At 57.9% G+C, this 69,618-nt stretch overlaps 2 protein-coding genes and 1 long non-coding RNA gene across 3 annotated transcripts in view; 2 read left to right on the forward strand and 1 right to left on the reverse strand.

Moving 5' to 3' along the window:
* Positions 1–13,021: 13,021 nt before the first annotated feature.
* On the reverse strand, positions 13,022–18,037 carry LOC150050687 (uncharacterized). The gene is made up of 3 exons (XR_016538741.1): positions 17,833–18,037; positions 13,721–13,857; positions 13,022–13,180 (listed from the first exon to the last, which is right to left on the reverse strand). It is a non-coding gene; the product is annotated as an uncharacterized LOC150050687 (long non-coding RNA).
* An 8,670-nt stretch (positions 18,038–26,707) lies between these two features.
* Slco4a1 (solute carrier organic anion transporter family member 4A1) lies at positions 26,708–36,292 on the forward strand. Its single transcript, XM_090352905.1, has 11 exons — positions 26,708–27,500; positions 27,991–28,081; positions 29,551–29,672; positions 30,092–30,203; positions 31,725–31,879; positions 32,240–32,435; positions 33,034–33,199; positions 33,286–33,458; positions 33,680–33,744; positions 34,035–34,183; positions 35,707–36,292. Exons 1-11 carry the CDS (start codon positions 26,708–26,710, stop codon positions 35,848–35,850), a joined length of 2,166 nt encoding a protein of 721 aa, XP_090209031.1. The 3' UTR covers positions 35,851–36,292.
* Positions 36,293–53,245: 16,953 nt separating this feature from the next.
* Ntsr1 (neurotensin receptor 1) overlaps positions 53,246–69,618 on the forward strand; it is a 40,743-nt gene continuing 24,370 nt past the window's right edge. Inside the window, exon 1 of the mRNA XM_090352906.1 lies at positions 53,246–53,981. Coding sequence (XP_090209032.1) covers positions 53,268–53,981 — 714 coding nt within the window. The 5' untranslated portion in view covers positions 53,246–53,267. The remainder of the gene's footprint in view (positions 53,982–69,618) is intronic.

The raw sequence follows: 69,618 nt of genomic DNA on the forward strand, positions 1-69,618 counted from the left end.
CTGAGCACTGTCCTTGGACTTTGTCAAGGCTAAAGCTCTTCCGCTTGAGCCTCGGCACCACTTCTGGCTTTTTTTCCCCCATGCATGTGATACTAAGGAATCGAACCCGGGTCTTCGTGCATGCTAGGCAAGCACTCTACCACGAGGACACACTCCCGGCCCTCATCTCTCCATTCTTACATCACCCTTTGAAACACCAGCTCCTGAGAGGATGGCTCCTGCTTGCCCAGTCTCCACGTCCCCTGCCTCACTTATGCCACTATGCTCCAGGACCCAGCAGTACTTGGTTGAAGGTGACTGGCTAACAACAATCTGAGGAGGGTGGAAGTCGCCGGGCTAGCGAGCCGGCTGGCCAGGGCTTTCTGCTGCAGGTGTCCTGGATGATGCATTTGATTAACTGTTCGCCCTTTCCAGCCGAAGAGCTGAATGCACGTCGGTGCATATCCCCTAGCACGTTTTCAGAGGCTGTATTCCTTCTCACCAGCGTTCACTGAACTGCAAAGACTGCTTTACGTATTGTATATAATGCCTGGTTTTACTTCTTCCAGCAAATCTCAGCACAGTTACTTCCTCCAGAACTAAGGGAATACATTTTGATTGGTTCAACTATGCTAAGAGGGAATAGTTATTTCCTTAGGAAATATTTCCATGAATTTGGCTTGGCTTTGGGTGCGTGGTACCCCACATGTGAGAGGGACCGGCTTCAGTGGGAGCCTGAGGAAGCTTCTGCCAGGGGCCCAGGACATCCATGGCTTCCCCTCCCCCCAGCATTGGGGCTGGGGAGCTGGGCTCAATCAGGGTACTATTGCCCTCTCCTGGACCGAGCAGAACTGCAGGGAAACCAGAGAATGCCACCACCTGGAAGGCCCTTTCAGCTTCTGAGACAGCAGTGGGAAGGGCTGGGTGAGTCCCAGCAGCAGCAGGAGGGGGGCTGACAGGACAGGAACGAGGCGGGAGGGTTCTCCACTGCCCAGAACACACAGAAGGAAAATTTAGAGTGGGTGGGTGCAGCTTTGGGGTCCCACACGGATCCCCCAGTTGGGAAACAGCCTTGGAGACTCGGTGTGAAAGCAGGAACAGCCCTAAGTCAAGGAGGGGACCTGCTGTTGATTTCCCCGCACACTGAAGTGTGACAGGAGATGTGAACCTATGACCGTGCTCCCTGGTCTGGGTCCCTGGCATACTGCAGCTGCAGACCCAGACCCCTGCAACCCAGGGGCCCGGAGGGCTAGGACAGGGTCCTCGCCACCTCGAGGCCCCAGTGGACATGAAACATGCAGGCTCCAGGTCCCCTGTAGCCCACGGTGCCACCAAACCAGGCAAAGCCCTGAGCATGGGGTGGAGCAGGCATGCAGCTTCCACCCACGTCTGCCGTTGCGTATCCAGATGGAGAGGCATGCTGTCCTCCTCAGAGGCTCCCAGCCTCCATTGCGGCCCACAGGCCTGGCTGTAACTCAATCCCGAGCCGCGTGGCTCACCACGAGAGCCAGCAGGGAGCAGCACAGGCTCCGAGGACAGACATACCCATGAAGGCTCCCCATCAGCTCCCCCAGACGTCCCTCTGCCCCAGGCCTCCTGGGCCAGTGAAATCTCCCATACCGATTCCCCCCCTTGGGCCAGACCCAACTCACAGGGTGCCATGGAACTGTGGCCCTCGCTGCGGAGGCCAGTGGCCCCTGAAAACATTTTAAGGGTGGACGCCCAGCGCAGAACCTTGACAGCTAGGAGACCCTGCGGAAGTGGGGGGATCCAGCCTCAGGCACGCCGGGCCCCTGCTCTGAGACACATCCTGAGCTGGAAAGAGCTTTCACACAGGCCCCAAATGCTCAGTGTGTGCAGCTCCCCGCCGCTGGCAGAGTGGCTCTCATTCCCGAGAATGAATGAAAAGTGCTTGAAAATCATATCCGGTCCCAGTGGGGCCTAACTGACCTATTACCAAGACACCAGGCAGAGTCCCTCTCTCCCATGTGGCCACAAGAAGAACGAAAGGCCCGCGGTGTGTCACCAACAGCCCTGCGAGGCCCCAGGCGCCAGCCACCCCGCTGGGGCGGCTCCCAGCCAGATGGAAATCCTGAGTAGGGCCGACAGAGGGCATTCTTGCTTTTCCTGGTCTTGCCATCCCAATCAACAGGGGCATGTGCCCTAAGAACCCAGTGGGCAGGAAAATGTCACGCGATGTTTACAGATGGTTATAAAAGAGCCAGGCCGGAAGCAGTGCAGGCGGGCTCAGGGGCAGTGCCTTCTATCCCTCCCACACGGGTGAAATACTATCTATCCGTGTTCAGAGCATTTGTAGGCCACGTGGAAGTTGCCGGCTAATGATGGGATAAACCTGCATGGAGGCACCAGGATGGGGAGAGAAACGGGGCGGGGGGGAGGGAGGAGGCCCCCGTCTGTCCATCTGGTGAAGGTGGGACAGCCAAAGATCTGTGGGGCCGTGGGGCTGGCCAGGCAGCCACAAATGGCCAGGACGGGTGGAGGCAGAAGCCCTAGGGCGAACTCAAGAGGGAAGAGCTAGCCAGAGGAGCTCTTTAATTGGGGAGGGGGGAGGTGATGGGGCTCGTGGGGCTTGAACTCTGGGCCTGGGCACCGTCCCTAAGCTCTGCCACTTAAGGCTACTGACCTATCTTTGAGCCAAGCCCCACTTCCCATTTTCTAGAGATTAGAGATAAGAGTCTCATGGCTTTTCCGGGTTGGCTTTGAACCTTGATCCTCAGATCTCAGCCTCCTGAGTAGCCACCGTGCCTGGCCAGAGGAGCTTTGGTAAGGGTGACTTGTCCAGTGTCATCCCAGAGAATGCCAGGAGCCAACTCCTGGGTTCTCTCTGAAGCAAGAAAGGCAAGAACAGAGTGGCTGCTGGCCTTGCCCTGAGGGGCAGCGGAGGCGCCAGCAGTGGCCCACACAGCGGCGGGCATCTGCGGGCCTGTGGACTCCATGTCCTCCACCAAGACCGCACACAGGGAAGGGAGCAGCCAGCCATGCTTTATGGCTCACAACTCGAACTCACACCTTGTACACGGGCATCCCCGCCCAGGAGAACTGTGCCTGTGTTTAAAGCTGGTAGAAAGCAACGCCACAGCACTGACGTAGGAGTGGGTGATCACTAGAATCTAGGACCAATTGGACATCATCTTGGTGGACTGTGGCTGGGGTCAGTGTATGGCTGGGGTCAGTGTGTGGTCAGGGGTCAGGGTGTGGTCAGGGGTCAGTGTGTGGCTGGGGTCAGTGTGTGGTCAGGGTCAGTGTGTGGCTGGGGTCAGTGTGTGGCTGGGGTCAGTGTGTGGTGAGGGGTCAGTGTGTGGTCAGGGTCAGTGTGTGGCTGGGGTCAGTGTGTGGCCGGGGTCAGTGTGTGGCCGGGGTCAGTGTGTGGTGAGGGGTGAGTGTGTGGCTGGGGTCAGTGTGTGGTGAGGGGTCAGTGTGTGGCTGGGGTCAGTGTGTGGCTGGGGTCAGTGTGTGGCCGGGGTCAGTGTGTGGCCGGGGTCAGTGTGTGGTGAGGGGTCAGTGTGTGGCTGGGGTCAGTGTGTGGTGAGGGGTCAGTGTGTGGCTGGGGTCAGTGTGTGGCTGGGGTCAGTGTGTGGTCAGGGGTCAGTGTGTGGCTGGGGTCAGTATGTGGCTGGGGTCAGTGTGTGGTCAGGGGTGAGTGTGTGGCTGGGGTCAGTGTGTGGTTAGGAGTCAGTGTGTGGCCGGGATCAGTGTGTGGTCAGGGGTCAGTGTGTGGCCGGGGTCAGTGTGTGGTCAGGGGTCAGTGTGTGGCTGGGGTCAGTGTGTGGTCAGGGGTCAGTGTGTGGCCGGGGTCAGTTGTGGTCAGGGGTCAGTGTGTGGCCGGGGTCAGTTGTGGTCAGGGGTCAGTGTGTGGCTGGGGTCAGTGTGTGGCCGGGGTCAGTGTGTGGCTGGGGTCAGTGTGTGGCTGGGGTCAGTGTGTGGTCAGGGGTCAGTGTGTGGCTGGGGTCAGGGTGTGGTCAGGGGTCAGTGTGTGGCTGGGGTCAGCATCTGGTCAGGGTCAGTGTCTAGTCAGGGGTCAGTGCTGGCACCTCCCAGGGCTGTAATGGCCTGTGTGCCCTCTGCTCTTCTCATCTGACATGTGTCTAGGTTCTTCCATGGACCGAGCTAGAGGAGGACGTGCTGGACACGGCATGAGTGGCCTCGAGGGCCCTCCTGGTCTCCGGTGGCCGGTCACGGGGCTTGGTGACCAGCCCACAGCACTGCCCTGGCTGCAGGGCTTCCAGAACCACACCACCACCGTCTCCCGCTGTGGATGCCCCTGGCCTGACTTCTGCACCTGCAGAGGCATTAGCCTCCTCCTGGGGTCCCCTTGGCAAGTGGATTTGGGGAGAAGCACGAGACAAGGGTCCTCAGAAGTTCAAGCCTTGGCCCCAGGCCTGGAATTTTCCACCAGCCTGCCTGCTTCTGCCATGACTCAGGCCCATCAGCGTCAAAGCTCGGCAGGGCCGCAGTGCCCACTGTGGGGGCAGAGGGAAGGGCGGTGCCTTGCCTTATCACTGCATAAACTTTTCCGACGTGGTCCAGGGGCCCCGGGACAGACTTCCTGTGAGAGCCCAGCCCAGCGGAGGGCTGACAGCGCTCAGGCCAGGTGATGGCGGCTCATGTGGCCGTCTGTGCACCCACACCCCAGTCCAGGAAGTGGGCAGCTGGGGCCCACGATGCAAATGGAGGCCAGGCAGAGGTCCACAGCCAGAGCCCAGATCCACCCTCTTGGCTCACCCCTGGCTGCTGGTGGCCCCCAGCCCCAACCCCTATAGACACCACGCGGTGCCGGGAGAAGGGCCCTGCTGGCATGGAAGATGGCAAGGGAAGAATGGTAGCTTCTCAAATCTCTCCACTGTGGCTCCTGTGGCAGGCCAAGGGGATCCTCCTGACCTGCCATTTCCTGAGCTCAGCGGTGGGGCTCTGGTAAGATTCATGACTGCCCCGGGACAAAGCCTTCCACAGGAGCAGGCCCACCCAGAGCAGCCAGGGCCAGAGACGCCGGGAGAGCACAGCCGTGCCTAGCCAGGAGGCTCCTAGCTGAGGGCCGAGCAGGCAGCTGGCCTGGTGGAGTGGCCTTCCCCAAATGGCCCCAGGACCCCACGCCTGGCCCTAGGGAACACTCTGCAAGCTGACACTGGTGTCCACTCTCTGACTCCAACAACCCCAAAGACGTCTTCCCCCTCCTCTCTGGAACCCCTAGGCCCACTCCGGCCAATACGGCAGTTGGGGTGATCAAGGAAGCCCCATGGAAGCTGGGCAGGGGGCCTGCAGGTTTGTCTGAGCCTTCCTTTGAGGTGGGAGGAGAGGCCCCCCACGGCCCCTTGGGTCAGACCTGGGACCTCACAGCGGTGTGGCTGGCACCATGCACCTGTCACACACACGCTTGGGCACCCATCAAGAAGACACGCCCACACCCTTCCTCCATAGGCACGCCCACCGGCTCAGCTGCTGTGGCTGTGGGCAGCGCCACCTGTGATGATTCTCACCAGGTGCCACATCAACCTTGCAGGGGTTGGAGGCTGAGAGAGACTCTAGTGACAGTGGAATGGAACTGTGGCCATGTTCTGTCAATCAGGATTAAAACAAGAAAAAGAAAGACAAGACAAGACAGCAGGGTGCCTGCATGCTGGTAATCTAAGCTACCAGGAAGCTGAGATCTGAAGATCATAGTTGAAGCCAGCCAGGCAGGGAAAGTCTGGGAGACTCCGTTTCTCCAATGAGGCACCAAAAAGGCCGGAGTGGAACTATGGCTCAAAAAAGCTAAAGGACAGGACCCAGGTCTGCGTTTAAGCTCCAGTAGAAACACACACACACACACACACACACACACACACACACACACACACACACACACACACACACACACACACACACACACACACACACACACACACACACACACACACACACACACACACACACACACACCCTATAGGCAGCACGTGTGTTGCACTCAGGTGTGACAGCTCTGGCAGTGAAGAGAATGAGAGGCCAATCCAGTTTCCCCTACAGTCAGAAAGGGGGAGCACAAAGAAGGGGCTGGGGCTGGGCTCAAGCAAGGAGGACTACGGGCAAGAACACATGGCCACAGGCTGTGCGGGCGGGGCATGGGCGTTCTGGATCCACCCCTTCCAGGACAACAAGCCTGCTCAGGCAGGTTGGCCATTTGTGTTTTCAGTGTGAATGGTTTAACTGGAGCCCCCCCTCCCCCTGTTTACTTGCTTTGAAGGGGGTTTACCTAAGGTGGAGGGAGGAGAGGGGCTGTGGCCTGAGTGGGGTTGGGTCTTTGAAGGGGCAGGGCAACCTCACCTGTGGCTTTGCTGGCTGCCCATGGCTGGGAAGTGGTTTCTAAGGAGATCAGGGAGCAGCAGGCCCAGACCAATCCCGGAAACTGATCTTAAACCACTCTGGGGCAGAAACTTCCTTTGCTTACTGGACCAGTAATTTTCCAGAGTTGAAACTTTCAAGGGGCAGGAAGACCATTCAGCTATAGAAAGTACACCAAAAACATTTCCGACTAATCAAAAGCCACTTAGCCCGGGGCCAGAGTTGGCAGCTGGGCCACTGCAGGCCAAGCTCTGGGAGCCGGGGTGGGGGTGGGGGTGGGGGGGGACCAGGCTGGGAGGCTACACCTATGCTCTTCTACCTTCCTATCGGGTGACAGCCCAGTCTGGCCACACCTAAGCAGCGCCCACAAGGTAGGGAATTCACATGCGGGGGGGGGGGGGCAGATATGCAGGACCCTGGGCCCCAGGAAGCGAGGGGTCCTTGCTTGGCTATCGGCCAAGGGAAGAAGATGCTGCATGGGAAGACCTGGGACTCGGCCATGGCGCAGGGCCCTCCTCCCAGCCCCAGGCCCCAGCATTCCAGTCTCTGGGAGAACAAACTGTGTGGGTTGAGGCCTGAAATAAGCATGCAGGAAACCAAAGCAAAAACGGTAAGTCTTCTGCCAGACTGTGTCTCTTGTCCTGGGGGCGGGGGCAGTACTTTGCACTTGTCCTAGGATGTAGGAGGTCCAGGTCCGTGTGGTTACCTGGCCAATGGGCCAGTGGCAGGAAGTGCCAGGTCTGGGGGGTCCTGGGGACTGCCATGCACTGGGCCTCGCTTGGCCCTGGCTGGCCCTGATTCTCACACAGCGGCCTGCAGGTAACTCTGACCACACACCTGCAAGTCAGGAAGAGCCTGGAAGTGCCCCACCTCAGTCCCCACCCCCAGAAGCTTCCAGGAACCTCTGTGCTGGAATATTCTTAAGGAAAACTCTTTATTACTATTCAAATACGTCAACTCTCATAAAAGGGAAATGTCCCATTACAGTCCTGCCAGTTTTACAAAACTGGTGCATAAAGGGCAGAGTTCTTCCTCTGGTCTGGACAGGCAGGAAGAGACACCTGTCAGCTTGTCCAGTCACCGGTGGCCTCAGCCTGAGTCCATGGGAGTTTCAGCTGAAAGCACACCTCCCCAGCTACCAGGAGGCACTGAATTTGGGGAGAAGGGCCGAGGCAAAGGACAGGAGGCTGGTAGGCAGGCCAGGGCACCTGGAGCTGCCACTTCCTACCTGAATGAGCAACACGGAAAGCCTTTGCACCACCAGAAATGAGAGGAGAGCCAGTGCCAGGGGCTCACCTGTGTAATTTTAGTTATTCAGGAGGCTGAGATCTGAGCATCACAGCTCAAAGTCAGCCTAGGTAGTAAAGTCTAGGAGACTCTTATCTCCTATTAATCACCCAAAAAGCTGTAAGGGAGTTGTAGCTCAAGTAGAGTGCTCTCTTTGAGTACAAAAGCTCAGGAACAGCACTCAAGCCTTGAGTTCAAGCCCTGGCATCAAAAGAAAGAAAGAGAGATGGGGGGGGAGGGAAGACACAAGACAAGGCAATGCAGCTCCCCATCCAGCTCCCATGAGCCTCCTCACATCTGCAGGGAGCCACGCAGGACCTTGAGGAGTGAAGGAATGTCTCAAGAGACTCTGACTCGGCCAGTGAGCTGGGGGAATTCATCAACCCAAGGTCTGAGTGCCAGGTGGTCATGTCACTGTCCTAGGGCTGGACTATGCTCCTGTGTCATCACTATGGGGGGGGGGAATGCCACATCATTAGGCAGGACAAAGTTCCAAATACTTTCCATTCTTTATTTATAAACTCATGTTGCCTCACACCCAAACACCACCAGACGAGGAAAAGCATTCAGGGCTGGCTGCTTTCCCCAGTGGAGTAGCAAGCCTGGACAGCCATGGCTAGACTGGGGTTTGCAGGGGCATGCTAGCTGAGGAAGCCATGCCTGGGTGGCACGGAAGATGTTCAAAGCTGGCACAAAGGGGCACACATACATACACACACTGTGGGATGCCTGATTTGGAGACATTGGGCTGTGAAGCAGGAGGTTGGGAGGGGAAAGGTCTTTGTGACCTGAGTGTAGCCACAAGCTGTAAACACAATGTCACCTGCCAACTCAGCACTGTTCCCTCGGGCTCCAGGCCCGGGCCCCTCCGGGGCTGCTGCAGCAGGAACAGGGCTCCGTGCAGCACACCAGCCCCTCTATTCTGGGACAACCTGGGGGGCGGTGACAGGTGTGAGCCTGTCCTGTGGACCCAGGCAGGTGCCCCGGCTCCTCCCCTCTCTCCATGTCCTTCCTTCACCGGCTCCCATCTGGGCAACCTAGGGAACCCTCTCCCTCGAGGGGGCGTTTAGCCCTGTTTTAGCCCTGCAGCTTTATGAGAGGTAAACTGAGCTTGGAGGGGGTGCAACTTGTCAGGGTCAAACAGGGAGACTGGGCCAATCTCAGTCAGCCCGCCAGGGGCTGCCCCCAGCTCCCAGCAGGCTCTGCGCTCCCCACTCTGGCTGGGCAGGAGAAGTCCTGGTCCTGCTCTCCAGAGCACCTCCAGAGCTGCCCCCCTCCCCCTCACTCTCCCCACTCTCCTCGCAGCCATCCTGGTCTCCTGCCCCAACCAGGCCTCACCGACAGCCAGCGAGGCATTCAAACACCAGTCTCCTGCTACTCTCCTGCACCAGTTCTGCTGCGTGCTAGGAAGAGGGGCAGCAGCATCAAGACCACATTCCGTGGCCGTGCTCATCACCGTGGGCAGCACCACATCACCGCCTCGATCAAGATCATCATGTCATCATCGACATTCTCACCACCACAGTCTCATCCTCATCTCCACGGTGTCGTCATCGACATTCTCACCACCACAGTCGCCTCATCCTTCCCCCTGCCCCCAGCAGCAGCAGCAGCAGACCCCCAGGAAGTGGCTGACAGCCACAGGAGCAGGAACACTCCTGAACCTTTACTTTCGTCACCAGAAAAGTGGTGAGGAGGAAAGGGAATTATGGAGTTTGGGGTGTTCAGAGGCAGCGTTAATGAGGGCTCAGAACACTCCCAGGGTTTTTCCATTTCCCTGATGGATGCAACCAGCTGTGAGCCACCAGTCAGCAGGCACTGGTTACACAGGCCTGAGCCCCAGGCCCTGGTGACTCAGCCAGGCGTGAAACCTGTGGTCTGGAGCCCCCCTGGGCCCAGCTGGCTGATGGCAGCTTTTCAGCCATTTAGGGCCAAGCACAGGTGACCACTGCAGAAGACAGGAGGTCAGCCTGGCTGTGTGCCACATGCATCCACTTTTCTGTGGGACCCATGTTCCCCAAGTTCTGGAGGAAGGCCACATCTCCAGGGCCCAGGCCACAGTGCACAGCCAGTCTGCTGTCCCTCAGCATGGACAGCCACCAGGGGAGGCCACCGAGTCTCATTTGGTTGGCCCTAGGAGGTTGGTGTTCTTACTACCGTAACTCTAGGATGAAAATCCTGAGGCTCAGGGAAGCTGAGCCATTTGTCCTAGGTCACACAGCAGGCACTCATCTCTCCATGCCAATAATCGGGCCAGGTCTGCTCACTCACAGTGCTCACGGCGCTGCTGACACGGTCCCACCCACAGCAGACACATTTTTTCAAAGTCCTTCTACAAACAAGGTGTGCAGCTGGGTTTTCCCAGGAGCACGACTGTGCAGTACTCACTCTCATGGCTGGTTATTGGTGGGATGCAAATCTGTACCTCCACCATGCAAAGCACTGTGGAGGGCCTGGGGTGAAGCACAGGACAGTTTCTTTTTCTTTTTGAACTCAGGGCTTGGGCACTGTCCTTGGAATTCGTCTAGTGGGCTACCACTCTACTTCCAGCCTCTTCTGTGTATGTGGTACTGAGGAACTGAACCCAGGATTTCATACATGCTAGGCAAGCACTCAACTACTAAGCCACGCTCGTGGCCCCCTGTATAGAACAATCTTTGCACGCGCAACCCTGCACTCCACTTCTGGGGATGTCTGCACAGGAAGCAAAGTCTGCATGTTCGAGAGAACTTGCTTGCCTACACTATCTGCAGTTGCTAAGAAATGGAATCTTTTAGGTCCACCAAGAAAGGAGCTGGTCAAGAAAAAGTAGCATATTATTCAGCTCCAAAAAGGGAATCCTGCCCTTTGTAGTGACATCAGAGGATCTGGAGGGCGCTGCACTGAGTGGTTGAGGCAGATGCAGAAAGAGAAAAACTATAGGAATGATGAAAGTGAAAAGTCTAAAAAGCCAAAGTCATGAAAACCATAGTGTGGCGGTTTCCACAGAGAACTTGGAGGGGAGGCATTGGTCACAGGCTACAAGATTTCAGTTATAACATGAGGAACTTGTGGCTCAGTGGCAAGAGCCCCTGCCCGACAAGCTCAAAGCCCTGTGTTCAAGCACCTGATGTGCAAGTTCTGTTGCACACATCAGTACCTATCAGCCGGCAGTAACAAGGTGGCTGATTCTTGGAAACAAAGTTGATTTTAGATTTCTTACCTGCTACAAAGAACCTGAATTTACAGACACAGGAATTGCCTTGTTTTAATCACTTTACGACGTGTGCAGAGGCGTATATCAAAACATCATATTGACCCATACTATTCTCTATACGCTACTTTTAGAATTAAAGAAGTTGGCTAAGGGCTGGAGGGAGGCAATACTCTCCCCAGAGTATCGGGCTGGGGAGAGCCTCATGCCTGGGTGGGAACATGAGGTAGGTCTAGCCTGAACCTCTGGGTTCACCCTAGCAGGGAGCCTCAAAGGAGAGAATGCCCAGGAAATACCCACAGCAAGGAATAAAGGAGAGCAGCCACAGCTCTCTCCCCTCAGTATTTCTGGGGATCCCGCCAGGGAAGAGGGTCTGGGCTTGGAGGGAGATGCTGTGGGCCCAGGTTTCAGTGGGGGAAATGGGGAACTGCCAAGAGCCAAGTGGGCAGGCTTGGCATAAGAAACCAGCTGTGAACTCCCAGGCCCCATCTGCCCCGCCAGCTCTCTCCTGCCTCCCACCATCACCTGCTGTGCCCTGTGGGTGGCCCGTCTCCTGGGAGGTATGTGCCCTCCACCGGAAGATGCCAGGTTGTCTTGCCCCCCAGTTTCGAGGCTAGGCTTCTAGGCCTGGGGTTCAGGGAGAATAGGCAGTGGCCCCCGTGGATGCAAATCTGGACAGGTCCAGGGGAAGGGGACTGGAAAGGAGCCAGAGGAAGCGCATAAAGGGCTGTGGAGTGAGAAGGCCTGCACGGGAGCTGGGGGGGGGGGGCGGGGGAGGTAGGGAGCAGGTCACATCTGGAAAGAGCAGGAGCAGATGGGTACCAGGGAGCTGGGGCCCTCCTTCCAAGGCTCTGGGAGGAGCCCAGGAGATCCCCTCCGTGGCTGGAGTCTGACCTGGGAGGTGTCTGCACTGACCACGGCACTTACGGACAGCAGCCCCTGCCTTGGAAGGAAGCCACCCTAAGAGATGCTCTTTCTCTCCAAGTGAAGTGTGTGTGCGTTGGTCCTGGGGCTTGAACTTAGGCTCTGGGCACTATCTCAACTTTTTCACTCAAGGCTTGTGCTCTACCACTTGAGCCACAGCTCCACCTCTGCCTTTTTGGTGGTCAATTGGAGCTAAGAGTCTCATGAATTTTCCTGCCTAGGCTAGCTTTGAACTGTGATCCTCAGATCTCAGCCTCCTGAATAGCTAGGATGACAGGTGTGAGCCAAGTGCATTTTGGGGGCAGGGATTGCGGTGTGATTGTCCATGGCAGGTGTTCAGTCCGTAGCATGTGCCTGCTGGGGGTGCCCCTTGCCCTTCTTAAAACAGGCACTAGGATGCTGGCTCCACTGGTTCTTCGTCAGGCTGTTATTGTGCTCCCTCAATAACCACACCTCTGGGCTGTGAATTATTCAGCTGCTCCCCGCTCTAACTCCATGTACCCCCAGTGTGAGTGGAGAGTGCAGTAGAGCCAGGTTATCCTCTCTGGGGGTGCTCCCACCCACCTTTTGCTGATACCACCCCTGCTAGCTCCTTCCTGAGCCTATGGGGCACTTCTTAAGATATGGACAGAATGCTGGAGCAGATAGATTCTGCACAGACCAAACAGACCACACAGAAACGACAGTGGAGTGTGTGTGCACACAGGACCATTAGAGGGTCACTGCCATCAGTGAGAGGACTGTGATGAGGACACAACAATGAGGAAAATGTAGAAAAGTCTACCGGAGGGAGGTCCCTTCTCACTAAGACCCTGCGTTCCTTTTGCTGGAAGCAAAGTTCTTTCCTCTAAAAATTCCCTAGATTGTTCTAATGTGGCTTTTGCACTAAACAAAAATTTTTGAGACCAGGAGTATAAAAGAGATGTTGGGACCTGCACAATTGAGTACACAAGGACGTAAGCTGTTATGATTTTGGGCTGTGTCAATCGCTTCTCATTTAACCCATTTGGGACCTGATCGCTTCTCATTAACTCATTTGGGACTTGATCGCTGTTTTATACAAATGTAACCCCAGGCTATGTCCTGGTTTTAAGAAAGGTATTTAAGGTTGGAACTTGAAATAAACTAGGCTACAGTCTTAAGCTCACGGCCGTAGACTATAGCCTTTTTTTTTTTTTTTTGATTTTTTTTTTTATTGTAATTAGTAAAAGGGTTACATGATATTTGCCAGATAGAAGGTGCATTAATTCACATACATTGATACCCTTTCACATGTCTTGGTACCCGTTTCCCTCCCCCTAGACTATAGCCTTAAACTCGCCTTAAGCTAGAGTTTTGGGCTGCTGACTTGGGCTGTAGTTCTCCCGACCCCATCTTTTTTTGTCTTCTTCTTTTCCCAGTCTTCACCCCCAAGGTCAGGAATCCCGGTTCGCTGCTGGCTGGCTCCGGCAAAGAGACAGTCTGGGACAGAAACAGACAGAGGTGAGCAGAGCGAGCAGGCTGGTGGCGGCCTTACAGGTGGAGGAAAAGCTGCTAAAGGCAGGTCGCTCAGAGCTCAACCCTCAGAGGAGGGAGACAGGAAGTGAGGTCTCAGAACAATCTGGGGTCTCTTCCAGGAGCCCTGGTGAAGACATAGTGAAGAGGACAGACTGTGAAGCAGAGACTCACAGGTGAGCCAAGCCTGCGCAGACAGGACAAGCCTGTAGGACGCTGTGCTCAGGCCAAGAGGGAACACACTGGGACCTGGACAGCAGGGGAGGCCAGTGACCCTTGGAGAGTGCAGGCCTTAGGCCTCACCCAGAGATAGTAATGATCAGCACAGTCTCCAGAGCACCTTGGCTTTGCTGCTTCATGGAGAGTGGGCTTCAGGCTAGTAGACAGGGCCAGGAGACAGACACTGGATGCAGTGGGTGGAGAAGAGACAGGCAGAGGGGATAGAAATGCTGGGAAGGGGCTGGAGACATGGCTTGGGAGGCAGAGCACAAGGCCCTGAGTTCAAACCTGGCAGGAGCTGGGGATGAGGCTGGGGTGCACGTCATCTGAAGAGGTAGGGGTGGGTAGGGAAGGCTGTGCAGAGGGAAGGAGAGCATGCAGACATGGAAGGTGCCTCCGCGTGCAGTGTCCTCAGATGCCTCAGCCTAGGAGAAAGAACAGCCTGGGGAGATGACAAAGAGATGGACACAGATGCTGGTCATGTTTATGCTGAGTTCCCAGAGGAGGCCCGGCCTCCATTCCCACTCCCCACCCCACCCCACCCCAGGCCCCGGCAAAGCCCCTGAGCCACCCCAGACGCTCTGGAAACCGGAAGTTGAGCCAGCCTCCAAATCCCTTCTGAATCTCCAAATCCCTGCTGGACCATCCGGGCCACTCAGCGAGCTAGAAAATCATATTTCTACCCTGGGCAGGAAATCAAAAATTCTTAGTCTCCTAAAGGGGAAGCCCAAGCTGGTTTGCAGCTAACAGGAGTTCTAATAATTCCCTTGTCTTCAAGAAGGTTCAGATAGTTTCATTCTTTACCTGGTCCCCTGGGTATGACCTAGCACAGGTTTAGCCACGATCCTCCAGAACCCCAGGGCTCTGAAGACAAGACACACTTGTCAGAAAGGAATCTCAGAGAACAGCAGGTTCTCCCGTGTGCATGCTCCCAAGTTTTCCCAGAAGCCCCCAACCCCCTCCATCTGGCTGAGCCAGCCAGCTCTGCACAGAACCACGAAGCTCCTAATGGGCAGAGCTGACTGTACCCCACACTGTCTGGGAGGTATGTGTGTGGGGGGGTGGTGGAAACAAGGGGTCTGGGGCAACTCCTCCAGTCTACTTGGGCAGGCAGCAGTGGGTGAGGAGACGGCTCAGGGAGGCCTCAGAGGCAGGGAGCAGCCTGCGAGGTGTGAAGAAATGTTCTAATGGCTTTAAATAGTTGGAGGTAATTTAGGTGCTTGCCGCTGAATACACACACACACACACACACACACACACACACACACACACACACACACACACACACACACACCTCAGCATCTGGGACTCAGTATAAACTTGTAGGTCCCAAGGCAACTACAGGTAGGCAGACAAGGACGAGGCTCGACAGGGCCTGACAAGAACCCGGGGCCACATGGCCGGCTGGAGCTGCATGCTTAGTGGAAGCAGAGGCAACAGCTCACCTAACATGGAAGCCTCCTGGTGTGAGCTCCCTGCCACAGCCTCCCCACCCGCCCATCCCCAGCCCGCTGTCCAGGCTGGGCAGGCCTCGGCAGCTCCTGATCACCTCTAGCTGGCAAGGACATTTGCCTCTGTAAAAGCAGGCAAAGACCACACAAGTGGGTCAGGAATGAAACAAACGGGCCTCGGGGAGAACAGCCAAGGCCCTGGGGAGGGGCAGGGCTAGTACTCTGCCAGCACAGCCCGGAGCAGGAGCAGCTGGCGAGGGCTCTGTAGGGCCAGGTGCCTGTGTGACTCCTGTAGTTCCATAAAGCCACAGCCACAGATCTGTTAGCCCAGGGAGCTCGTAGGCACAAGCAGGAAGCAATGATGAAATGCCTCTGCAGCCCAGTCCTTGGCTTGGAAGCTTCAGGCTCCCCAAGTAGCCCAGAGCCCTGTGTTGGAGCTGTCAAACCAGCTAGGGAAGCTCGGCTCCTAACTCTCTTCCCCAAGCCTAATCTTCAGCATCAGACCCCCAGGGCTCGAGCACAGCAGGCGATCATGATAGCACATAAGCTAGCTGTGAGTCCTGCAGACATCACAGACTGCAGGTAGCCACCTGCCCAGTGCTAAAGCCCCAGCTATGCTGATGACATAGCTGGACTCCATACTTAACCCTGGCAGTCTGTTTTCCCAGGTACAAGTTCCCTATCACCCACACAGGGTAGTATGGGTGGCACGTTAAGTTTGGTGATTTACTTGGGCCCAGCCCACCAGCCAGCCCAGTATGCTGGAGCCTGAGTCGCTGGACGCTGCTTTGTAGGGCAGCAGAGCTTCTAATGGAGCTGACACTGTGTCAATGTGTCAGCTTGCCCTAGGAGTCGCAGAGCTGGGAGTGGGCCGATCATACCGGTCAGGGTCACCAGGACCCACTGACAGCATTGCACAGAACTGCCCAGGGCCAGTCTCTGCTCACGTCCATCAGTGGTTCAGCAGAGCACCGCATGCCCAGGGCTGCAACAGAGGGCTTGGGTGTGCCCAGGGCCATAGGGGCCTATGAGGAGAACAGGAGAAAGGCCTCGGGAAGCTGAGAAAATATGAGCAGAGCCTCTGGGATGCACCCGCTGCAAAGGGGTATAGGATAGAATTAGGATTTTGAGGACAGAAAATAGAATGTTGCTGCCAAAGACTCTCACAGCCACCTATGGTCTATCCTTACTCAGCAGTCCTAACTCTGAAGAAGCAGGGCCATCTCAAGGGCTGCAGGCATCCCTCATGAACACCTCTAATCCCAGTTACTCCAAAGGCAACTACTGAGGACAGCGATTCAGTGCCAGTTCACACAAACCCAAACCCAAGAGACTCTTATCTCCAGCTAACCAAAAAAAAAAAAAAAAAAAACAAAAACAAAACCAGACGCAAAGGTGTGGCTCCAGGGACCAAGACGGCAGAGAACAGATGACTCTGACCTAGCAAGTCTAACAAATCACATGTGCCTACTCTGACCTTGGCCCTGATCCTGCAACCCTCCTCCTCCTCACACGCCAAACAGTGACATCCTAATGTCAAGTTCTTTAAAGTAACTTTCTCTGGAGCCTCGGGGTCTGGTTGAGCCTAGGACTTTGCCATCCACATACATACATTTTAAAAATAATTTTGCAACCCAATTGCCATTAGGACCGCATAGTGTTTTATGCTAGCCAGCCCAGGAACAGCAAAGCAGTTTTCAACAACTGAAGTCCAACCATTCTCCAATAAAGCCTCAATGGTAGAGTCCGTGTGGATTTCTGCGGGCTAGACTGGGCTGAGGCACGCCCTCCCATTTCTCTTTTTGGTCTGGAGAGGAGTTTTCCTGGCAGTGGCATTATCCTAAGGCAGTGAAGTCTGTGGGGGGTTGGGGAACACCTGTAACCTTAAAGTGACCATTTTTTATTCTTTGGGGATGTCTATGAGCACAAGGTCAGGGGACAGGAACTGGACATAAGGCCATCAACATCTGCTCAGCCTTCCAAAGCCCCCAGTTCCCAGAGAAACATCTCCCAAAGCCCACAGGGGAACCAGTGGCCTGGGTTAGTTTTCCTTTAATTATTTTCTCTTCAAAAACCCCTGCCGCCACTGGCGGCGCCGACAGCAGGATAGAACTTATTAGTTCAGAATGTTCTAGGGCCCACGATCCAATCTGGCTGCCTTGTTCCAAGGCACCGCGGTGCCCTGTGGCTGACCTTTTGTGAGCCTCTTCCTTCTTCCCTGGCAAGACAAAGGGTAGCCGCTCTTCAAGGAGGCACCGTGGTCCTCACACTGCCAGGTCTGTCTGTGCCCCGGAACCCGCAGGCACAGTCCTGTGGGCAGGTTGCCCAGGTTGTGGCCTAAGTTTAGGTCTCTGGACACTCAGGTACCTGGGGGACCTGAGGTCCCTAAACACAATGCAAGGCCTTTGAGAGCAGGACAGAGTCTGCATTTTGTGTGTTCATAGGGGTGGTGCCTATGAACCTAAGCATGGTCCCTTAGCTTTTTCTTTTTCGGCTCAAGGATGGAGGTCTACCACTTGAGCCATACCTCTACTTCTGGCTTTGGGTGGTTAACTCGAGATAAAAGTCTCTTGAACTTTCCTACCTGGGCCGGCTTTAGATCTGGATCCTCAAATCTCAGCCTCTTGAACAGCTAGAATTACACAGGACCTGTGCTTTGTCTTCACAGCCCTGAATGTTTACCCAGACTTACCTTTAGAAGGTGACTTCTAAAGATTATGTTGCATTACTGGCGGGGCCTGACGAAGGCTGAGGTTTGGAGTCTTCACAGATAGGGCCATTTGGCTAGTATTAATGCCACTTCATTTTGCCTATTTTTATTACTTCCCTATGAAAACTGACACAATTCCTTTTTTTTAAATAAACTAATCCTTTCTGTAAAATACAGGAGTCGTCGTCTAAAGGAAAACGTTGCGTGGTAGCTCTTTCAGGGAGCACATTCAAACTTACACTTTGGGAATGGCAGTCCAGCCCTGTGTCTGCCCGGTGCAGGGTTTTCGTGGTCTGCTGTGGTCACAGCAGTGCCAAGCTCCGGCCTTCTTCCCTCTGCTTCCACGCCCGGGCAGAGGTGGCAAGGGCTACTTCCTCAGCCGCGGCGCCTCGGGACCCGGCTCACACCGGGTGGCTTTGGGAGGCTTCCTTTTAGAGGCATTCATGGAGCCCCGGGGGAGGAACGTGGAGGCGCGGTGGCGGCGGGGACGCGCTTTCGATGAGGAAGCCGAGGGGTCAGCCCACGCGCGCGTCGGCAGCGGGCCGTACCGGCAGCGGGCGCGGTGGCTGCCCCAAGCCGGGCGCCCGCCCGCCCAGCTCCCGGGCGCGCCCCGGACGGGCTCCGGACGCGCCCGGCGGGCTGGAACCCGCGCCGCGGCCGCCCTCGGAACGGGAACCCCTACTTTCTCCCGCTCCCCTCCATCGCCCCGACCCCTGCACCGGCCCGAGCTCGTTTCTGCGGGGCCCGGAGCAGGCCTCCACGCCGCAACCCGGCGCGCGCCCAGGGCCCCGCGTGGCTGCGGGCGCCGGGCCCGGCGGGACCAGGTTCCGGTCCCGGCTCCCGCCCCATCCCCACGCCAGGCCCCGCCCTCGACACCTGGACCGCGCCGCCATTGGTCCCCTGCAGAGGCCAGGCCCCGCCCCCGCGCCTGGCCCCGCCCCGCGCGTTCCCGCCGCTGACAGCCCGGGGGCCCGGCCCCGCCCGGACCGCGCGGCCATTGGCCGGCGGGCGGGGGCGCGGCCTCGGGGCGGGGGCGGGGCCTGGCGATGAATGAAGCCGGAGCGGGCGGCGCGCGGGCCGAGAGTGCGGCGCGCGGAGCGCAGTGCGGCGGGCGGCGCCTGAGGAAGGTGAGTGCGCGGCGGGCGGGCGCCGCGCTCGGCCGGCTCGGGCGGGAGCCCGCAGGTGTCCGGGGCCGGGCGGGGGCCGCCGGCGCGGCGCGGCGCGGGATGGGATGCCCGGCGGGCGGCGGGCTGGCCCCGGCCCGGAGCCCGAGCGCTCCGCCGGGGTGGCGGCGGCCGGGGTAGGGGAGCGGGACGCGCCACGCTCGAGTCCCGCGTCTCGGAAGCGGGAGGTGGGGCCGGCCCCGAGGCGCCAGCCGGCTCGACGGAGTGGCCGCGGGCCCCACCTGCGCGGATGCGGCCGCTGCGCTGCTGAGTCAAGGAGGAAATGCTCCGGCCCCGGGGCGGGGAGGCCCGCCGGGTGCCCCGGACTCCCGGCGGCGCGGAGCGGCCCGGGGACACCGCCGGGCTGCGGTGCTTTACCTCGACCTGGAGCGCCCCATCCGCGCGCGGCGAGTGGGGAGCTCGGCGCCCGTCCTGTCGGGAGCGCAGGGGGCCTGCTTCCCGGGAGGCCCGGGGACCCGGGGACCCGGGGACCGGGCAGGCCCTCTGGGCGTCTGCCGGGTCAGCTGTGACCCTCCCCCTCCGCCTCCTCCACCCCCCAGTATTGAAGCTGGAATTCTAGGCAAGCACTCGATCTGTCTACCACGTGAGCCCCTTTCAGCGTTAGTTATTTTCCAGTGAGAACCTCCATGTTGTTGGGATGTCAAGTGAGAGCCCTCACACCAGATCCAGTGTGAACCTTAACAGTCCTTATAACCAGGGTAGCGGGAGTGGTTTTCTGGCGGGTGCCCGTAGCCTTGCCCACGTTCTCACCAACACACCGAGGAACAGTTTGGGACACCAGGGCATCCCGGGCCCTTTGTGGCTTGCCCAAGATGGCACAGCTAGAAGTGAGGGAGAAGGTTGCCTGGAGCCACTTTTAGGCTTTAGCTTTGTTACCACTCCCTCCCCAAGGAGGGGAACCTAGAAGGACAGGAGAAGGAAAGGGATCCGGCGTTTGGCGAGGTGTTTGGGGTGCTTGGATGGATCACCAGGGCAGGGCCTGTGGTATTGCCTGTTGCTAGCCTGTCCTGGAGTGAGACCTCTGGTTTGTGTACCTGGCCAGGCTAGCAGGAACCACCTGGAAAATTCCTTCCGGCTACTTCCTTTCCTCCTGGTGGATCACTGGGTGTGGCACTTGAGGCTGCTCTGAGCGAGTCCCCACCACTGGATGGGCAGGATGACCTAGGCTTGGGACCAGGGCCCCAGGACAAGGACACTGCGGACAGCTGTCTTTAGCACCCAGCTTGGCCCATCACCCTGTTAGGGCACAAAGTTTGCCTTATTCACAGCTGCAAAGGTTTTCTCACTTCACTGTGAAGTCTAGCGAGCATGTGGAGCTTAGTGCTATGGCTCCAGTGTTCTTGATCTAGGTGACTGGCTTTGTGTTCTCCTCCACTGACCAGAGAGTCAGCCTCTGAACTCAGCCAGTGGAGGGATCAGAGCCCTGGGAGGCCTGGGGTGCCAGGATTGGAGGGCTGAGAGCCACACCCGCCTGCCTTCTGGCCTCAAGGCTGTATCCAATGGGTGTGCACCGATCCTCTGCTGAGCTGGGGTGGAGTCTGCCTGCTGCTCAGGTGAGTAGGAGAATCAGATTCAAGGCCAGGCTGGATAACATTTATAGTTACAAAAATTACAAAGAAAATAAGATCTTAATAGGACAGCGGTGGTGCGGTGTCCTCTGACCTACACTGCAAGGGAGGCTTTGGTAGGAGGATTGTGCTCTGAGACCCTACCTGGACACTAAAATACGAAAGTACTGGGATGTGGCCCAAGTGGTGGAGCACCTGACTAATAAGAGCAAGACCGGAATTCAGACCCCAGTTCCATAAACAAAACAAAACAAAAAAACACTTTAAATTCCTTCCTGAGTCATATGACCTCTGGCCTCCAGGATGCCACGCTGATGGTTGCTTGCTGGAAGGGGATTTTTCTCAGGCCCTCATCACCTGCTTTGCCTGAGACCTTCGGCTATGTTTGTGGGGAAGGGGTCTGAGCCTTGCTGCCCAGGCCATGGACCTGGGTCACAGTCCTGGCCCGTGGTGCTGCCAAGGTGGCCGCAGAGCTCGGGCAGGTAGTGTGGCTGGGGGCATTCTCCCCTCTGCGCTCCCTGCTGGGTTACGGGCTGTACCTCGCACCTCCTTTCCCCTGGACAGCCATATCTTGGCCTCCTTCCCACCAGCATCACATCTGATTTGAATCTTGGACCACATATCTAGGGGAGGGTGGAGGCCTTTTCAAACCCTTTGCCTTTTGTAAAAGCCATTCACGAGGTGGCCCAGACGCAGGGAGGCGGCGTGGGGTGGGGCTGCTGAGGCTGCCAAGCTGGCAGCCCCCTCTCCCTGGAGAGCTGGGGCTCCCCGTGTGCCTTCCCCACCCTTCTGAGTCTCCATCTGAATCTCTCCCTCCCAGACTTGCCTTTTCTTAGTGACGTTTTAATATGGCTAGTTTATTTTGTTGTTTTAAGGGGGGGGCAGATCACCGCTCTGATCTAAGCCACAGACTGCATTGGTCAGCTCTACTCCTCACCCCTGCGTGCTTGGGGCCTCTGCTTTTAAGTCTTGGGGTCTACCTGCCCCCCTCCCCAGTTTCTGGGAGGGATATTAGGCTCTGCATCCCAGAGGCCTCCTGGAGGTCCTGGCTAGCTGTGCCAATTGGGTTTCCTCATCTGGATGGAGGCAGGTAAAGTCCATTGTGTTGTAACAGGGCCACGTCCGACAGGAAGCAGGTCATGACCGTGACTTCCACGTTTGCTCACCCATAGCCAGCGACAGAGCAGGTGTGAGGGCAGAGCAAGCCGCTGCGTCTCCAACTCCCATGATCTGGGAACAGGCATAAAGACTTGGAGGAAGACCTGGTAGAGCCAGGCTTCAGCTTCTGAGCATCCCACCCCAGCAGCCCCAGGGCCCATAAAGATTCGTGGCACCATAGCCTATCAGAAAGGCCCACGACCTGCCCAGGGTTTGAGCACCTGCCTGGTAATCTCTGCCTTCCTCTGTTTCACCAATTTGCTTTAAATGGCAAAGGAGGAAGAGAAGGAAAATGCACATGCCTCCCTCTCCCCTGGCCCCTAGATAAGAGCTGGTGAGGCAGGCGGGAATAGGTGGGAGCAGGTGAGACAAATAGAAAGAACCAAGCTTGGGGGCAGGTCTTTCCAGTGCCCCACACCCAGGCGCTCAGCTTTTCACTGTCAACCTCCATGCAAAGCAGTTGGCTTCCTGTACCTTCATGTAGTCACCACGTGTGCCAACCGAGCTATGGAAGCTGCCTTAGCATCTCCCCCACCCACCGTGGTCCCGGCCTTGAACTCAGGGCCTGGGCACTGTCTCTGAGCTTTTTGCTCAAAGCAGCACTCTACCATTTGAGCCAGCCCAACCAGTATATAAACCAAAGGCCTCATCCTTTAAGGACTAGGTGGTAGACAACCATCAAAGGCCATTGTCATCTGGGCTCCTACAAAGAAGTGGGCATGGGCTAGGGGAATTCTTCCCATAAAGACCCTGACAGATGGTCTGGGGCACAGACAAAAAAGTCAGTGCCTATTGCTCTCAAGACAGAATGTGGGGGACCTGAAGGGTACTGGAGTCCCAGTGACAAAGGACACAGGTGGAATGTGCACAGAGCACATGTGCACACACACACATGCACACCCTCCCTCCCTCCCTTCCTCCCTCCACAGGGCACATGTCCTCAGCTCATCCCAGCTCTAATCGGCTAGGCCTAATCCCTGGGGCCTTTTCCACCCTGCTGGCTGTCCCGTGGAGCCTTCAGAGAGCTGTGGGGGAGTGTCCACTCTGTAAAGGACACTGTGCCTTCTCAGGCTGAAAACACTGCCCAGTTGGTGCCCGGCAGCCTCTCCTGGTTGCAGATGTGCTCTCTGGTTGAAGGGTGTGACACCACTGGGAGCAGAGAGGCCCTGAGGTGAGCAGATGCCCCAGGCACTGGCCTGGGAGGGCATGCAGGTGGGCACAAGGAGGCCTCCAGGGTGGGGTCAGTGGCAGGATGAGGGCCTCATCTCCAGGCAGTGCTCAGGGTCCTAGGCTTCAGGAGCCCAACTTGGGGCAGCACACAATTGTCCCACCTTTCAAAATGGCCACACCTCAGCAGCGCTGCCCCCAGAGACTAGGAGTAGAGGCTGGCTGAGCGTCTGCCAGTCCACCTGTGTGCCACAGCTGCTTGTAGTCCAGATCAGGCCAGTCTGCAGTGAACAGTGCCAGGAAGGCTGACCTTATCCTTCCCGTTCTGTGTGGACCATGCCCAGATGACCAGGCGACACCCGTCCCCCAGGAGCGGGGGCTTCTTCCCTGAGGCAAAGCCCACACTGATGCTCAGGGCTGAGGACAGCAGGGCCACAGTTGGCCAGTGCAGTCTGGGTGTCCCTGCTTCCTCACTCCGCCCACCGCGGTGACCCTGCCGACAGGCCTGTGGGAGATCCCCAGTGGCACGAGGGATTTGCCTGCTTCACTTGCACTTCAGCCCCGGTGACTAGAAGGAGCTGGCCTCCCTTCCCACTGGCACGGCATCATAGAGAATATGCCACCACCCTCACTAGAGGATGCTCGTTACCTAGAGCAAGGAAGGTCCCGTGGGACCAGCACACTAGTGCTGGTGGGGTGGCCAAACACCTGGGGGAAGCTGACTGCACAGTCCAGGTCCTGCCACCATCGTCTGAACTCTCCCCAAGGAACACAGAGGGGCCATCTGGTGCAGCAGCCCTCCCCCCCCACCTTTTCCCAGTCCCAGGCCTTGAACTCAGGGCCTGAGCACTGTCCTTGGACTTTCTCAAGGCTAGAGCTCTATTTGAGCCACAGCACCACTTCTGGCTTTTTTCTATGTATGTGGTACCAAGGAGTTGAACCCAGGTCTTCATGCATGCTAGGCAAGCACTTTAACCACTAGTCCAAGCTCCTGCCTGCCCCCCACTTCTATTTTGTATGTGTGCATGCATGTCTGTCTGTCTGTCTACTGGGGCTTGAACTCAGGTCCTGGGCTTTGTCCCTTAGCGTTTTTGCTCAAGGTTAGAACTCCACCACTTGAGCCACAGTCCACTTCCAGCTCTTTGGTGGTTCATTGGAAATAACAGGCTCATGGACCTTCTTGCCCAGAACTGATGATAAGCCTTGATCTGTACATCTCAGGCTCCGGTGTAGCTAGGATGAGGATGATGGCAGAGTCACCAGCCCCACTTCCTGTTTGTCTTTTTTTTTAATAGATTTTTTATTGTAATTAATAGAAGGGTTACATGATATTTGCCAGATAGATGGTGCCTTAATTCCCACACATTGATACCCTTTCACATGTCATGGTCCCCATTTCCCTTCCCCCCCTGTTTGTCTTTTGAGACAGGGTCTTGCTATTGTAGTCCAGTCTGGCTTCCAACTTGTAATCTTCCTGCTTCTGCTTCCAAGGAATGGGCAGCAGGCATGGCAGCTCTGGGCAGCTGGCCTGGCTGCTGAAACCTTCCCCTGGCCAGGCGGGTGGACATTGAAAGACTGCCTGCTTCCTAGTTAAAGTAGGATTTTAAATTGCTGACTTAAATGTAAGTGATGAGCTTAATTTTAGCTTGAGCTTCATAGACCTGGATTAGTGCTCTTAGTTCAGGTGAAATAACCACAGATTTGGAGTCTCCAGAGTTCTTTACCGATGGCTTTTTTGAGTTTTCAAGTAGGAAGTCCGTTCTGTTGCCTTGCTGATTGTGAAAGCTTAACAATCAGATTCTGCCACACCCTGTGCAAGCCTCTTCCATCTAAGTTGCCTCCAGTGGGTGATCCTAAGGCCAGGGTGGCGGGAGCCCAGGGAGCATGAGGCACACCCAAGGCCTGGGCCAGAACTGCTGCTGGATTGCAGAATGGCAGGCTGGTCTCTGGTCCCCACCTTGAGCCTTTCTCCATGCTCCCCAGCTCCCTGAGGTGGTTCTTTATGTCAGAACCTGAGTTTTGAGACAGATGTGTGGCCTGGCTTTGCTGTGCCAGCCCTGACCTGCCTGGGCCCTGTGTTTCCGCCTTCTGCCCATCCCGCTGTGGCTCAAGCAGTTGCCTTGTGTGTGTGCTGAGCATGGCATGTGGACACAGGCTCACCTGCTGGTCTGCTCTGTGCCTGTGAAGCCTGGCCCCGTTTGGTTTCTTTGGAAGCTTTGATGTCGTTTCACATCTACCAGTCGTCTGTTCCTCCCAGGTGCCCTAGAAATAAACCCAGTCAGGGTCCTGGGCCAGAGTGTGGCTGTGATGGGGCTTCTGCCATTCCCACCTCTGCTGAGCACTGGTTCCAGAGGGGACTCAGAGTCATGGGTAAGGCTCTGGCCCAGTTTGCTCAGTCTACATCCATCGCTCACTCACCGGACTCTGGATGAGCTGGTCTGAACTGCCACTGGCTGGGTGTGTGGCCTTGGATACATTACTCTGGGCCCCTTCCTGTACCCATACCAGCCTAGAATGGCATCTGGTACCCAGGTGGCATTGGATGTGCTGGGGTTATTAAGATCACACCAGCTACCCTCAGTGGGCTTCTTCAAAACTCACTGCCCCTCCCCATCCTGGGAGGGCTTCCCACCTTAGGATGTCAGGAGAGCGAAACAACCTTTCAGTTGTACCTTTACAGATAAGTCAGCACTTTGCTGTTCCCAAGTGTTGGGATTGTCAGCAAAGGGCATCCTGGTGCTGGTGCTTGGCCTGCAGACCCATCCCGGCCTGTAGCCATTGGCCCTATAGCCTGTTGGTCCTGTCTGGCCCTCCCCAGGGCTGTCACCTCTGTGGATGAAGTCCCTGGGTTCCCTGGGCAGGGGACATAGTAAAGACCCTGACAGGATGGAGTCTGGAGGCCCAGGACCCAAGTGGTCCCAGGGTGGCCCCTCGGGCTGTGAGGACCTGTTTGTCCCCTCACCCTGGAGGCACCTGTCATGTTCCTCTCCAGCGTACCTGTACCCACATTTCACTGTTGATCAGATGGGACCAGGGCCCTTCCATGTCCTCTTTTCATCAGTGACTGTCTGAGGTGGGCGTGGCTCGGCTTATCACGGGGGCCCCTGCCAGGACGGTCCTGGTCTGTTTCTGGTGGAAAACTCACTCTTGGCTTGGGAAGATACAGAATAGTTACCACGTGAGTTCATAGGAAGCCTCTGGCCTAGAAGAATCTGATACCTGGTTCAGGCACCTCTAAAAATAGTGTGGGAAGGCCCTGGAGGAGACAGCCCCGCTCCAGCGCACTTGTCACCCACACAGCCTGGTTCCTGGAGAATGGGCAGAGGAGAGGCTGAGCCAGGCCCTCCCGCCACCCCCACCCCTACCCCCACTCCCCCGCCCAAGCTGGCCCCACCTCAAGCCAAGCAGGAACTTGGTCCTTGGAACTGAGAGGGGGTGAGGGGGGCCTGTCACAGTGCAAATGCCTCATGGGGGCTCTGGGAGACTTCTTCCCCCCTCCCCACTTTCCACATCCTCTAAATCCTGAAACAAAGTGCCTTCTCCTATGGGGGTGGTGAGCTAGCCAGTGGCGGGCTGGTCCTCAGGGAAGGTCCAGGCTGGGTGAGGTCCACCCCAGTGGAGACTCTCGGGTGCTTGCCCGGCACGTGCAGAGCACAGCTGTGGGGGACAGTGCAGGTCAGGGTGATCGGGCCCAGCGCAGCGCAGTGGTGTCTGACTCCACCCTGCCTGACGGCCGTCCACCCAATAGCTCTGTCCTCCCTGGGCTCCTGAGCTCTTCTTCCCTCAGACCTGACGGCCACGGGAGTGCGGTGTCTGTGCAGACTGCGGCCACCCACAGCAGGACCGCCGCAGTGATGGCTTCACAGTGTGGGAAGCTCCGTGCCAGGGCTTAGGTGGGCGCAGGGCCAGGGCCAGGCATGGGGTCCCCAACCAGACCTTCTTCTCGCAGAGTACCCGGGCCAGCTGACTCCTCTTGGCCTCTCCTATTGCATCTCCCACCCTGCCAAGCCACCGTTGCTGCCGCCACCACCCCAGAGATGCCCCAGCACTTGATGGGCGACCAACACCTCCTGTCCGTGCCCCCGCTCCTCTTCACGGAGCCCTTGGCCACGGAGAACGGGTGCGGCCACAGCCCGCCTGACAGCAGGGGATCGCCAGCCTCCCTGCGCTCCAGCCACAGTCCCCTGGACTCCTGCAGCCAGCCCCTGTGCCAGCCCCTGGCCGAGAAGCATGGCGCCCAGGGACGCGGCGAGGTGCGGTACTCGTCCCCCGGGACCCAGGGCACGCTGTGTGGCTGGAAGACTTTCACCCCGCGCTGCCTGCAGGCCTTCAACACGCCCAAGGGCTTCCTCTTCTTCCTGTGTGCCGCCTCCTTCCTGCAAGGGATGACGGTGAACGGCTTCATCAACACCGTCATCACCTCCATCGAGCGGCGCTTTGACCTGCACAGCTACGAGAGCGGGCTGATTGCCAGCTCCTATGACATCGCAGCCTGCCTCTGCCTCACCTTCGTCAGCTACTTTGGAGGCAGCGGGCACAAGCCGCGCTGGCTGGGCTGGGGCGTGCTGGTCCTGGGTGCCGGCTCGCTGGTGTTCACACTGCCACACTTCATGGCCGGCCGCTACGTGGTGGAGGTGGACAAGGGCGTGGGGACTTGCCGGGCCAACCAGAGCGTGGCGTGTTCGGACCGCGCCTCCAGCCTCTCCAGCTACCGCCTGGTCTTCATGCTGGGCCAGTTCCTGCACGGGGCGGGCGCCACGCCGCTCTACACGCTGGGTGTCACCTACCTGGATGAGAATGTCAAGTCCAGCTACTCACCCATCTATATTGGTGAGCGGGGCAGGCAGGGCAGGTAGGCAGGCTGGCGGGCAGATGTGAGCAGCAGGGGTATTACAGCAGCGGCTGGCACCAAGCCTGTGCCTGCCTGCATCTGGTGTGGTACGACTCTTTGTTCTATTCACATGGCCTCCCGAGCTCCTCCCTGAGATGGCAGGCCAGCCATGGGTTCATCTGAGTGCCAAAGGATGTCTTTGGTGGTGCTGCCTTCTCCGTGAAGCCCCACCAAGCTCCACAGTGTAGGGAATTCAAGCAGGACCCCGCAGGGGACGTGGCCCTGCCGTGGGGGACTCACACAGGCGCTGGGTCCTCAGGCAAGGGAGAGAGTGCAGGAGCCAGGGAGAGAGGCACAGTCCCACCTCCCCTGTCTACCTAAGTGGATACTAGATGTCCTGCAGGTAGCCAGACCTGGAGGGCCATGGCGGGGCTTCTCCAGGAGGCCCCAGGTGAGAATGATGGCTGTGTGCCTCTGCTTGCCTTCTAGCCATCTTCTACACAGCTGCCATCCTTGGCCCTGCAGCCGGCTACCTAATCGGAGGCGCCATGCTGAACATTTACACAGAAATGGGCCAGCGGTGAGTGACTGTGGCTTGTGTGTCTGTCCACGTCAGTGCCTGGGCTTTGCAGTCCCTTCAAGAAGTGGCTCTGACCCAGCGGGGCGCTCGGCATGCGGTGCCGCTGGCTGGAGCAGGAGGAATCAGGGCTGGCCTTGGGAAGGGCACCTCAGGTCAGTGGGTGGGTGGGTGGCCTTAGGAGCCCAGCTGGGGTTGGGGGTGAGGAGAGGCTCAGGCCCAAGTGCTTTGTAGCTGCGGTTTCCAGCGCTCCCCACGGGAGCTGACAGCCCCCTTCCTACTGCCAGTGGAGATTCTTCCCTTTCATTTCCTTGTCTTCTGTTTGTGGTGATCATTTGGGAAGTGCAGGCAGGAGAGTGAAATAGCAAGGACGAGAGGGAGGGCCCGAGACGGTGAGGGGGAGAGGACGGGAGGGGGCACAGGAGAGAGGTGGAGCAGGGGCGAGGGAGGGAAGGAGGTCCTTGCTGACTGCGGACCTGCAGGCCTTGTCCTGCACGAGGAGGGCCAGCTCTTGCTCAGGTTTTCCTGATGGCCCTCTGTGTCTTGGGCACCGCTACACCTTGGGACTCTCTCTGCAGATGGCGCCCCCGTCTCTGCCCTCTCACAAAAGCCACCTCTGGCCCTGGGTTGATAATGTGGGGTCAAGTGTGCGTATTCTGTGCAGAGCCTGGAGGTAGGTTGGGGCTCGTGTCCCCGGGTCTGGACGCTTCGCGCGCTGTGTGTGCCCTCTTGGGCTCTGGCTCTGGGCCCACTTTCTACACAGGGGAGGCAGAGTGCATTCCTGGCCATGGGGTGGGAGCAGCTGCAGCCATTCCCTGCGAGCCCAGAGCAGGGATCTGGTGCTGCCACCTGGCTGCTGTCCTGTCCTGGCTGGACGTCCTGCACTTCCCCGTCCCTCTCTGTGCTCTCATCCTGCCTGCCAGCACTGGCCCTCCTCCTCCCTCTCCTCTTCCTCCTCCTCCTTCTCCTTCCTTACGACCACCCAGAAGTCACAGCCTGATTGGCCTCTGCCTTCCTGGTGGTTTTCCCCTTCTTTTCTTTCCACTTGGGTGCTCACCCATGCACAGATTGCAGTCACAGGCCTAATGGTCCCTCTGCGGGGCACTCAGCCAGGGCCAGCTGAGCCCTTTGTCCCCAAGTTCCATTGCCCTGGGGACACCACCTGTTCCCTGGCACTGGTGGGGAGAGGAGCACCTGCTGCTGCTTGGAATGCCTCCCCTTCTAGGCTCCGCCCACCAAACTCTCAGTCTGGGGCCTGGGAAGCAGTAGCTTCCCCAGGTCAGACTCCCCCTCCTGGGTTATCAGAGTCAGGAACCTTGCTCTGGTTAGCAGGGCGGCGTGGGCTGACAGCCCTGTGCAGAGGGACCTCAAAGTCTGCTCAGGGGAGGAGCCAGTCAGCCACCCCACTTCATGTCGCCAAGAGGGACCCCGGTGGGCCAGGAATGACTTCGGGCCATTGTCTTTCCCTGCAGGACGGAACTGACCACTGACAGCCCACTGTGGGTGGGAGCCTGGTGGGCCGGCTTCCTTGGTGCCGGGACTGTGGCTTTCCTCATTACCATCCCTATCCTCGGCTACCCTCGGCAGCTGCCAGGTAGGCCCCTGCTCCAGCCCAGGCATCCCCTCCAGGACACGGGACAGGCCCTTTTTGCCCTGTCCCTTTCCTTTTGGCCATCTCTACCTGTGAGGTAGAGGCAGCGTCTTTGCCCTTGGAAGGAATGATCCTGGAGTGGACAAGGCAGAGGCAACCTTCCCCATGCTGTTGTCCCCACCTGGACCAGGCCAGGCTTGCCTCTTCACCCCCCTCCTGTGGTCCCCTGTGGGCCTCTGGCTGCCATCGCAGTCTTTTGCCCACTGTGCCCTGTGAGTCTCAGGTCCTGCTTCCTCCAGCTCAGGCCGCCGGGAGTATGTGATGCGATGTTGGGCCCTGCCCGGGGAGCAGGGGCATGGAGCTGGTGGGAGGACTGGCCCCTGAGGCCTTGGCCTTCTGGTAACCTGCCGGCTCTGTCCTAGGCAGCCAGCGCTGTGTGGTCCTGAGAGCGGCCGAGATGCACCATCTGAAAGACAACGGCCACAAGGCTGCCAGCAACCCCGCCTTTGGGAAAACTGTCAGAGACCTGCCCCTGTAAGGCCCTGCTGAGTGGTGGGGTGCAGGCCCCGTGAACGGGGTTCCGTGAGCCCTCCAGGGCCTTGTAGACCACGGCCCTTGGGCCTCTGGGTTTCTCTTCCTTCTCTTTGTCGGTGGGCTGGGAGGCAGGGACGGGGGAGTAAGTGATTCAGGTGTTAGAAAGGCTGCCTCGCCAGTACCAGGCCCTAAGTTCAAATCCCCAAATCCCAGGAGGATGGGGGGAAAAGCTTTGCAACTCAACGTTAGAATCAGGACAGGACCGGGAGTGACTTTATGAGCACTGCTGGGCTTGGTTGAACACCTGGCCAGGCCTTCAGACCTGCAGGGGCTCCAGAGCGGCTGGCCTGAGTTTCCTCCCTCACCCTCACAATGGAAAGCATGTCCCTGAGCACCTGGAGAACTGCAGCTTTCTCCCCACGGAGGTGGAGGCGATGGAGAGGGAAGAGAGGCCACTGTCCATGTCAGAGAGGAGGCTTGGCCGATTTGGCAGAGCCAGGAGCAGACACACACACCAGCACCCCCTGCTTGCTAAGCTGGAGGTGCAGGAGCGGCGCCTAGTACAGCAGCAAATGTGAGCAAAGCTGCTCCAGGCTCCCCGGATGGGACCCGAGACTTCTCTTTTTTCTTTTTTTTGTTTTTTGGTCAGTCGTGGGGCTTGAGCTCTGGGCCTGAGCTCTTGTCCCTGAGCTCTTCTTGCTGAAGGCTAGCATGCTACCACTTTGAGCCACAATGTCACTTCTGGTTTTCTGGCAGTTAATTAAAGATAAAAGTCTCACAGGCTATTCTGCCCGGGCTGGCTTTGAACCATGATCCTCTGATCTCAGCGTCCTGAGTAGCTAGGATTATAGGCGGGAGCCACTAGCACCTAGCTTATGAGATTCTTACCTCCTCTTAACTATCAGAAAACCGGAAGTTTTCTGGTATGGTAGCTCAGAGTGGTAGAGTGCTAACCTTGAGCAGAACAGCCCAGGCCTGGTTCAAGCCCGGTGACCAACGTACAAATAAAGGAGATGGTTGATTGGTGGTGAAGGTGGAGTGAGCCTGTTGGGCTGCGAGCTGGGTCTCAGGGGAGGCCTGAGTGCTGCTACATGACTTGTGTTTGGGTCAGGAGGTAGCCCGGTCTGCCACGCCGTGCCTGCGGTGGAAGATGAGCCCGTGGGCGTGGCTGGTGCAGCCCCTGGGTCATTTAGGTATCTCTGTACCCAGGACCAGGCAGTGGCAGTCACTTGTGGATTCACTTGCTAGGCTCTGCCCTGGCCCCGTTCCCAGGGGGCTGAGTCCCCTGTGTGTCCCAGTTTGAGAGCTGCCGTGGCTATCCAGCCTCATGGAAGTCATGGTGCCTCCGCTGAGCTGCTGTGCCACCCGGGGGGCTGCCTAGCTGGGGGGCTGCGCTGCTCTGCCCCCCCTCCCCGCACTCTCAGGATTGGTCCCTTGATGCTCAAAAGGAGAGGCAGCAGAGGCAGCAGCCTCGCAAAGCTGTTTTACCTCTGCTTCTTCTTCCCACTCTGTCCCTCTCAGCTCCATCTGGCTTCTCCTGAGGAACCCCACGTTCGTCCTGCTCTGCCTGGCAGGCGCCACAGAGGCCACCCTCATCGCCGGCATGTCCACGTTCGGCCCCAAGTTCCTGGAGGCCCAGTTCAGCATGAGTGCCTCGGAGGCCGCCACCCTGTTTGGTGAGAAGACGGCGTCGTGGGTGCTCGGCAGGGCGGGCGGTGGCCGGCCAATTCCCCTGGGACACGTGTCCTGCTGCGTTGCGGAAAGGGCTTGGGTCTGGCTGTCTGCAGACTCTGGACAGCCGGTATCCCGAGGCTCCCCAGTCACCCCGCAGTGAGGCCCTGGACTCCCACAGTCCAGCCTGTGGTCAGCTGTCCCTGTCCTCTGGCCTCCTGGCCTCTAGACCTCCTCCGAGTGACCGTTGGGTAGAGGCCCCTGCAGTGCTGTTTGAATGATTAGGCTCGGGGCTGACCATGGCTCGGGAGGCCACAGGACCCAGCTCAGTGCCCCCCAGCGCTGACAGCCCCCTCCCTCCCCAGGGTACCTCGTGGTGCCAGCAGGGGGCGGCGGCACACTCCTGGGCGGCTTCCTCGTGAACAGGTTCAAGCTCCGCGGCCCTGGGATCATCAGGTTCTGCCTGCTCTGCACCCTGACCAGCCTGCTGGCCTTCTTCATCTTCCTCACACACTGTGGGAACGTGCCCATGGCCGGCGTGACGGCCGGCTACCACGGGAGGTGAGCGGGGGCGCTGTGGGGGGGGCGGGGCGAGGGGCACCGTCACGCTCTGGTCGCTGCAGCAGCATATGAGCAGGGAGGACCCCGAGGGCCTGCACACCCGCTGACACCACGCTGACCCTTCACAGCTCCCTGCTCCGTCCCCGCCTTGCCACCTGGAGTCACAGCCCTGCCCATCCTTAGCCCCAGCACAGGGTCCTCGGGCTGAGGTGGGCACAGCACGTCATGTGTGTGTGTCTCCACAGTGGGGGGGTGAGGGCACCAGGGATGGTGGGGGGGACAACAGGCACAGCACAATCTGCTGGGGGTGGGGGGCCGCATGACTGGGATGGGCTGGGTTGCAGGTGTCTGCTGGCCTTCTCCTGACTGAGCCCTCAGACAATGTGCTTGCATTTCCATGGACACAAAAACATCAAGCCAAACAAACCAGCTAGGGAGAACCAGGGGCTGCAAGCTGCCCTGGCTGCTCCCAGAGTTAGGAACCCAGTGGGCCTCGATTGGCTGGTTCAGGCTTGGCGTATCTGCAGACCCCAGATGTCGGCCGGGTCGGGATGGAACCTGGTCCTGGCCTCACATCCAGCCTCTCATCTCCCTGCAGCCTCTGGCAGGAGGGTCGCCTGAACCTCACATCTGGATGCAATGATGCCTGTGGATGCCAGCCTGAGCACTACAGCCCTGTGTGTGGCTCGGACGGCCTCCTGTACTACTCCCCCTGCCACGCGGGCTGCACTGAGGCCAGTGGCACAGGCCCACAAGGCCAGATGGTGAGTGTGGTCACTGCCCCGGCCCCTGCTCAGCTGGGACAGGAAGCCGGGCCTTCTGTGACCCGCGCTGTTGTTGGGCTCCCCAGGTGTACCGAGACTGTAGCTGTGTCCCTTCGAATGTTTCCTCTGGTTTTGGCCAAGCTACGGCAGGGAAATGCAGCTCAGCCTGTCAGAGAAGGCCCCTCTTCCTGGTTCTGGTGTTTGTTATAATTATCTTTACATTCCTCAGCAGCATTCCTGCGCTGACGGCCACGCTACGGTAAGCACCTTCTCTCCCAGCACCAGCAGGTGGCGCTCTGCAGACTGGCGCGTGGACTCTCCCTGGGCCCATCCCCCGTGGCAGCCAACGCTGACTGACCTCTGGCAGGGTGCTGGCCTCCTGGGGAGGTGGCTTAGCCAGGACCCTTGCTGGCCAGGGGTCAGGGGGTGGCTTGGTGTGCAGCCACACTTCCCAGTCCTGAGGCCGCTGTTCCCTTACAGGTGTGTCTGTGACCAGCAGAGATCCTTCGCCCTGGGGATCCAGTGGATCGTAGTTAGAACGCTAGGTACTGTGCCGTGTGAAGAGGCCATGCACACACCGGTGGCCCCTTCTCTGCACGAGGAGCCTGAGGCGTCTTCCCACCAAGCCCTGTGTGTGCCAGCCTGAGGCTGTGCCTCCCCCACCCTGGGCAGGGCCCTGCTCCCTAGCTGCCCACAAGCAGAGCTCGTTGCTGTTTCTTGGCCTAGAGTGTTTCTTTCCCTGTGGCCCCCAGGTGGCCATGCCATCTTGCTCAGAGCCCACATGTCTGCGTTCCTCCACTGCCTGCCCCATCTCTGAGTGAGCCTCTCCCCACAGGCAGCATCCCGGGACCCATCGCCTTCGGCTGGGTGATTGACAAGGCCTGCCTGCTGTGGCAAGACCAGTGTGGCCACCAGGGCTCCTGTTTCGTGTACCAGAACGCGGCCATGAGCCGGTACATGCTCACCTCGGGGCTCGCCTACAAGGTAAGGTGCTGCGCGTTCCTCTGCAGCGCTCAGGGCTCGGAGGCTCTGGGTCCAGCCAAGCGCCATGTATGCATCTGGGCTTGGTCTGCGAGGGGACGTTCTCCCCACCCTTGTAAGCATAGACTCTGCAAAGGGACCCGAGGCTCACTGGGCCCTGGGAGCAGCTCGCTCTCCTTGCCTGCGGCACTGCCATTCCTACATGGCGGCTGGCCCTGGCTGCTGGAAGGCCCTGGAGAGGTCCAGAGTGCTCCAGGGAGGAGGCGCAGCCCTGCTGGGGCCCCTGGAAATGTCACTGTCCTGCAGGCCTGGCCCTGTGTGTGTGTTGACATTCTGGGGCCTCTCAGTTCGACCTCCTCATTTAGCTCCTGCAAGAAACTCCCTGTCATAGCGTGGCGTGGGCTGCATGCACGGCAGTATGCACGGCCCCCTCCCCACTAACACAGAAAAAGCACATGAGCTGGGAGCTGCCAGAACCCCCAGGCCCCTTCCTCCGTAGGGGCACAGCCCATTGGGGATTAGAGAAGGGGTGGCTGTGGCCCCGGAGCACTGCTGGGCGGGGTGGAGGAGGGGAGGTTTAAAGACAAGCCCTTCCCAGGAACCAGCCTCTGCTCTTCCCAAGATGGCAGTTGGGCAGGGCCCAGGCTGTGGCTCTAAGGAGCTTGCATGGGTGGTAATTTAAGAAGCAGTGCAGGCCGGGAGTTTGGCCTAGTGGTTAAAGTGCTTGCCTAGCATGCATGAAGACCCGGGTTCAATTCCTTGGTACCATATACATAGAAAAAAGCCAGAAGTGGTGCTGAGGCTCAAGTGGTAGAGCTCTAGCCTTGAGAAAGTCCAAGGACATTGCTTAGGCCCTGAGCTCAAGCCCAGGACTGGCAAAAAAAAAAAAAAAGAAACAGGTGCAGATAGACTCCCCAGATTCCTCAGCCTTGGGTCACTGCACAGCTGGTAGAAACCTCTCCTGAGTGTGGCCTCCCCGGATAGCCACCAGGGGTCCCCCAGAAAGTACAGGGCTCAGCCCTGGGTGTGCACACCCAGCCGGGTGGCGTGGCTCCTGGCTGCCAGCACAGACACCAAGGCCCGGATGTGGAGCTGCCCTGGAGCACAGCCAGGTTATGGGTGTGGCAGAGCGCAGTCCCCTCTCTGGAAGGACTATGGGTTGAGGGTAGTCCACCCACAGCAGCCGCATCTTCAGGTCCACAAGGACCTCTGCACAAGCCCCGTTTCCCTTCCCAGGGGCTGGGGCCGGCACATGGGTTTTCTGCTGCCTTGCCTTCCACCTGTGTTTAGACTTGGGTGGACATGTGCAGCCAGCAATCTGCCTGGTGAGCAGACATGGGTGTGTCCCACATGCAGCCAGTAATATCTGCACTGATGATTTGATATGATGCCATCCACGTGGCCCTGTAGTTCAGATAAGGGTGGCATCCATGAGGCCGGGCCTGTGGGGAGCCCGTGCCATGTCTTCCCTCTTGAGGGGTCTGTCCTAGGCGTGGGGTGGGGCCTGGCAGCTTCTGTCTCCCCAGGTGCTCGGCTTCCTCTTCTTCGCCACTGCCTATTTCTTGTACAAGTCCCCGTCGGGTTCCTCAGATGGCCCGGACACCTCCCTGCCCAGCCAGTCCTCAGCCTCTGACAGCCCCACAGACCTGCAGCTGCAGAGCCACGTCTGACCCACGCAGCCTGGGGACACGGCAGCCCCTCCACATCGCCTGAGAACAGAGCCCTGTGCCTCCCGTCCTGTCCCGCCTCACCTGGACGAGCTGAAGACCCATGAAAAAGCTCACGGTGGATTCTGGGGGCAGGGGGTGCCAGAGCCTCAAAGCAGGAAGGAGAAGGGACAAAGGACACAACACTGGGTCCCTCTTGACCTGGGGCTGGCCCAGGGTGGCCGAGTCTTGTCAGACCACTCGATGTGTTTGGGCTCGCTGTCACTTGTCCTCAGCTGGGCTATGGAGAACAGCTGCATAAATGTTTCCGTCTCTCTGCTTATGGGGTTTGTCTCTACCTGGCCATGTGGTGTTTGTCAGGGCAAACTCCAGCCAGGGCAGAGTCTTGCACCCAGCAATGAGCGGTCAGCCCCTGGACTGCGTGTTTCTATGTGTCCTCCGTTAAAGCTGTGTATGTAAATATATTTTAATATTCAAAGCATATGTCCTTGTGTGTTTGTTTCATTTCTGGGCTACCGTCCCGGTGCCTCTCCTGAGGGCAGAGCAGCCTCTGGTCCGCTGTGGACAGGCTTCCAGGCCCCGGCTCTGAGTCCCCTCTTGAATACCTGCAGCACTAGGGCTTAACAGTGGACATGAGACAGGCCTCCAGATTGCCACCTGCTAATGAGGCTGTGCACGTGTGCGTGCGCACATCTGTGTGTGTGTGTGTGTGTGTGTGTGTGTGTGTGTGTGTGCGTGCGTGCGTGCGCGCGCGCGCGCGCACATGCACGCAGGGGACTGCAGGAGTCTGCGTATGAAAAGTGGCACAGCAGCGCCAGCAGGGTGGAGAGATGGTGTTGTGTCCCAGAGAAATGCTCCATCTGGTCCAGGGGGAGGGCGGGAGAGAGAGGGAGGGAGGCCTCGGGGATGGGACCCACAGTACCTGCCCACCACACGGGCCTTCACCTAGTGCGTTGCCCACTTGGTTGCTACATGAGGCCTGCTGCTGGGCTCATGGCTTCCTCTTCCTTCCACCTTCCTGCACTGTCCTTGGCCAGAGTCCCCGGTCAGGCCAGAAGTTAGAGAACCGGGGTCATAGGATCTGGGAAACATGCTTGGGGCTACAAGGAAGAGGCCTGCGGGCCAACATCCAGGACCAAGCTGGCTTCCCTGAGCTCACCACGCTGCCTAGTTCTCTGTGACCTTGGCCAGAGAGCATAAAAGCAATACAAACGTATACATGCAAGTCCACCTGGAATGTGAATAATAAAAAGTGACTCCTTCATTTATACTTCCCCAGCCGCAGTGGGGGGGCCACATCTGTGTATGTGCATGGGGTGGGGGGCGCTGGGCCCCCCGCAGCTGGCAGGCCCTCGGAGCACCTGTTGCCAGCTACCCATCTCTAGAGGAGAACCAGACCCTTGGGACATCCAGATGCCCCCTGGGAGGTGCCAGCCTGCCAGCACCCCTTCCTGTTGGCTGCAGGGTGTGGCAGACCCTGAGACATGCACTGGAAGCCTGTTTATTTGAAATCAGATTTAACTGGATGCAGATACTTGGCCTGTCCACTCTAGCTGCCGGCTTCTGGGAGAGGACAGCCTGGAGACCCGGCCTGCGATGGCTTCCATCTGCAGCCGCCAGGGGGCAGCTCAGTCCACCCTAAGAATGGACTTGGTGGCACCAATCTAGGACTGGCAGGCCCCTTGTGGGGCTCCCTGGAGCTCCAGGGGGGCCCGGGGAGTGCTGGCCTCCTTGACACTGATATGCACTCGGGCTTGCTGGAGGCACTGGCTTCAGAGACATCCACACTCTACGGCCCAAGAGGCTCTTGGAGCCTAGTGAGAAGCCTGGGGGGAGCAGCTGTGATTCACATGTCCAGCGCCATCACTGACCATGTCCACAGATGGACACCGTGTCCAGTGACGGCCACCACGTCCCCAGACATTCACTGTGTGCCCCTGCTGCCAGTGTGATTCGTCTCTAAGCCTAAAAATTCACACTGCAAAAATGTTCCTAACTGTGAAAATATCACCCCATCACCAAAAACAAAACGAAGCGTTCAGTGGAGCTGGGGGCCAGAGAAGAGCCTGAACTGTGAGCATCAGCAGAAGGCCAGGAGTGACCCTAGGCCCAGATAGCCCTTCGGCCACTAGCCATGAAGATGCAGGCTGATTGTCTGGTGAATGTTCAGCTGTCAGCTGATCGTCTCATGCATGTTACCTCTGAGCTGATTGGCTCACGTACACTCAGCTGCAAGATGATTGGCTCTGGATCTCTAGCCTTGTCTCTGGTCCTGAACGTGGTGGGGCCCCAGGCTCCAATGGGTCCCGCTTCCTGCCCTGCGGCCCCTCCACTGGGGTTTAGCAGCTGGCTACGCCCATGGCCCTAGGTCCCTCCACCTGGCCGAGAGGGCTTGCCTGGCTCTGATGCAGACTTGAAGGGACAAGAACAGATGGCTTACAGGGCCAAGCAGGGCACAGGACGGCTGCAGCCCGGCTGGCTCAAAGTCCTTACGACAGCCGTGCCTGACTCACAGTGCAGGGGACACTGGCTTTGCCTCAGAGCCCACCCTGCACAGGGCACAATGGAAGCCCTGGCCACACTCTGAATCCCAGCAGATGCGTGGACACCAGTACACCCTGGATCCCCTCAACCGCAGTTCCACGCCTGCCCTGGAGAGCCATATCTGCCTCTGTGCCCTGGGAGAGCCTCAAATCAGCCAGGAAGGCAGGGACTCAGCCAGGCCATCCCCAGAGAAGAAAGGTAGCATTCTAGGACAGAAGTGTAGACAGGAGCCTCCTGGTCTGCTGGGCTTTCTGGGGCTTTGCACAGCTGTGGGGGTAAGATCTCAAGGCTGACCAAAAGGCCAGGAGCGTGGCTGGGGGAGAGCACTTACCCAGCATGGGCAAGGCCTTTGTTTCCATACCCAACACTGCAAGGAAAAAGCGGGGAACCCAAGCTGAAGTGATGCTACAGGCCCATTTCCTAGCCCTTGGCAGCCTGAGGCAGGAAGCTCACATGGGAGCCTGGGCCACACAGTGAGACTCTGTCTCAAAAACCAGAAACAAGCCGGGCGCCCATAGTCATGCCTGTAATCCTAGTCTGAAATCCACAGCCACAGGAATCCTGAGAAGCAGCCAGGCCACGCTCTGTCTAGTCACTGAATTGCCATCTGTCCCCTGTTCCTTCTAGAAACACAAAGTTTCTCCTAGACACTGATATCTGCTCGCGCGTGCACACACACACACACACACACACACACACACACACACACACACACACACACACACACACACACGTGTGCCCCAGAGTCTTTGCAGGCAGTTTGGGCTTTCCAGGAACTCTCACAGCTGTAATTTGGGCAGAACTGCAGCTCACACCTCGTCTCCAGGGAGGAGCCACCCTGCCTTGTTCTACAACTTGGACTTCTCCCAGTTGTCCACCGTCTTCTAAGCACACCAAGCCTGCCGGTGTCTGCCATGTCTCAGCCCGAGCCTCTGTTTGGTCCACTTCATGAGGGGCCTGGCTCTCTGTGAGTGTTGCCAGGTTGTTTACCTGGTGATGAGAAAGCCGGGGAGACAGCAGCTGCAAGGGCAATGGCTTCACCCCATCGTCCCAGCACCGCTGTTGGACAGTGGAGCTTGGGGGGGGCTCCTGAAATGACACAGGTGGTGCAGAGAGGTGAGGACTCCGAGTGCCAGGATGGCCCAGTACCAGCCCCGTGGGGGACGATGAACCAGAGCACCCCCTAAATGATAGTTTGCCTGCAGATTGAGTTTAATCAGCAGCACATTAGATGGGCGCATGTGAAAACAACTTAATGGCTCTTCTATGGATAATCCATTTTCTTCTCAGCTGGCTCCCATGGTAATTACATTTTGTTGTGTTTAATTCATAACTTCATCATTTACTCCAAGTTGTGTTGAGCTCAGACCACAGGCTCTCAAAACGTCCCCGAGGGCAGCCGCCTCTACTCTGCCTGTAGCTGGAGGGGAAGCAGCCATAGGCCTCTCCACTGCCCAGTGGGGGGCCTGCTGCCCTGGCCGAGGCATGGCAGATGAGGATAGTGGGCAGCAGAGGTCAGTAGGGAATCTGATCTCATAATGTAGGCAACCATGAGCTTCCTGCATTCACCGTCTCCCTCCAACAACAGTTTGGCTTTGTTGAGGTTGAACACCAAGGACCTGGTTTCTAGAGGTGCAGCGTGGTTATGAAATAACCAGTCATTGCCATTCTTGTTTGCTGGAAGAGAAATGGAGCCCAGACAGCTGCAGGGCCTGTGAGGCCAAGTAGTCATTCTCAGAGCCTTGGTCCCTGCCGACCACCCCTACCCCTCACCCCTGTGCCAGCATCCTCAGGGTATGGACACCAGCGCTTCTGCCCACGTCCTGGCATCCCCTACCCTAGCTGGATGCTGGAGGTCTGCAGTCCCTCTGGAAGGGACCTGACCTTGGCAACAGAATGGTATTGGTCCCCTGGCCTGGGTTTTGTGTCCCCCACCTCGTCCTTCCTCAGACCCGAGCCACTGGCTCCCCGCCCCATCGTTCATTTATTCCCAGGAGAGCAGTTGAAGAGCCCTCTGGTTGACAGTGGCTGCCCAGTCACAGGGCAATTACCACACCTGGAGGGCACCAATTAGGAGCCTAATTAGCCCCAGCGCCTCCACTTCTCAGCCCCTGTCTGGGTTCACTGCTAAGACTGTCTGGAAACTGGGATCGGGATTGGTCAGAGCAAAGGGTGGGTGCCCAGGTGGGAGGAGGGGGTGAATGGGAGGGACAGCAGGGGGGGGTGACAGAGGGGACAGGGCCAGGGTGGCAGCCCAGGGGTCTTCTGGATCAAGTCCTCTCCACTCTGCTGTGTGTAGTTTTGTTCCCCAGGAAGAAGAGTGTGTCTCCTAGCTGGCCCACAGACCAGCTGCCTGGCCCAAGGAGACCATCTTCCTGAGCTGGCACTGGGGGGAGCAGGGGAGAGCTGAGGACTCCCTACCCAGGAGACCCAGGAGACCCAGCAGGCTCTGGATTCCCCACCTGGGCTGCCACTGAAGTCCTGAGCCACGGAGAGGGATGCCCAAGTCCTCCAGGGAGCCAAAGTACCCTCCCTCTTCCTCCTCCCCTCCCTTCTCCTCCTCTTCCCCTCCCCACTCCTTCCCCTTTGCCTTCTGCCTCCTCTCTTCCTCCCCACCCCTTTCCCTCCCCCTCTTCTCCTCTTTCCTCCTTCCCGTTCTCTCCCCTCCTGGGCTGCAGCTATGGGCACGCAGCCCTCTGCCCCTCCCCCAGGCCCCCTGCCCCTCCCCCATGGCTGTCTCTGGTTCTTCTCCTGGGTCCCCGGCTGCTGGATGGGGCTGGGATCTGGGGGTGGGGGCCTTCCTGGTGGAAGGTGTTCTGGGCTTTGGGCTTGTGCTGTGGGTGTCACTGGGTGAACTTGGCCGCACACTTCATGGCAGAGCCATCTCTAAGCCCCGACAGGGCGCCCAGACTTCCTGATGGACAAGCCGAGCCGTGTCTGGTAGGCAGCTCCCCCGCCCCCTCCCACAGGATGACAGGTGATGTGTAAATAGCGCTGTGTGCAGATGTCTGGAGATGTCTCCGGCAGGCGGCATGGAGACTCCGCTAATGACACGGTGTGACTCAATGCCATGTTCCAAGCTTCCCAGTGACTAAAATGCAAAATGCCGCTGCTGCTCCTCCTCATGGCGTGGGGGGGAGCAGGGGGCACTGTGGGGCAGGGGACGGCCAGGAGAGCTGACCACCTCCACACCCAGGCAGCCAGGGCTGCGCATCAGCTCTTCCTGGGCCTTGTTCCGAAGTCCCCCCCCACCCTCCTCCAGGCTCCTCCCCCTGGAGCCCCCACTGACTCCCCTGGGACCCTTTGCTCCCCATATTACTGGATTCCAGGTCAGACCTTACCCCTGGTCCTCGTCCAGCGTGCTACTGTGGAGACACCCTGAGCACAGTCAGTCAGTCTTAACCCCACTCACCGCTCACGGGGCAGCTGGGGTGTCTGTGTGTGGCCCCTCCACACTTAGTGGCTGGCAGAAATGCTGGAGAATTCTACCAGGAGGAAGGGAAGGTGGCAACAGCTCTCACCCCCCTTCCCACTGTGCCATCTGGGGACACCCCATTTCCATTTCAGATTTGCCACCTACCCCCCCCCACTAAGAGGAGCTGGTGGTGGCCCAGGCTCCCCTCGTCCCTCGGGAGGGGACGGTGACACTCTGCTGGCCTCCGATGCAAAGTCTACCCTGCGCCAGCCAGAGAAGCCCTTCCAGCATGGCCACTGCCTTGGCCAGCTTGCAGCTCCGCAGCTCACAGCCAGCCTCTCTCAGCTCCCCACTCCCCCTCCATGTCCTTCCCCAAGCGTGGGTGGCTGGCTTGTGCTGACACAAGGGCTTGAACTCGGAGCCTCAACATCTTGTTTATGCCAGTACTGGGCTTGAGCTCAGGGCCTGGGCTTTTTCCATTTCGCTGTTGTTGTTTAAGGCGGGTCTCAGGCTGGAGCCACGCCTCCACTTAACTTTTGATGGTTAATTGAAAATAGGAATCTCAAGAACTTTCCTGCCCAGGCTGGCTTTGAATTATGACCTTGTGATCGCACATCATGACTGCGGGTGTCAGAACACTGAGCCTCCCCTCCTCGCCCTAACCCACCCACTACCCACTACCACCAGTGGGGGTTCTGCTGGTCCAGCAAGCACAACAGATGGACGGATGGACAGACGGACAGACAGACAGATGGACGGATACTGTGTTTCCACGGTGGGCGCGGGAAAGGCCAGGCGACCCAGGCCTTGCAGAATAGTAAGAGGGTGAGGCCTGGGCAAGCAAGACCAACGGATGCTGCTTCCTGATCTGGGCACAGCTGTCCAAGGAAGAGCAGGCTGTTGGTGTGTTGTGTATGCCAACAAAGCAGGAACCAGCTTCCCCTCCGGAGACCAGGCTTGTTAAACAGAAGTGGCATTTGGAAAAAGATTGTGGAGCCAGACTGAGATCTGAGGGCCATTAAGGAAGCCAACAGTGAAATTATTCATTCTAGGATGCCCAGCAGCCTCGGGCCTTTGTGAAAGAAAACTAAAACAGCGCATCGGCCATGGCATTCGTCTGTAATACACAGCGTGCACACGGTGTCGGAGTGTGGGCTGGCAGACGGGAGGCGGAGGCGGGCGGTGGCGCTAGGTCCCCGCTTCGTGGTGACGATGGATGAGCCCTGGGTCTGCGCTCAGAGAGATGTGATTTCTGCAAGGCGTGGCCATCGGATTTGGTTTAGCTGCTCATTCACATGGGAAGAGAACACCTCTTCCTTAAGCGTTCTATTCTTCCTTTTCCTTCCCAGTGATATTTTTAAGAACCAGATTGCAGAACTGAGTGCATATGCTTAGACACTTCCTAGAGAAGACAGGCATGGGAGGGGGGCCCTGCAGGAGTCTGTGGGGTGAGGGGGTGGGGGCCCTGCAGGAGTCTGTGGGGTGAGGGAGGTGGGGGGCCCTGCAGGAGTCTGTGGGGTGAGGGGGTGGGGGCCCTGCAGGAGTCTGTGGGGTGAGGGGATGGGGGCCCTGCAGGAGTCTGCGGGGTGAGGGGGTGGGGGCCCTGCAGGAGTCTGCGGGGTGAGGGGGTGGGGGCCCTGCAGGAGTCTGTGGGGTGAGGGGGTGGGGGCCCTGCAGGAGTCTGCGGGGTGAGGGGGTGGGGGCCCTGCAGGAGTCTGCGGGGTGAGGGGGTGGGGGCCCTGCAGGAGTCTGTGGGGTGAGGGGGTGGGGGCCCTGCAGGAGTCTGCGGGGTGAGGGGGTGGGGGCCCTGCAGGAGTCTGCGGGGTGAGGGGGTGGGGGCCCTGCAGGAGTCTGTGGGGTGAGGGGGTGGGGGCCCTGCAGGAGTCTGCAGGGTGAGGGGGTGGGGGCCCTACAGGAGTCTGCGGGGTGAGGGGGTGGGGGCCCTGCAGGAGTCTGCGGGGTGAGGGGGTGGGGGCCCTGCAGGAGTCTGCGGGGTGAGGGGGTGGGGGCCCTGCAGGAGTCTGTGGGGTGAGGGGGTGGGGGCCCTGCAGGAGTCTGTGGGGTGAGGGAGGTGGGGGGCCCTGCAGGAGTCTGCGGGGTGAGGGGGTGGGGGCCCTGCAGGAGTCTGGTGTCCACCAGGCCTAGGGAGATGCTCTTGGAAGAGGCTCCAGCTCCAAGGCCGGGACTGCAGGAGTCTGTGCTGCCCCGCAGCCCTGCTTCACCACAGCTGAGCTGAGGATGAGGGTGTTTGTCAGGCCCCCGTGAAGAATCCTCAGCAGAGCTGACAGAGACCCCAGGCCCACAGAGCCTGCCCTGGAGCCGCAGGCCTGCTCCGTGCCTCCATCCCGACAGAGCTGAGCATCTGGGAGTGGGAGCTGAGGTCGCCCTGGCCCTCTGCTGCCTCTTCAGTTGTTTTGATGCCATTCAGCAAGGCTGCCTTGCCCTCACATTGCCACCCCAAGATGCTGGCAGCTGGTGTCCCAACTCGGCCTGGCCACGGGGAGAGAGGTCCTGGGGTGCAGGCCCCAACCCATTTTGTCAGTCAGTCTCCACGCAGCAGCATGGGGTTTAGAACCATCCCACAGCAGCCCATGACAGGGCCCTGCTGGCCTGCAATGTGATCCCCAGAAGGAACAGGTGGCTCCAGGGGCAGCTCTGGGCCAGGCCAGGCCCTCAGAGCGTCCCCCGACCTGTCCGCAGCCCAAGCTGCAGGTGTGCTGGAGGTGATGGGCCTCTGGGCAGGGTGGCCTGGGAGGACAGAGGAGATCTCAGCACAGCACCCGGCCCCAGATGTGCCGCCCCCTCCCTGGACGTGCGGGCCTTCCTGGCACACTTACCTGGTTTTCGGAGCCTTGTGTTGCAGGCCTGAAGCAGCTGGGCGTTGTCTCCACCTTAACCCACAGGGAGTCACTAAAGAAGCAGCTCTGTCCCCACTGCCCGTGGAGTCATGCCTGAACCAGAGACACTGCTGTCACAGGGAGCCACCACGGCCTTGGGAGCTGTGGGCCAAGGCTGAGGCGGAGCCCCTCCAGGTGGAGCCTTCTGCGCGGTAGCCAGATATGGGAGACTTCCGGCACGCAGGGGCATGGCAGCTTTGCAAAATGCTGCCATTGCTGGTGCTGAAATGGGCCCCTGGACCAGGAGGGTGAACGTAGGGAAATCTAGGCTGACATGCACAGCCCTGGGTCCTCAGGCGAGGCCCGGACTCCAGAGGACGAGGTGAGATAGCCCAGGTCACCCAGCACCCACTGGGCCTGCTGGTCCTGTGGCTGCTGCAAGGCACAGACAGGGCAGCCCAGGAAGGAGCAAGCAACCCTCAGCCAGGAAGCATGCTCAGAGCCAGGGCGAGGATACCCCCCCCCCATGTCCAGGCTTCCGTGACAAAGGCCCAGCTGACTACCCACAAGGGATTGGCTCTGTCTCAGGGGGGCTGAAGACTGGTGTCAGCCATGTGGGTGGTCTGCCATCCCTCTGTGACTGGGCCAGGGTCACTGAAGGCTGGACACTGGGGCTTCCCTCAAGTTGGGCTGGGCCCTGCACCCCCTTTCACAGCTACAGAAGCCTGAGCTCCACGCCTGTGCTGGCTGCGTGAAAGAGACCACTGCCCTACTTGTTCTCCAGGGGTCTCTCCACCTAGGACACCAGACAGCATGACCCGTGCTCATGAACCATACCAGCCCATTCCAAGTCACTTGCAGAACGGCCTCCTGAAATGGGCACAGAATTCAGTCTGGTGGTTCATACCCTGGGTCCGGAGTGTCAAGCCGAGCCCTCCTTCCCTGACAGGGCCAGGCAGGAGAGCCGGGCAGGCAGCAGGACCGGCGGGTGAGCAGTGGTGCCCAGCTTCTGGATCCTGCAGCGGGTGGGTATGCAGATAGAGGATAAGAAGGACCAACCAGAGCCCAGGGGCCAGTGCCAGGGCTCAGTTCTTGGTCTGGAAAGCTCAGGAGGAGGCCAATTCCCGGCCCAACACCTGCATGTTATTTTTAGGAAAATTTTTACACTCAATTATCTGTGTTAACTCAACAGAACTCATCCTCTATAAAGAAAACAGAGCCAAAACTTGGCACATCTAGCACCCAGGGCAAGCCCGAGGCCAGGCTGAGCCAGGGGCCCGGGCAGAGGCCACCGGCTTTGGCCTGGGTGAGGCCCTGTGGACAAGCCTGCAAAGCAGCTGATGCTCTCTTGCTGCTGCCTAAGGCGGGCCTCGGGTGGCTTCATGGCTCCCCTCTGAGCCAGGAGGTGCTGGGGAGGAGGCCCAGGGCTCTTTCATAGTGCTTTGCCAATGAGCGACACCCAGCTGGTGCAGCCGTGGCTGAGAGCCTGGCCAAATCAGCTTGAGACCATTAAGGGCTCAGGTGACCAAAGTGACCTGGAAAGCTGGGGCTCCCTTTCCCTCCCAGAAGGGGTGGGGTAGGGGTTCTAGGAAGACCCAGACCAGTGGAGACCCCCACAATGAACGGAATGTGGGGCCTGGGCGGTTGGCATCAGAAAACAGTTACAGCCAGGAGGGAATCAGGGCTGACAGGATACAGGTGACTCTTTTAGAAGCTCCCATAATGCCCCTGGTGTTCTGGTGTTCCACCCCCCCCCCCCCCAGCACACCAAGGGAGGCCACAGATACAGTGCCATCTGTGAACCGGAAGTGGGCTTTCACAAGATACCCAGTCAGCCAGCACCTTGCCCTTGGACTTGCAGTCCAGAAGTGTGAAAATTAACATTGGTTGTTTACAAGCCACCTCGCCTCTGGCATCGTGTTTACCCCTGCCTTCTGGCAGCTTCTGTCTTGAGGTTCCTGCCACCATGAGCAGGGGCCACCAGTGGAGGCCCTGTGTGGGGGAGGGGCGATGCAGAGGAGGGAGTGGCCTCCTCCCTCCACACTCTGCCAGCCATAACTGAGGAAACGAGTTCAGCTGAGTGCCAGGGGGGAGGGGGGAGAGGACGGGGGTATGCAGCCCGTGGACCCTGGCTGGGCTGGCTGGTAGTGGCAACCGCCTGCTGTCTCTGAAGTGCCCCTGAGTTAAGGGGTGACAGAGCCCCAGGATGAGCGGGTCAGGGCCCAGGGCTTTCCCCCTCCCCTCCCGTTCATGTCTCTCAGGTGCTGTTGAAGTGCCTCAGGCTTTGAGATTCAAGCAAGAAGGACAAAGGAGGAAGCTTTTAAGATTTTATTTTTGGAACTCACATGGAGCTGCTAAAAAATGAACAGGCCTTTTCCTCTTTAAATATTTCCAGGCAGCGGGCACTCCTGTTTGCAGGTAAAGAAGTATGCGTGTTTGTGCAAACGTTGTCCCCAGAAAAGTCTGGGAGGATAAAGAAGCTGAACCAGGAGCAGGAGTGCAGGGGCAGAGGGGGAGGGCGAGGGAGGCGTCCTTGTTCTTGGGTCCTCGCTCAGCTCCGGGCCTCAGCTCGATCACCCAGAAGAGCACCAGAGCCACACATCCCAGCTCTCCAGACACCAGGGAGACTGATGTCACCCTTCCTGTCGTCAACCCCTGGGCTCCTGATGTCTGGAGTTCTCTGCTGCGGAGGGCTCGCTACCCAGGGTGGGCCAGACCTCTGCTGCCCCACATGTATCCTCTTCTCCCAGAGGGCAAGCCCCCAAAAGAAGTTCCCCCAACCCCAACGCCTTTTCCCGGGAGCCTGGGGATGGGGGCCTCCTCCCAGCATGCCTTGGGGCAGGCAAGGGGCAGGTTGGCTCCCTGGCCCCTGCCAGGGGACCTCAGTGTCACTTGAACAAGCTATTCTAGTCAGTGTCTGGGAAGGAGCTGGATTCCTGTAAGCGGGCCGTGGTTGTCATAGAAACGGGGTGGCCTCTACCTTCTGTCCTCCTGCCTGCTACTCCGGTGCGGTCCAGGAGCAGGTCCTCCGGGACCTGGCTCAGACCCACTCCTAGTCCAGGCCTGGGAGGGGCCTCCGCCCCGTTGCACTTCTCACCTCCTCCACAGGAGGGCCGTTCTCAGCCCCCTGCAGGTGTCCAGCAGCTGCAGCCACCTGGCCTCGCGGGCCTCTGTCCCTGTCCCTGGATGCCCTGGCCTTCCTGGCCTGAGAAGACAGAGCTAACCTCGAGGGATGCTTCCTGGGACGGAGCCAGGGCACTGCAGGCTGGGTAGAGCTGGGTAGACCCTGAGCCCGCTGGCCCGGGGGCCATCTGAAGTCCCATGCACAGCCAGGCTCTCCTGCCTGGCCTGGAGGGAGCTGTCTGAGGTCTGGTGCGCAGTCCCTCTTCACTCCACCCACTGAGGCACTCCTCACACTGCCCAGACCAGAATGAGGGGCTCTCACAGCTCAGAGACGCCCCCTGTGTGTCCAGCCACTGGAGACCCCCCTTCCCTGGAGACCAGCCTCAGACCCTGAGCATTCTCCCCACTCAGGCACAGTGCTCTCTGCAAAATGGGTTTCCAGCTCTGCTGAGGGGAGCAGGGTCTGAGGCAGGGTGCCTCGGGGGGTAGGGGGGGCGAGACCAGGGCAGGCTGCTCTGCCAACACACACCCCACAGCCCAGGAGCCAGTGCCCACAAGTCACGTGTCATACAGGACACAGGAGGGGGAGGTAGAGTCAGGAGAGGCACAATGCCCCCCCCACACACATATACACATATACGCTTCATCTGCAGGCCTGCAGAGTGGCCGGGAGGAAAATGACTCTCCAAGGGGACTTGCCTGCGCATGCCCGGGTGACCTGTTCACCAGAGCCCCTCTGGCCCTCAGGCAGAGAGGGCAGCGGTATGGTGAGGGTTAGAGCTCTGGGGAAGGGAGCCCTGGGGATTGGGCCCCGGGAGGTGAGGGAGGAGAGTCCTAGCAGGAGGATGGGCGGGGTGACCAGTGGGAGGAGTGAGGCAGGACTCGGGTGGAGGGGGAGGCCCCGTGCCTGGGACCCCACACACTGACTCCTCCTCAAGCCGGGACAGGACTTGCACCAGTGACCTGCTGCTGGAAACCAGGCGCACCCTGGTTCCAGAGTCCCGGTGGGGTCCCACTTCCTGGGGTCCCCTTACCCTGGCCTGCTGACCTGCCCACACCAAGAGGACGGGCTGGAGCACGAGGGGTCGCATCCGTCCACTCGCGCCTGCGGAGCTGGAGAGGACCCACATGCTCTGCCGGCCAGGTCCAGTCCTGGCAGCACTCAGCCAGCCTGGGGAGCGCCCCGGGAGGGGAGGCGCCCCGGGAGCAGGGCTGGCTGCTGGTGCTTCTCTGTGCGCTCGTGCCCCCTGAGCAGCACCCACTTTGCAGTAGTAAAGGCAGGCTCGGGACCTCCACACCATCCACCTTCCCCTGTGAGAAACCTGGCCACGGTCAGGACGTGGGCACCATGGACTCAAAGCCCCAGGGGAATAAAAGTCACTTGTGCTGAAGCCTGGTGGGCTTGAGCTCAGGGCTCTGCCATCCACCTGGAGATGTGAGCACAGCCAGGCACGGGGGGCGGGGGGGCTCCCCACACGCACATGTGTTGTTCTATTTTTACGATTCCTCCTTGGAAGGCAGTGGCTTCTGAGCATGTGCAACTGGGCTGAGCATGTTGTCGGGTGGAAAACCAGTCTCAAATGCATTTATGCCTCGTGGACAGTAAATACAGGCAGGGCCTCACCACGCTCAGCGTAGCCTGTAACTTCAGTGCTCCCGAGCTGACGCAGGAGGGTCTCAGATGCATGGTCAGACTCCGTACCTTCGTCAGAACCTAGCTCAAGGCACACGTGTGACGGGGGAAGGGGCCAGACAGGACGGGGAAGAAGGAGGAGAGGGGGGACTGGCCAGGAGGGGCTGGACAGTTAGCATGTTACTTGTGACCCCCATGAGAACTGTTTAAAGTTCAGGAAAAATCAAGTATGAAAGGACTCAGGATGTAGCTCAGTGGTACAGTACTTGACAAGCATGTACCATAGGAAGGAAGCAAATAAACAAGTACATAGATAGTTGCACTTTTAAAACACCGAATTTTAGGGTGCTTTGTTATGTAGCAGTAGGCATTATTGTGAACTTCTTTAATTAGATTGATTTGTTGCTTCTTCTTTTGCTCAAGGCTAGTGCTCTACCACTTGAACTGTAGCTCTACTTCCATCTTTCCTGTGATTAACTGGAGAGAACTTTCCTGCCTGGGACTGACTTCAAACCATGGCTCTCAGACCTCTGCCTCTGGAGTGGCTAGAGTTCCAGATGTGAGCCACCTGCAGCCAGCTTTGTGTTCCGTTTTCAGTGGTAAGAATCCTCCTTGTGCAGCAGCGGCCTGGGACCAGAGGAAAGAGGGCGCCATTACCTGAGGGCTGCTGTGGGGGGCTGGACGACATAGTGAGGGGCCCGAGTCCACCCTGCAGGGCTGAGCCACTGCCTGGGCGTCATCTCATCCTCTATGAGCGCCCTGAAATCTGCAGTGTTGCCAGCACGGGCCACCTAGGGTAAGTCCGCAAACCACGCAAGGCCCCATGGGTCAATAGTCTGCATCACCGAGGCCTTTGTGGCGGTGAGGACATGGCCTGTCCTACAGTGCAGAAAGTGGGGATCACAGAAAGCCATGGTTCACGCCTGCTGGGCCCAGGGATCACAGCCTCCGGTCAATGGCTCCGGGTGCTCGCTGTGCTCGGGGTCAAGGCATGGTCCCCACAGCGCTCCAGCAAGTGGGAGCTGCTCACAGTGAACGGGTGTGCCCAGAGCTCTGCCTCGTGTCGCCGAGCCAGGCTTCACTACATCAGTGTCACTGTGGAGGCAGGTGGGTCACCAGCAAATACATCTGCACCTGGCTTTAGCTTTCCTATGAGCTTGCTTCCTTCCTTCCTTCTTTTCTTCCTTCCTTCCTTCTCTCTCTCCCTCCCGCCTTCCCCTCTTTGTGTTCAAAGAAGCAGCTTTGAGCTGAGCCCGTGCTTCATGCCTTTCCCAGTGTCTTGGGAAGCTGAGAATATGAGAGGATAGCAACTCAAAGCCAGTCTGGCCAGAAAAACGTGAGACCCTTTTCAAACCCTACCTGAGTTCAGTGGCTGTCACCGCACACTGTGTGGGAGGCTGCGACCAGAGCCAGCTTGACAAGTCTGAGGGACTTCATTTCTGTGGTGCACACCGTGAGCTCTGAGAGGAGGGAAAACTTAAAACCGTAGACAGGTTTGAACCTCCGGAGGGTATCAGGCAGGAAGCAAGACGCTGTCCTAAAAATCAGAGCAAACCACGATGGGGGCTGTGGCTTGGTGGTATTGTGCGAGCCTCTTATATTTACACCAAAGAAGGAGAAGAGGAAGAGGGAAGAAGAAGAGGAAGAAAGGGAAGAGGAGGAGGAAAAGGAGAACTAGAAGAAGGAGGACGAGAGGCAGCTGTTGTTTAAGAGGTCTTAAATCTTGTGGTGGGTATATAGAGAGAAGAAGCAACTTCAGAGATTCTGCTCTGAGTCTTTCTGGCTCAGAGCAGGAAGAATCGTCTGACACAGCCCGGAGGTGTGGGCACCGGCACCCTCAGCCAGGCTTGTGCCCCTTTGTGCAGAGCAGGCACTCCGGGTGGCATTTTCCTAAATGGTTTTAAGCAAGTTCCTTGTCATAATATTTGTGCTAAGTTGCCATTTCTAATTTTTTTAAGCTCCTAGGTTTGCTGAGTGAGAAAGAAAGCTTTGGAAAGAAAGCTAGCTAGCTTAGTCAAAAGGTCAGGGGCTGGAAAACCAAACAATGGGCTTACACACCCAGCAAGAGAAATTTCTGATGTCTATCTGATGAGCAGCTGCTGGTTCTGACTGACAGAGGGACAGACACTAGTGGTCCTCGTGTGTGTGTGTGTGTGTGTGTGTGTGTGTGTGTGTGTATTGTTCTGATGGAAGTATACAGATGGAACCACTGGAGGTCAAGCCTGAGTTGATGTTGAACAAGGAGGACTTGACTTGGCCTGGTGAGATGCAGAGACTCAGGCACAGCCCCAACCGCTGGCTTACCTGGCAGGTGGTCTGGAATCCTGTGTGATGGTGGGGGGGTTCGAGCCTTGTTTCCTGCCCTGCAGGGTTAGAGCATGACCCAGCTTAGCACCTCTGCTCCTGCCCGCTGCTCTACACACCGCTCCGCGGAGCTGAGGCCTAAGGAGGCAGAGATGCTGCCATCTGCCTGCCTCGAGCCTGCAGTGCTGGCTTCTGGCGAAAGGACGGTGGCAGTTGTTCTGAAGCATTGATTTTTAGGTGCTGAGCCTCTCGAAGGAGAACGTCAGGAAAACCAGCAGCAGGCGAAGAACAGTCTGGGAGTGGACCAAGCTGGCCGTATCTCCTCACCGGCAAGTCAGGGCCAGCCTTCCTGCCTGGACTTCTTCCCTTCCCTCCTCAGCAGGAGATGCTCCTCTCTCATTTTCCCTGTCCCCAGCCCAGCCCCTGCACCCAGCTGGGACCACGGGGAGCTGGTCCCTGGGGCTGCCACGTCTGAGCTGTAACCTTGAACTCCTCAGGATCCCGTATAAGTGGCTGGGAAGAGGGGAATCCCAGGGGAAAGGACCGGGAGACTCCAGTGTGTGTGTGTGTGGGGGGGGGGGTCATGGGGTGCATCTGGGCCAAGCCAGAAATGGGCAGCAAAGCTGATTATTCTTGCTAGGACTCTGGCCAGGGGGAGGACGAGCGAAACACAAAGCTCTTCCAGCCCCCGCGAGGGGCAGGCCTCCCAGCTGGCTGTGGTGTTCGCTGGGGCCATGGCCTCCCCCAGCACACGCGAGCCGGCACCAAGAGTGACGGCAGCCACGAGGGGCCCCACACGACCCCCGGGGTGTGGGCCCAGGGCTTCCTGAGGCCAGCGTCTGGGGCGCAGGGTCCGTGACCCACCTGCTCTCCGCCTCCCCCACTCTGGACAGAGCAGTGCCAGGGCCCCTGGGTGCTGGGCGTCTGGCTCCCTGTCCCCGCGCCCGGGGCCAGCGGGGGCCTCCTCCCCCCAGCCGGGGATGGCGACTGGGGCAGCGCCGTTCTCCCTGGAGAAGTTGGGGAGCCCGTGGACCGGGGCCCGCGCTGCCCAGTCGGGTGCCTGAGAGAATCGACGCCCCGACACCCCGCGCTCCCCGCCGTCGGAGTCCGGGTTTCCTGGGGGCGCTCGCGCCGCCCCTCCTCCGCCACGCCCCCGCCGGGCGCCGCGCAGCGCCGGCTCCCGCTCGGTGGAGGCGCGGCGGGCGCGGCGGGCGCGGCGGGCGGGCGGCCGGGTGCGCTGAGGGCGCCCCGCGAAGCCCGAGCCCAGAGGGGCGCGGCCGCCGGGGTCGGGGAAGCGCAGTCCGCCGCCTCCCCGGGCGGGCGCGAGCCGGAGGGGCGGAGGGACGCGAGGACCGGCGGGGAGGGAGCGCGGGCGCGGGACCCGGAGGAGGCAGAGCCCGGGGAGGACGCGAGCGCAGCGCTCGGCGCAGCCAGCGCGGTCCGGGCTGGACCCGGCCGGACGACGCCCCCTGGCCCTCCAGCTTCGCCCTCGGGCACCTCGGGCGTGCGGTCCACGCTCACCTGTGCCCGCCGCGGGACAAAGCCGCCGACGCCGGCGCCCGCCATGCGCCTCAACAGCTCCGCGCCGGGCGCGCGGGGCGCCCAGCCTTTCCCGCAGCCCCCGCCGGGACTGGAGGCGGCACTCCTGGGCCCGGGCCTGGGGGGCGGAGGCAATGGCTCCAGCAACGCCTCGGAGCCCGCCCTGGCCGCGCCCAGCAGCGACCTGGACGTGAACACGGACATCTACTCCAAGGTGTTGGTGAGCGCCGTGTACCTGGCCCTCTTCGTGGTGGGCACCGTGGGCAACGCGGTGACGGCGTTCACCCTGGCGCGCAGGACGTCGCTGCGGAGCCTGCAGAGCACCGTGCACTACCACCTGGGCAGCCTGGCCCTGTCGGACCTGCTCATCCTGCTGCTGGCCATGCCCGTGGAGCTGTACAACTTCATCTGGGTGCACCACCCCTGGGCCTTCGGGGACGCCGGCTGCCGCGGCTACTACTTCCTGCGGGACGCCTGCACCTACGCCACGGCGCTCAACGTGGCCAGCCTGAGCGTGGAGCGCTACCTGGCCATCTGCCACCCCTTCAAGGCCAAGACCCTCATGTCCCACAGCCGCACCAAGAAGTTCATCAGCGCCATCTGGCTGGCCTCGGCGCTGCTGGCCTCCTCCATGCTCTTCACCATGGGCCAGCAGAACCGCAGCGCCGACGGCCAGCACCCCGGCGGCCTGGTGTGCACGCCCATCGTGGACACCGCCACAGTCAAGGTCGTCATCCAGGTGAGTGCCTTCCCAGCCGAAGGCCCTGGCACTGGGGCCTCCCAGTCCCCCAGGGGCCGAGCGCGTTCCTGTCCCACGCCCCAAAGTACTTTGCAGTGGGCTGTCCCTCCCCAGAGCTGGTGGCTGAGCGAGGTCACCCAGAAAGGCCATTCGTGGGGGTCCGGGAGCACGGGAGCTCCTGGGGGGGGCAGCTGTGTCCCTCGGGCCATGTGCAGCCTGCGTGTGCCCTTAAGGGCAGGCTTTCTGGCAGCTTCTCCACTTGTTCCCCCAAGGGCTGCAGCTCTGCCCTCGGCAGCAGGGCCCCCGCTGCCCCCTCCATGCAGGCTGCCCTGCTGACTGGGCGCCGATGCTGTCTTGGGCTGGCTAAGGGCCAGTTTCTTATCTGTGACGTGTGTGGACCATGACTTTGGCCTGTGAAGGGAGAAGAGGGGCTTGTGAGAGGTGATTGAGGGCTGGGGGGGTGTGCATGGGCTCCAGGAGCCTCCTCCACATTCCTGTGTGTGCTTCCAGGGCTCTCACTGCTCCCCTCCCCGGCCCCCCTCCCCGGGGCTGTCACTCTGTGTGTGTGTGTGGTGGGAGCACTGGGAGACTCTGAGGTGTCTGGACAAGGAGGTGGCCCCAGGGCCTCTGAGGGCTGGGAGCCCTCTGGGAGGGCTCAGTGCCAGAGACAGCGTCTCAGACCTGGGCCCACAGAAAAAGTTGGGGCAGAAATTACACTGGAGCCACATGTGGTAGTACATGCCTATAACCGCAGCTCTGGGGAGGTGGAGGCAGGAGGATGAAGAGTTTGAGGCCAGCTTGGGCCTCTTGAGACCCTGTCCCAAGAAAACCAAGAGAAGAGGGAAAGCGAGAGGGAGGGTGAAGGAAGGAGGGAAGAGAGAAGGGAGGTAGGAAGGAAGAGAGGCGTGAGGGAAGGAGGAAGGGGAGGAGAAGGAGGGAGGGGAGGGAAGAAACAATACCATGGCTGGCTAGCATCCAGGACCCGGCTGAGCGGCCATGGAGGGTTCAGGTTAGTAAAGACGGCAGAGAGTGTTTGTGGCAGGACCTCTGTGCTGTGTCATCTTGGAAGGACCATGGCAGCTGGCTGTCTCCCTCCTAGAGACATCACCCACAGCTTCCCAGCAGAATTCCGTGACCGATTCAGAGGTGTCACTCCTGGGAGACCAGGTAGGAGCTGGGGTGTGTCAGTCAGGCTCTAGGCTGTGACTGCGGCTCCTTTCTGGGGCGCCCTCCCCACCTGCAGTGTGCACACACAGTGCCACAGGTGTCTGTGCTGGGAGAGTTGAGCTCTGCTTCTCCCATACCAACCCCCATACATGGAAGCAAACAAGGCGCAGTGTGCAGTAAACACAGAGGGAAATTACCAATGCTGCATCCTTTGAGGCCTCATTTTCTTTTCCCCATGCTTCTGCCTTTGATCAGCTTTGCCTGGGGCTGGAGCCTCCCCGGCCCCTCCTCCCCCCCAGAACTGGAGGCATCTGCCAGTGCCTGCAGACTGGCAGCCCCTCTAAAAAACCCCACCCACTGGCTGTAAATCAGCAGGAAGTGAGGGGTGGACAGCTGTCCTCAGACCCCAGAAAACGCCCCCTCCCTCGGTCTCTTCTGCTGGCAGTCTGGGCCTGCAGACCTTTGTGATGTTGCCTCACCTCCCAAAGTGCCATTTGTCTCATTGCCAAGAGCTGTAGTCTGATGGGCTGTGTCCTGGTGGCTGTCCACTCAAGGATGCTCATTGAGCAAGGGCCCTGGGGTAAGCCATTCTGAGGAGAGGTGTCCCTAAACGCCCGGGGGTCCCTGGGTCCCCGCTCACCTCCTGGGTATCTTCTTGGAAGGACGAAGGCTGTACTCTTGGAGCGGCTGGTGGCGAGGACGTCTTCCAGGGCGGACAACTCTGCTCCAGCATGGCAGGGTCCACAGGTGACAGCTCTGTGTGCCCCACCCAGCTGCACCCCATCGCCAGATGAGAGCATCCTGTCCTGGGAGCTGGGGCTGGGAGCTGGATGTAGGCCGCAGGTTGTGCAAGGGCACAGGCCCTGCCCTCAGGCCCTGACATGACAGCACCTGATGGCCTCCTCCTGGGGCCAGTTCTGTGGACACATTTGGAAATCCTGAACAGTGGCCAGTAAAATGCCCTCTTTCTAAAGGAGGGCTTCTCCATTGTGAACATTCTCCACCACACCAGCTGCCTTCACACAGAGAGATGCTATCACACAGACTCGATCACGCAGAGACACCATCACACAGAGACTCCATCATACAGAGAGACTCCATCACACAGAGAGACTCCATCACACAGAGACTCCATCACACAGAGAGACTCCATCACACAGAGACTCCATCACACAGAGACTCCATCACACAGAGAGACTCCATCACACAGAGACTCCATCACACAGAGAGACTCCATCACACAGAGACTCCATCACACAGAGAGACTCCATCACACAGAGACTCCATCACATAGAGAGATTCCATCACACAGAGACTCCATCACACAGAGAGACTCCATCACACAGAGACTCCATCACACAGAGAGACTCCATCACACAGAGACTCCATCACACAGAGACTCCATCACACAGAGAGACTCCATCACACAGAGACTCCATCACACAGAGAGACTCCATCACACAGAGACTCCATCACACAGAGAGACTCCATCAAAGTCACGTGCAAACAAGGGCTTAAGAACGGCCAAGCAGCAGTGGTAACATTCCTGAGCAACTTAGAATCGTCACTGCAGAAGAGAGCGGGGCTGCTAGAGGGGCAGACACACAGGCACACAGACAGAGAAAAACATGCAACTCACACACACACACACACACACTCACAGGCACACAAATAAACACACACACAGAGGCAGGCTCGTATGTACACAGAGAAGCATACGCAGAAGCACGGTTCACATAGACATGTCCATACAGACCCAGACACACGCACAACACAGTGATATACAAAGACGTGTGCACACATAGGGGATAACACAACACACAGAAGCACTGTTCACATAGACTAATGTCCATACACACCGAGACACACGCACAACGCAGTGATATACAGAGACGTGTGCACACACATGGTGATAATACATCACACAGAAGTGTGCACACACACAGTGACAGACGTGCACGCAGATACCTTCACACACACACACACACACACAGTGACAGATGTGCACACAGATACCTTCACACACACACAGTGACAGACGTGCACACAGATACCTTCACACACACACAGTGACAGACGTGCACACAGATACCTTCACACACACACAGTGACAGACGTGCACACAGATACCTTCACACACACACAGTGACAGACGTGCACGCAGATACCTTCACACACACACAGTGACAGACGTGCACGCAGATACCTTCACACACACACACACACACACAGTGACAGATGTGCACACAGATACCTTCACACACACACAGTGATAGACGTGCACACAGATACCTTCACACACACACAGTGATAGACGTGCACACAGATACCTTCACACACACACAGTGACAGACGTGCACACAGATACCTTCACACACACACAGTGACAGACGTGCACACAGATACCTTCACACACACACACACACACACAGTGACAGATGTGCACACAGATACCTTCACACACACACAGTGATAGACGTGCACACAGATACCTTCACACACACACAGTGATAGACGTGCACACAGATACCTTCACACACACACAGTGACAGACGTGCACACAGATACCTTCACACACACACAGTGATAGACGTGCACACAGATACCTTCACACGCACACAGTGACAGACGTGCACACAGATACCTTCACACACACACACACACAGTGATAGACGTGCACACAGATACCTTCACACACACACAGTGACAGACGTGCACGCAGATACCTTCACACACACACAGTGACAGACGTGCACACAGATACCTTCACACACACACAGTGATAGACGTGCACGCAGATACCTTCACACACACACAGTGACAGACGTGCACACAGATACCTTCACACACACACACACACACAGTGATAGACGTGCACACAGATACCTTCACACACACACAGTGATAGACGTGCACACAGATACCTTCACACACACACAGTGACAGACGTGCACGCAGATACCTTCACACACACACAGTGATAGACGTGCACGCAGATACCTTCACACGCACACAGTGACAGACGTGCACGCAGATACCTGCATACACACACAGTGACAGACGTGCACGCAGATACCTTCACACACACACAGTGATAGACGTGCACACAGATACCTTCACACACACACAGTGACAGACGTGCACACAGATACCTTCACACACACACAGTGACAGACGTGCACACAGATACCTTCACACACACACACACACACACAGTGACAGATGTGCACACAGATACCTTCACACACACACAGTGATAGACGTGCACACAGATACCTTCACACACACACAGTGATAGACGTGCACACAGATACCTTCACACACACACAGTGACAGACGTGCACACAGATACCTTCACACACACACAGTGATAGACGTGCACACAGATACCTTCACACGCACACAGTGACAGACGTGCACACAGATACCTTCACACACACACACACACAGTGATAGACGTGCACACAGATACCTTCACACACACACAGTGACAGACGTGCACGCAGATACCTTCACACACACACAGTGACAGACGTGCACACAGATACCTTCACACACACACAGTGATAGACGTGCACGCAGATACCTTCACACACACACAGTGACAGACGTGCACACAGATACCTTCACACACACACACACACAGTGATAGACGTGCACACAGATACCTTCACACACACACAGTGACAGACGTGCACGCAGATACCTTCACACACACACAGTGATAGACGTGCACACAGATACCTTCACACACACACAGTGACAGACGTGCACGCAGATACCTTCACACACACACAGTGATAGACGTGCACACAGATACCTTCACACGCACACAGTGACAGACGTGCACGCAGATACCTTCACACACACACAGTGACAGACGTGCACGCAGATACCTTCACACACACACAGTGACAGACGTGCACACAGATACCTTCACACACACACAGTGATAGACGTGCACGCAGATACCTTCACACACACACAGTGACAGACGTGCACACAGATACCTTCACACACACACACACACAGTGATAGACGTGCACACAGATACCTTCACACACACACAGTGACAGACGTGCACGCAGATACCTTCACACACACACAGTGATAGACGTGCACACAGATACCTTCACACACACACAGTGACAGACGTGCACGCAGATACCTTCACACATACACAGTGATAGACGTGCACACAGATACCTTCACACGCACACAGTGACAGACGTGCACGCAGATACCTTCACACACACACAGTGACAGACGTGCACGCAGATACCTTCACACACACACAGTGACAGACGTGCACACAGATACCTTCACACACACACAGTGATAGACGTGCACGCAGATACCTTCACACACACACAGTGACAGACGTGCACACAGATACCTTCACACACACGCAGTGACAGACATGCACACAGATACCTGCATACACACAGACACACACACACACACACAGTGATAGACGTGCACGCAGCTGTCTGCATACACACGGTGACACACATTGCACAGGTACACACGGGTGGTGACACACCCGTTGCACACACTGTGCCTGACCGTGGTCTCCCGTGGCCTGCTGTCTCTGTAGGAGGACCACCTGACAGAAGGGGTTTGGGGGCGCCTGTCTGTTCACTCATCTTTTCTCTCAAGATCACAGAGCGTTTGTGCCTGCAGGGCTGTGGGACATGGGGTACAGAGGGTCGGGTGTCTAGCCAGACACCCAGAGCTGAGAGCCTCCCTCCCACGGGCAGTGCGGCGGGCAGGGTGCCCAGCAGGAACCCACCTGAGCTCCCGCCAGGGCTTCCTTCCTGCAGGACAGGCTGGGCTGCGTCCACAGGATTCCAGAGTGCTTTTCACCCCGGAAGCCCACATGCGCTGCTGGGGAGGGTGAGAGCAGCACACCACCGCCCTGGACCCCCGGTGGGCTGGAAAGCTAGACTGGACTGCGTTGTACCCTTGCCAGGCTCAGCCAGGCTGGAGCCAGAGGCCACGGGCTCCTCCGTTGCCATGTCATATGGCCACGCTCCCCCAAGAGACTCTGCTCTGGCCAGCCTCTGTCCTTGCAGTCCAAGCAGAGGCACCTCACTCTGACTCAGTGGCAGCTCTGGGCAGGGTGCAGGCTCCCTCCTAGGGGGAGGTGGTGCCCCAAGGCATTGCCCAGAGACCATGGCAGACTGATGGCAAAATGACTTGGCTCCAGACCCTTGAAGCAGACAGGGTCTGGAGGGAAAGGTGGCCGAGACTTGCTTCCACAGGAAGAAAATTGGTTCTAATGAGTCAGGCCATTGGTTACTTTCCCAGCGTGTCTGCCCTGTGCAGCCCGGGCCTGGTGGCACCCTCAGCAGGCAGCAGCTGCAGGCAGAGAGCCGGAAAGCAGGGCGTCTTTGACCTGTCCCCAAATGTGAGAACTGTGTCTGAATCCAAGGTGAGCAGATGGTGAGAGACGAGGGACAAAGCCTTCCAGCCAGGCAGGCCGGGGCTGAGCCAGCAGACCTGGCATAGGACAGAGGTCTCTGCACTGGTTTTCTGCAGTGTAGAGTGTTTTCAGTTAAAAAGCCACAAAACAAACCGGGCACTGTGGCTCATCTGTATTCCTGACTACTCAGGAGGCCACAGTCAGGAGGATCAAGACTTAAGGCCAGCATGAGCAGAGTTCGAGACCCTATCTCAAGTAACCAGAAGGCCAAGTATGCACTTACGGCATGAGCTACTCGAGAATCATCAATATGAGGACCGAAGCCCAGGCCCAAATCAGCCAAAATGTAAGAACTATCAGAAAAATAACAAAAGCTAAGAGGAGCTGGAGATGGGGTTCAGGGGGTAGGGTGCTTGCCTGGGAGGCAGAAGGTTATGAGTTTAAACTTCTGTACCAACCACTAAAAAAGTTAGAAAGAGTAAAGGAAATAAAATCAGAATTGGGAGTTACTGACTTGTCTATAACCCTAGTTACTCAGGAGGCTGCGATCTGAGGATGGAGGTGTGAAACCAACACAGGCAGGAAATTTCATGAGACTCTTACCTCCAATTAACCACCAAAAAAGCCAGAAGGGGAGCTATGGCTTCAAGTAGGGGAATACTAGCCTTGAGCAAAAAGAAAGCTCAAAAATAGTGCCTAGGCCCTGAGTTCAAATCTCAGGACGGACACAGAGAGGGAGGGGCAGGAAGGAATGAAGGAAGGAGGGAGAGAGGGAGGGGGAGGAGGAAGGGAAGAGGAAGAAAGAGAGAAAAAGATTATAGAAGAAGCGTGGGTTCATAAACAGAGACAATTCCAAGGAAACGGATGGCCTGCCCTGCCTGCCCTTCCCTGGCAGTGAGGAGTGTGGAAGCTCCCGAGGTGGGGGCCCTGGGGGCCAGACACAAGAGATGTCAACAGCCACAAGAAGGGACAGATGCTGTGACACTGCTCTTTCTTCCTGCCAAGAAACAGGAAGGCCAAGTGTGTGGTGTGTCAGCGGTCACGTAGTCCCGTCTCAGCCGGACTCAGGGGCTCATACCTGTAATCCTTGTTAGTTGGGAGGCAGAGACTGGCAAGACTGTGGTTTGAGACCAGCCCAGACACAAAGTTAATGAGACTCCATCTCAATTAATGAAAGTTTAGCCGGTGGCACAGTCTGTCATTCCAGCTACACAGGCACCACCAGTAGAAAGATGGCATCCAGGCTGGCCCCGCCCCGTCGGGCGTGGCGCACATGGTACCAATCGGAAGTTTGGAGTGAATGCAAGGCCTTAGTTCAAACTCTAGTGCTACCAGAAAGGAAGCCACGTGACCTAGAGGTGCCTGCGAAGACATTCGGGGAGGAATCCGGAAAGGAACTCACGGGAATGTGGATGGCGGAGCTGACCCGCTGGCGGTGGTGAAATTGGATATTGATTTGTTGTGCATGCGTGAAGAGCTTCGCGGGGTTTTTTTGTCATCTTGAAATGGTTGTACAAAGGGTCTGCTGTTCAGTATGTTAGTTTGTAAGTGCAGTGCGCCTTGGTTGATCTCTGCCCTTCCATCGTTCTGCTCCACCTCTCAGGTAGGGTGTAGACGTGTATTCTCACATCCAGAGGTGGAAGTGGAGAATTTCCAAGTTCAAAGCCATCCTGGGCTATTCAGACCCGACTCAAAAAGAGAAAGAAGGGGCCGGGAGTTTGGCCTTCTGGTACATTGCTTGCCTAGCATGCACAGAGGCCCGGGTTTGATACCTCAGTACCACATACATAGAAAAAGGCCAGAAGTGGTGCTGAGGCTCAAGTGGTAGAGCTCTAGCCTTGAGAAAGTCCAAGGACAGTGCTCAGGCCCTGAGCCCAAGCCCAGGACTGGCAAAAAAAAAAAAAGAGGGAGAAAGAAAAAATGCTGTGTATTAAGGACACTGACTTGGGCTTGTGAAGCCTGGCAGTCCCTGGCCAGCAGTTTGTCTGAGGATGTGGAGAGGCTGGCGGGACATGTTTCTGGAAGAGGCCCAAATGGAGGGCAGAGCCCTCTGCCATCCTGTGGCCCAGAGCTGGCCAGAGCTGGCCCTAGCTGGTGTGTGTCAAGGAGAGACATTCTAGAAAAGACAGAGGCACGGGACGGGAGGCAGACGGGGCCAGGGGGCAGATGGGGGCTGGGGGCCGGGGCCAGAGCTCTGGGAGGCTGGAAGCACTGCACAGGGAGACTGAGGCTGCACACTGAGCACTCATCAGCAGGCTGCCAGCTTGCAGGCCGCGCCCTCCGGGACAGCTCTGAACCGCTCTGAACTGCTCTGCTTGGAGGTTGGGAGGCGAGGCTCCATTCTCAGGGCCTTTGCACACCCCTGGGGGTTCAAAGGTGGCCTGGCTGAAAGGACCAACGTGGGCACAGTGGCCAGCGGCAGGGTGGCCACCTCACCCTCCCTCCTCTGCCACCTCACCCTCCCTCCTTCTCTGCCACCTCACCCTCCCTCCTCAACATCATTCACCCAGCACCTGTGGCGTGGTGTGCCACAAGGAGAACTAGTAACAAAACCTGTGCCACAGGAACAGACAGGCCAGGTAGGGTTAGGGTCTGGGGCATGCACGCACTCTCTGTCTCTGTCTCTGTCTGTCTTCTCTCTCTCTCTCTCTCTCTCTCTCTCTCTCTCTCTCTCTCTCTCTCTCTCTCTCTCTCTCTGTCTCTCGATCTCTCTCTCTCGATCTCTCTCCCTCCCTCCCTCCTCCCTGCCACCCCCCATTATTGGGGCTTGAACTCAGCCTCACAATCACCCTTTCAGCTGTTGTTGCTATTGTTTTTAATTTTTCTCAAGGCTAGCCCTCTACCCACTTGATCCATATTTCCACCTCTAGCCTTTTCTGGCTAATTGGAGCTAAGAATTTCATGTACTTTTCTGCCCAGGCTGGCTTTGAACCATGAGTCTCAGAGCTCAGCCTTCTGAGTAGCCTGGATTAAAAGTGTGAGCCAGCAGTGCCCGCTGCTGTGGGCTTCTGAGCAGAGTGGTCGTGTGATGTGTTTTGGGGCTCATTCCACTGCCTTTGGGGTTAGGAAGTTGTGTCCCTCTCTGCCTTGCCCCTGACAGGACACCAAGGCGAAGGCCTGGTGGGGGTGAGACAGAGCCTGACTGCCTGAGGCAGGGCCGAGGAGCAGAGCCTCCAGACAGGGCAGGGGCCAGGGCTGGTGTGTGTGGCAGGGGAGAGGGGACTGGAAGGGCTGGGGGCATGTGGGCATGCGGAACACCATGTGGTCACTTCCCCAGCATCCAGACTCCTTCCCCGGGCAGACACAATGCCAACCACAAGCCCAGCACAAAGAAGAACATGAAGAGGTAGGCAGAGCCCCATGGGTGGTGGATGTGGAGGTGTCACAGAGGCAGAGCCAGCTCCTCCTCCTGAGGACTGTGGGTGGGCAGACCCCTCTCCAGTGTGGGGGAGTTTACCAGACAGCGGCTCTGGCCAGAGACCCACAGACCTCAGGGGAAGCCGGACAGCCGATCCTCTGAGGAGCCGCTGTGAGTCTCACCTCCTTCACCACAAAGCGCGGCCGATCCAGACACCCAGGGCAGAGCATAATGGTAGAATTTCTGCCAAACTGCTGCCAGGATTGCGTCTGTGCATGCGCTCATGTGCTGGAGACGCGTCTCGCTGTGGGGACTGCCGGCCACCGGTGCCCTGCCGCCTTGGTTTCTCCAGCCAGCAGCAGTGCTCAGTATACAAGCGGAGCTCAGTATATAGACAGAGCTCAGTATAGAGACAGAACTCAATATACAGACGGAGCTCAGCATACAGACGGAGCTCAGCATACAGGCGGAGCTCAGCATACAGGTAGAGCTCAGCGTACAGGCAGAGCTCAGCATACAGATGGAACTCAGTATACAGACAGAGCTCAGCATACAGATGGAACTCAGTATACAGACGGAGCTCAGTATACAGATGAAACTCAGCATACAGGCAGAGCTCAGCATATAGGTGGAGCTCAGCATATAGGCAGAGCTCAGCATACAGGCAGAGCTCAGTATACAGACGGAGCTCAGTATACAGATGGAACTCAGCATACAGGCGGAGCTCAGCATACAGGTGGAGCTCAGCATATGGGCAGAGCTCAGCATATAGGCGGAGCTCAGCATACAAGTGGAGCTCAGCATACAGACAGAGCTCAGTATGCAGACAGAGCTCTCGTGCACTGCCAGGTGAGGGTAACACCCTCGTGGCCGCATTGTAGGTTGGATTCTGTCTGGTTCCCTTTGCTTGAATCTTCCACTCTCAGTGTTCCGTGGCTGGCACGGGCACATGCTGCCAGTGTGCGTCTCACCTTTGTCCTGCCACCACAAGTCCACATTCATGCCAAGGGAGTTTCCCTGCTGGGACCCGAGCCTCTTCCTCCAAGTGTGCAGCTGGCAGCCTAACGTCTGAGCAGGTGTTCTTTATCAAAAGAAGAAAGCACCATTCCATGCCTAGTTTGATGAAGGTCTTTATCCCAGTTTTTGTGCAGTCATCTCTGTGTCTATTCGCATGCTTGTGTGGGGTTTTGTTCCTGTGTCTGTTAATATGGTGAATTATACAGGGTACAATGCATGTGAACAATGTATATCAGATAAACCGTACCATACTGTCCATCTGAAGCACCTGTTCAGCAGCAGCCAACAGCATCATCCATCCATCGTCCATCTATCCATCCATCCACCCACCCACCCACCCACCCATCCAGCCAGCCACCTACCCACCCCCCACCCATCCATCCATCCATCCACTCACCCACCCATCCATCCATCCATCCATCCATCCATCCATCCATCCATCCATCCCAGAACCTCCTCACACCCAGGGCCCCTCCACCCCCTTCACCTCGAGCTCCCAGTCCAGCTGGCAGCCCTAGCAGCCCTTTGTTTCAGGACTCAGCTGCTCTAAGTGCCTCCCATGGGTGGGTTAAATTTTAATTAAATTTTAATGTGACGCCAGCCTTACTTTCCTGGAACAAGTCTCACTTGCTCATGAAGTAGCCTGACTTAATTTGCTAACTTCCATTGAGGATTTGCTCTGGTTTTCTTCCTTCCTTCTTTCCTTCCTACCTTCCTACCTTCCTTAAAATTTTATTATCAGGATAATGTAGAGAGGAGCTACAGTTACATTCGTAAGGTAGTGGGTACAATTACTTCTCTTTTTTTTGCCAGTCTTGGGCCTTGAGCTCAGGGCCTGAGCACTGTCCTTGGGTTTTCTCAAGGCTCGAGCTCTACCACTTGAGCCCCAGCACCACTTTCAGCTTTTTTCTATGTATGTGGTACCGAGGAATCAAACCCAGGTCTTCGGGCATGCTAGGCAAGCACTCTACCACTAGGTCAAACATTACTTCTTAAACAGTGTTACCCTCCCCATATTTTTCTCACACTCTCCCTCCCCCCGCCCCCTTGCTCTGGTTTCCCTCCATTTCTTGTGGTGAAAGCTTCCTCCCTCTTTTTCCTTCCCATCTTTCTTCCACTTTTGGTAGTTTTGAACTTGATGTCTTGCACTTGCTAGGCTGGCACTCTGCCGCTTCAATCAAGCCCTAATCCTTTTTCTTTCATTGTTTTTGAGTAGGGTCTTGCTTCTACACCTAGGTCGGCTGAAGTGGTGCCATGCAGCATTTTATTGGGTGAGATGAGGATTTCTCATAAATGTTTTACCCTTCTTGAGCTCCAACCACAATCCCTGTTTCTGTGCCTCAGGTAGCCGGGATTAGAGGCTGCAGCACAGCACATGGCCCGAGATGTTTCTTCTTTTAAATAATAAACAATTAATGCTAGGAATTACTTTAATGTCACCTCAAAACTTTTGAAATATCCTATGCTAGAAATACTTTCTTCTTCTGTTGAGATTCCTTTTTTAACTTTTGGATCATGTAGAAATATGTTTTATAATTTCCACACCTACAGATTTCCCAAACATCCTTTTATTATCTGTTTATTCTATTATGCTCCGAGAACATGCTTTCCCAGTGCCAGTTCTTCATTTTTGGTAGTGGTTGTTGGGGTTCGGGCTGCAGCCCTTGGTGACTACTAAGTACACACCGGACTGTGTGCTGTGCTCCCTGAGTTGTTCCATAAAGGTCAGTTTGCTCATCAGTGTTCAGTTGTTTCTAACATTTTTATTTTTGTTGTTGTTCTTTTTTTGCTTTGTTTTTTCTTCTCTCCTAAGAGCTCTTGTCTTATCCTTTAAGATTCTCTATAGTTACATAGTCAAAATATCTGTGCTCTTGCTTTTCTTTTTGTTTGAGATGGGGGTCCCAGTATGTTGCTCAGACTGGCTTTGAACTTTCAATCCTCTTGCCTCCCAGAGGCTGAGAGTACACGCATGCCCCGTCACTCCCAGCTGTCAGCCTGCGTTAATGTGCTGGGCCACTAGAATGGTGTATAATGATTCTTTCCTTTCGAGTGAATCTTGTTTTCCTGGTTCTTTGAATGGTGAGTAACTGGATTGCTTCCTAAGCATTTTCAATTTTGTTGTGGTATTTTGGGGTATGTCAAAATCCTTTGGAGAATGTTGGTGTTTTTCTTGTAGCAGGCAGTCTGCCCGGCGAGAGCTGCCACTTCTGATTTACCATCTGTTGGTGGCAGTTCCAACGTCAGTGCTGTTTTTAAGTCCTGGTCGGGCTGTTCTGCACTCCTCCAGGCACGCCTCCTTCGGCTGGGCTTGGACTCAGATCTTGGCGAGCCCTTTACTGTGGCTCTCTCCGAGGGGTCCAGCACGAGCCCGAGGGCACAGATGAGGGGGGGCTGTATGCAGACAGTCACGGCCCTTTCCATGCTCTCCTCTTGGGGTGCTGCCAGGAAGCCCATGTCCCCCGGGAACATTGGGTGGTGCAATCTGCACTTGTGCTGCTCTACTCCAGGCCCCCAGCACATCCTCCAGTGATGAGGTCTCATGAGGCTGGTGTGGCCCTGCCTCCCCCACTGCTGTGCCCACCGCTCCTCCCACCCCGGGGCCATCAGGTCCATCCCAGGGCCCACGCCTGTGCATTTGGGGTCTGCTCTGCCTGGTGGCTTCCTTTCCTCCTGGTGGGTCCCATTCTCCTGTTTCTTTGCCTATCTGGAAATGTTAACGTTCATTGGACAGTGCAGATGACACATTAAGGAGACGCTCAACTCAGCCTGGCCAGCTTCCTGGGAAAGCAGGCAGTTCAGCTACAGGCTGCAGGTCCTTTGCTTGATTTCAGGTTGCACTGAGCATCCTCTGGGGTGCCCTCTATGGATTTGGGGGCAATGATTGCTTCAGGCTTATTAGGACATAGGGGTGTGTGTGTGTGTGTGTGTGTGTGTGTGTGTGTGTGTGTGTGTGTGTGTGTGTGTGTGTGTGTGTGTGTGTGTGTAGGGCTTGGACTCAGATCCTGAGCACTGCACCTTTGCTTTTTTGTTCAATGCTGGAATTCTACCACTTGAATCACAGCTCCACTTCTGCCTTTTTGCTGGCTAACTTATCTCCAGATTAGTCTCGCAGACTTTCCCGACTGGTTTGGCTTCTGACTGTGAACCTCAGATTTCAGCCTCCTGGCTAGCTGTGATTACAAACCTGGGACCTCTTCCCGATTCCCTCTCTCCCTTCCCCCTCCTCTCCCCTGCCCACCTTGGGGCAAGGTCTTTACTGACTCCTGAAAGGCTTGGTATGTTCAGAGCCTCTCTCTCTTCCCGCTCTGGCAAATGCCAGGTGGCTTACTATAGGCCTTGCCCAGTCTCATGCCAGCCCAGGCGGGGCACCCGAGCACCGCAGGGCCTGCTCCCAGCCCCCTTAGCTTGGGTAGCAGAGTTCCATCCAGACCCCAGCATCTTACCCCTCGGGGAGGGAAATGTCACCAGGTCTCCAGGCTGCGGGCGCAGGGGGAGCCGCTGGCCCCGAGTCGGAAGGCCCGCTGAAGGCCGTGCAGGGCCCGAAGGAAAGTCCTCAGGACACTTTAAACACAGCCTGCTCTCACAAACATCAGAAGCAGATGAAGATAAAAGACTGGCTCCCAGTGTTATTAAAACAATGCCACCAAGAAATACAGTCACCCCAGGAACACAGGCAGAACAGCCACCCTGTTTCAATCTTATATTGAGGTTTATTTATTTTTTTTTTAAATTAAAGAGCAGTGTTGTTTGGAGTGAAACATTTTTAGCCCTTGTCTGTGGAAAGGTGAGTTTATTGTAAATTTCAACAACTCTCCTTTGCCATAGCTAAAGGTTAAGAGAGCTCTTGAGAGCTCTGTGCTCTGAACCGGCTCCTCTGCGGGTGGCTCTGAGCGCCCCGTTTGGGGAACCCCATTGACTTTACAAGGCTGGAAGTTGCCCATGGCAGCGGAGGGTTGCTGCCCCATTTCCCTGCTCGCTGGGCCCAGGAAGCCCCCAGCACCCCAGGGTGGGATGGGCGGGATGCAGAGCGGGTCTGGGCTGTGTCACCCGGGAGGTGGCGCAGCTGCCGGCCAGGCCTGGGTGCCGGCCATTAGTCAGGGCGTCTGCCTCCGGCTGGGCGCGCCAGGCTGCACTCGGTAGGAAGTGTGTGTCGAGGGTCACTGTTTACTGTCTGGAGAGGAGGCCATCACATCTGGGGCCCCCACCTCCCCATCCCTGGCCCTCAGCTCTCTGGCAGCCACAGCAGACCCACCGCCCTCCTGGCCTGGGCGTCCCTCAGGGAAAGATGCCCCAGGGGGCACGGGGGGCCTTTCCAGACAGGGATTCAATCAGGCCTGAGAAGTGCCTCGGTCTAGACGGCGGTGACAGACACAGACCTCACGCCGCAGTCCCCGTCCACTGATGAAGCCGGACCACAGTAGGAGAGGCACTCGATCTCTCTCGAACCATCTTCAGAAGACAGCCATGCTCCCTGCATGGCCTCCCCACGGACAGGAGCAAGGCACGCCTGCCCCTGCCGCTCCCAGGAGAGCCCACACAGGCCCAGGAAGTTGGACACACATTGGCAGCTACAGACACCTTAGAAAGAGGGTCTGAGGTTAGGATAGGTGTCCTGGGTGGGAGAACGTTTCTGGCCTAGCAAGGCGCCTGAGAGCATCCGCCTCCCCCCA

Source organism: Megascapheus bottae, chromosome 18, assembly GCF_031878675.1.
Source record: "Megascapheus bottae isolate mThoBot1 chromosome 18, mThoBot2.hap1, whole genome shotgun sequence".
NCBI lineage: Eukaryota > Metazoa > Chordata > Mammalia > Rodentia > Geomyidae > Megascapheus > Megascapheus bottae.

Bases quoted from the DNA above. Each gene is read 5' to 3' on its own strand.
- Slco4a1 (XM_090352905.1), top strand. From the start codon at position 26,708: ATGCCCCAGCACTTGATGGGCGACCAACACCTCCTGTCCGTGCCCCCG. The intron at 28,082-29,550 runs GTGAGTGACTGT...CTTTCCCTGCAG, and splicing joins TACACAGAAATGGGCCAGCG to GACGGAACTGACCACTGACA. The intron at 31,880-32,239 runs GTGAGAAGACGG...CTCCCTCCCCAG, and splicing joins GGAGGCCGCCACCCTGTTTG to GGTACCTCGTGGTGCCAGCA.